The sequence below is a fragment of the Nelumbo lutea genome, chromosome 3 (genome assembly GCF_056320005.1).
Source record: "Nelumbo lutea isolate HS-2025 chromosome 3, American lotus-T2T, whole genome shotgun sequence".
Lineage (NCBI taxonomy): Eukaryota > Viridiplantae > Streptophyta > Magnoliopsida > Proteales > Nelumbonaceae > Nelumbo > Nelumbo lutea.
In genome coordinates this window covers 79689990-79762078 of record NC_142686.1, presented here as the reverse complement: position 1 = coordinate 79762078, position 72089 = coordinate 79689990, and the positions used below count along the sequence as shown (strand labels likewise).

The 72089-nt window shown below is 37.3% G+C and overlaps 1 protein-coding gene, 1 long non-coding RNA gene and 1 pseudogene across 14 annotated transcripts; all 3 read right to left on the bottom strand.

Annotated features, from left to right (window-relative positions):
- Positions 1 to 24755: 24755 nt before the first annotated feature.
- On the bottom strand, positions 24756 to 36135 carry LOC148865935 (mediator of RNA polymerase II transcription subunit 19a-like). 13 transcript variants are annotated; one of them, XM_088979015.1, is made up of 9 exons: positions 35956 to 36130; positions 35616 to 35742; positions 27150 to 27213; positions 26755 to 27044; positions 26309 to 26536; positions 25693 to 25752; positions 25413 to 25554; positions 25181 to 25305; positions 24756 to 25063 (listed from the first exon to the last, which is right to left on the bottom strand). In XM_088979015.1, exons 3-7 carry the CDS (start codon positions 27178 to 27180, stop codon positions 25504 to 25506), a joined length of 660 nt encoding a protein of 219 aa, XP_088835141.1. In that variant the 5' UTR covers positions 27181 to 27213; positions 35616 to 35742; positions 35956 to 36130; the 3' UTR covers positions 24756 to 25063; positions 25181 to 25305; positions 25413 to 25503. The 13 variants fall into 13 exon arrangements, with proteins under 13 accessions (XP_088835141.1, XP_088835143.1, XP_088835149.1 ...); XM_088979017.1 differs by having other exon boundaries at positions 25216 to 25305; XM_088979023.1 differs by having other exon boundaries at positions 25216 to 25305; positions 25698 to 25752; positions 35956 to 36109.
- Positions 36136 to 42351: 6216 nt separating this feature from the next.
- On the bottom strand, positions 42352 to 42961 carry LOC148865934 (mitochondrial uncoupling protein 3 pseudogene; annotated as a pseudogene).
- A 9960-nt stretch (positions 42962 to 52921) lies between these two features.
- LOC148865933 (uncharacterized) lies at positions 52922 to 53416 on the bottom strand. The gene is made up of 2 exons (XR_016109414.1): positions 53314 to 53416; positions 52922 to 53221 (listed from the first exon to the last, which is right to left on the bottom strand). It is a non-coding gene; the product is annotated as an uncharacterized LOC148865933 (long non-coding RNA).
- Positions 53417 to 72089: the final 18673 nt, after the last annotated feature.

The window sequence follows — 72089 nt, the reverse complement described above, 5'->3', positions numbered from 1 at the left end:
AGACTTCTGAGGAGATTGAGGGCATGAGAGACGTTCCCTATGCCTCAGCCGTAGGAAGCATCATGTATGCCATGCTGTGCACTCGCCCGGACATAGCTCAGGCGGTGAGTGTGGTAAGCAGATTCCAGGCTAACCCAGGGCAGGAGCATTGGACTGTTGTGAAGAACATACTTAAATACTTTTGAAGGACAAAAGAGTTTTGTCTGGTATTCGATGGTAGTTCACTACAAGTTCTGGGGTATACCGATGCCGATTTCCAGTCGGATCCAGATGATAGAAAGTCTACGTCTGGGTATGTTTTCACGATAGGATCGTGTGTTGTTTGCTGGAAAAGCAGCAAACAGATGTCCACTGCAGAGTCCACAACCGAGGCCGAGTACATTGCCGCAAGTGAAGCTGCCAAGAAAGCCGTGTGGATGAAGAAATTCATACACTAATTGGGAGTGATTCCGTCCAGCACATCACCCATCCCGTTGTTGTGTGACAACAATGGAGCGATCGCCCAGGCTAAAGAGCCTCAGGCCCACTCGAAGGCAAAGCACATTGAGAGGAAGTACCATGTACTGCAGGAGATCGTTGGTAGAGGGGACGTCCTAATTCAGAAAGTGGCATCAGCGGATAATGTGGCAGACCCATTGACTAAGCCACTGACACAGAAGGTGTTTGAGAAACACAGAAAGTATGGGACTCCGGCTTGTACCGGATTGGACCAGTGCAAGTGGGAGTTGTTAGACAGTCTTGTATGCCCTTAGCTTCAATCGGATTTTATGTACTTTTGTTATTTAGTGGAAATAAATTAAAGTGCATGTTTGATTCATGTTGTTTGGTGTAATTCTGTGTAAGACGCTAAAACTAGACATTTATAGAAACTTGTGTTAGTTTTAAATGTTCACAGCCATTGGATAGGTCTGGGGAGATTTATCCTACCAAGGCTGATACTGATGTGCCACCAAGTGTTGGGATGGCTTGTTTCGGCCATCAGGGTAAGACCCAAGGCACATGCAGTATGGGATTGTTTGAACCCTTGAACCGGACCAGATTTCCAGTGTTGCCCTAGACCTTGGAGACAGATGGGCAAAACTGGAAAGTTACACCTGACCCCTAGACTCGATTATGACACATCACTAGGTGTCGGATCGGGCTGTTTTTGATGTGTCAATCAGTGAGATCCTTAGTGGGGGTCAAAACCTAGACATGTTGGGGCAGTCTGAGAAATCATCTGAGTGAGTGGTCATAGTGACAGGATCAGCCCCTTTGTCGGACAATGGTAATGATCGGTAATGCACTATCTCTGATGGAAACCAAACTACCAGTAGTTGATTTCAATCGTTGGAAACCAAACTGCCGGTAGTTGATTTCAAAAGATTTGCAAAAGGTTTTAATTCCCGGGATCCATGTGAGTAGAGAGTGTGGCACTGTTCCTTGCAGTCGAGAGAGAGGTCTTCTCTTGTTGGGCAGTGCTTGATCATTAAGGGCTGAGAGGTTAAGTGTAAGACCATTTAGGATAATACCTGATGGGCTAATCTTGCACCTGCCCACAGTCCCTGGGTTTTTATAAGATGGCTGCCCACTGAGTCTTTTAGTGAATTCGGTTGGGCCTTGTAATAAAGGCTGGGCCGAACCCATGTGGTTGGTGTGTAGATCAATGCTTGGGTCCCACGCCATACAAAGAAGCCCAACTGGGCAGCAGGTTGGAAACTAGTTAAACACTGAACACTTAATGGGCCAAAATCCCATTTCGAACTGGGCTTATATGATCACCAGTTCATAGGGCGAATCTGAGATTAGTGTTAGTAAAAGGATTGGGTCTTTGACCTTATCAACTCTAATAGACCAAATTCAAATTAGATTTGAATATGGTAACCACTTGATAAGATCCGGAATTAACTAACTTAATCTGCAGATAGGATTAAGATTAACCTCTATCCAAATACTGATTTGGATTGGGATAACTCCCAAAAATATTGGGAGGTTTCTTAATCAAGAAGAAAGAGGAGAAAATTCTGCCCTCTTCATCCCTGGACTTCTCCTCCTTCATCCGCCGCCACTACCTGTTGGAAGATTGGATTTTTGCAGCAACAGGAAGTCAAGAAAGCAGTTCTTGACAATAGTCTTGCAAGAAAGACACTAGGATTCGGTGTTCAAGGTTTCCAGAGGGTTTTTGTGAAGAATCCAGTGTGTAGGACGCACCCTGCTGGTTCTGTTCCATCCACAGCTGTGTCATCTTCAGTAGGAGCGGATCTTGGTCACTTCTTTGGGCGTGAACACCAACTTTGGGAGATATTATTTCTCCGGATCAGGTATAATCCTTCCTGTTTCCTTTTGGTTCAGATCTGGTTTGTTTATGGTTCAAGTAGGATGCTTGAATAATGTATTCTAAATTTAGGGAATATGATTCCCATTTGGAAGAACGTAGGAAATTTTTTTGAAATTCGCCCCCATTCGGCACCTTTCTTGGCGTCCACTAGATGGATCCTACCATTCTTTCAAATATGTTCCCCCAAGCTCCACAACCACCATGCAACTGTGCTGCCTCAAGTGGGTCGTCGTATTTGTACTTCTTGGTGAGCCTATTGCATCTAATCAAGACCCAAGTGGCGATGAACCTGCAAATGATAGCAGCCCACAACTCCACCACTAAGTAGCCGGTGGTGATGGTCATGAAAACCCGAAGCAACCCGCTATAGATGTCGGTAATATTCCAATGTCCGAGCTAGTCTGTCATTGCAAAGCAAGGTCGCAAGAGTTTCACTTCTGTTGTTGTTGCTGCTCCAATTCCCGAGGCCGTCTATGATTTGATGTTGCTGCGAAGCTGGTCCATCTGTGCTTTTACCCCTTAAACTGGACACTTATGAGACTCGTGTTAGTTTAGAATGTTCTCAGCCATTGGATAGACTTGGGAAGTTTGTCCTACCAAGGCTAACACTAATGCATTGTCAAAGAAGTTTGGACAGCTTGCCTCGGTTGTTAGGGTTAGACTCGAAGCATATGTAGTATGTGTTTGTTTGAAGCACTTAACCCAGACCATTTTCTAGTTATGCCCTGAACCTTGAAGTCTGATGGGCAAAACTGGAAAGTTACACATAACTCCTAAACTTGATTATGGTACTACACTGAGTATAGGATCAAACTATCTTTGATATGCCAATCAGTGAGATCCTTTGGGGATCAAAACCTATGTATATTGGGGTAGTCTAAGAATTCACTTTAGTGGATGATCATAATGATAGGATCAGCCCCATTGTTGGAGAAAGAGAATGATTAGGGAGTGCACTCTCTTTGATGGAAACCAAAACTACTTGTAATCGATTTCAACCGTGTTTGAGATTTCTTTTGCAATATATATATACATGTATATATACATGTATATATACATGTATATATATATGTATATATGTATATGTATATATGTATATATATATATACATATATACATATATATATACATGTATATATACATGTATATATACATATATATATATATATATATATATATATATATATATATATATATATATATATATATATATACATTGACACGATAGTCAATAGATGTAACATAGAGAATTCCAAGAAGGAATTTGTCCCTTTCAGATATGGAGTCACTCTCTCCAAGGGTATATCTCTCAAGACCCCTGAGGAGATTGAGGGCATGAGAGGGGTTCCCTATGCCTCAGCCATAGGGAGCATCATGTATGTCATGTTGTGCACTCGGTCAGACATTGCTCAAGTCATGAGTGTGGTATGTAGATATCAGTCAAACCCAGGACAGGAGCACTGGAGTGCTGTGAAAAACATACTTAAATACCTTCGGAGGACTAAAGAATATTGTCTTGTCTTCGATGGTAGTTCACTACAGATGGTTGGGTATACTGATGCCGACTTCCAATTAGACCCAGATGATAGAAACTCTACATCTGGTTACATCTTCCCGATGGTCCACAATAGATTCCATGACCAAGGCCGAGTATATTGCCGCAAGTGAAGCTGCCAAGGAAGCAGTTTAGATGAAGAATTTCATCTAGGAATTAAGAGTTGTTCCATCCAGCACATCACCCATTCCACTGTTGTGCGACAACATTAGAGCCATTGCTAAGGCTAAAGAGCCAAGAGCCCACTCGATGTCAAAGCATATTGAGAGGAAGTATCATGTACTTCGGGAGATTGTTGGTAGATGGGACATCCAGATTAAGAATGTAGCATCAACTGAGAATGTGGTAGACCCATTAACTAATCCATTGACACAGAAAGTTTGAGAAACACGTGGATAGTATGGGATTAAGGCTTGTACCAGATTGGACCTAAGTGCAAGTAAGAGCTATTAGATAGTGTATGCCCTTAGGTCCAATTAGATTGATGTACAGATACAATTATTATAAATGAATCAAAGTACATAATTGTTTCATGTTATCATTGGTGTGTTTCTGTGTTTTTACCCCTTAAACTAGATACTTATGAGACTCGTGTTAGTTTAAAATGTTCTCAGCCATTGGATAGACTTTGGGAGTTTATCCTACCAAGGTTGACACTAATGTGCTACTAAAGAAGTTGGGGTAGCCTATCTTGGCTGCTAGGGTTAGACTCGAAGCATATGTAGTGTGTGTTTGTTTGAAGCACTGAACCAGAACCATTTTCCGATTATGCCCTGAACCTTGGAGACTGATGGGCAAAACTGAAAAGTTATACATAACCCCTATACTTGATTATGGTATTACACTGAGTGTTGGATCAGGCTATCTTTGATATGCCAATCAATGAGATCCTTTGGGGATCAAAACCTGGGTATGTTGTGGCAGTTTGAGAATTCACTTTAGTGGGTGATCATAGTGATAGGATCAGCCCATTTGCTAGACAAAATGAATGATTAGGGAATACACTGTCTCTTATGGAAATCAAAATTATCAACAGTTGATTTCAATCGTGCTTGAGATTTGTTTTGCAAAATATATACAGCATGTTTTAAGAAAATTGTTTGCAAAAGTTTTTTAATTCTCGGGACCATTCGATCATTGTGGACTGAGAGGTTGAGTGAAAGAGACCATTAAGGGTTGTTTACCTGATGGGCTATATCTTGCTTAAGTTCATTATTCTTGGGCCTTCATAGAATGGTTGGACTTAGGGAGCCTTTAATTGTAAATGTTGGGCCCATTTTGAGCCCATAGTGATGAACTTAGGGGTTCATTGCATTTAGTAGTGAACTTGGCCAGGCCTTTTCAAAGAGGCTGGGCCGAACCCATGTGGGCTTATGTAAGGCCATTGTTGGGGTCCCACACCATACAAATTGAACCTAAATGGGCCAGCAACTACCTTGGGACGTGAGCCGCATGCTAAATTGGCCTAAAGCCCATTATTAATAAGATTAATCAAGATGTCACATGACAACTTAAGCAGTCATGTGACATGGGCAAATATGGGTTTGGATATGGATTTGGAGCACTCATTCTCATATGTTGATAAGGCCTATCCAATCATAGAGTTTAGATCCAAATAAAGATTTGGATTACAGACCTCCTAATTCAATTAGGAGAGGTGATCCTTAAGGTTCTATAAAAGGAGAGATCAAACTGCTCCAAAGAACACTCTACTTTCAGTTCTCTCTCTCTGCTCTTGTCGCCTAGAAACCCTATTTCATTGTCCAATTCTTGGGATTGATCTTGATTAGTTCTATCTCTGAATTTTGCATGAAAATTGCAGAGAAATTTTGTGCTCATTTCCCTTGTTCGATCCATACAGTTGGATTGCAGTTTTGCTGAAAAACTACGTTGTTGAATTAGGTTCATTCCAATCTGCACCATCTTCAGTGGAGGCTGGTTTTGGGATTCAATTTGGGTGTGAACTATCACTTTGGAAGCTACATCCGTAGAATCTGTATCAGGTATGCTTCTCTATCCTTTTGGTTTCAAATATGATCTAGTTTCGGTGCAAGAATAATCTTTGAAAAATACAACTTTTTTAAAACTGGGAATACAATTCCCAGAAGGTTGAAAGAAATTTTTTGAAATTTCGCCCGACCATCCAGCATGGTTCGGCCATCCATGTGATGGATTACACCTTCCTTCAGTGGTATGGGATTCAATTGGTTTCAAATCTTGAACCGAAAAGATCATATCTGAACTAAGACTCAAATCGGTAGAACTAGCTTGGCTGATTTAAGCAGTTTGCAGATTTCTAAGAAATTGGTTCTTAGTTTTTGGGCAAATTGATATGAAACTTTTATGATTATATTCTGATATAATTTAAAATTGTTTTACTGTGATTTCTTTGGTTTTTGGGTTGATTGCATGATGGAGATCGAATTCTTTAATGACACCAAGATCTGTGCACCCGGGAAAATTATTATTTGATTATTGGTCTATAATATTTTTTTTTCTTTTTAGAAAAATTGTATTAGGTTTTTCCTGATGTAAGTAATAGAAAAATAGGGTTTTTTCTATTTTTTACATCTGAAGACTTGCTAGAGCATGCGAAAGAGAAGAAAGTTTTTGCAAAAAAACTGCAATCTGCAATTAATAGTTTTTTGCAGGTTTGCAGTTCATCCGGATCAGATTTAGACCATCACACTTTCAGCCTCAGTTTATTATTTGTTTTATCTACTGTTGATTGTGAATCTCGGTTGTTAATTTTCAGGTCATATTCTTGTGAATTGTTGAATGTTTTAGATACCAAACACTAAGCCGATTTGACCTAGTTTAATCCAAACTAGCTGGACCGAACCAATGGTTCGATGGGGTCTGATTACAGCCCCATGGGTCACGTTTGATGGCTTAGAATTGGATATGGGCCAAGGGTTTGATGGCCCATTACATGGACCAATTTGGACCTCCTTTGAAAACCCTACTTAAGTTAAAGCAAAATCAGTCCATTGTTGTTTGGATTGCTATATGGGTCGACCTACTTTCTGAAGTTTAGCGCATATACCAAGATGAAATTATTGGATAATTTTGGGCCTTTAATGGACTGATTGTATGCTAACCTAATTTGACATGGCTTTTACAAGCTTTGTTTGATTTGGATCAATTTACGTGTTTGTGCTTGTGATGTGTTGAATGAATGTAATTCGTTCATGGGCCATAAGTGCTTGGCTCATGTTTAGACTTATGTGGCTCTCTATGAACATTATGGCTGAATGCACATCATTGCCATGATGCCCATAAATCATTGCATAATCTCCCTCTTCGATGGGCCCCTTGATCAACTTCCTCCCTAAGAGGAACCTCGTAGAACCCTAAACCATTAGGGGCCCATTCGAATATAATTTTATGAAAGTCAGTGGAAGCCACTATTGTATGACCTAAATCAAACCTAGAGACTATATTTTTTGTTCCCTCCGATTTAACGTAAGAGATAGGGAATATCATATGATGAATTCTCTAAAGGTCTTCTGTCATTAGCATGAAAACGGGCTGAATCGGTGGGTGGTGATGCACCATAAAATTGGACTACCCATTTTGCTGATGCAGTTAGTGGATTGCTTTATGAGATGATAAGGGAATCATAGACCGACATGGGAGAGGCCTATCCTAAAATGGAAGACACTTCCATGGCACCTTAGGGCCCAAGATATGATGGTCAACACTTACCAGACAGAAAGGTTTAACCTAAAATGGCAATGAACCTTGTATGATGGAGGCCAAAAGGAAAGCTCATTGGGTGGGTGGATACTTGATCATTTACAAAAAGTGGTGGGGTTATGTAACTAAAATAGTTGACTCCATGCACCTATGTAATTTTCCACAATTTTAGGGACATGCACTGTGTACTCATCACTGAGATAGAAGGGAAATCTCAGATATGAACAAATGGAGATGAAACATAGATAAAAAACCATTCTATGTCAAATAACATGAAACAATTTTAGGTCGTGGACTAATAATTGTTGCCTTTTATAAAAAATGGCATACAAACAATTTGCCAAATTGTTGGACGACAACAAACTAAAAGGACCCAATTATGTTGACTGGTACTGTAACCTTAATCTGGTCCTCACGTCCAAGAAATTAGACATGGTTGCCAAGAACCCAGCACCAGAATGTCCCAATGATAGGCTTCTGAAGCACGTAGGAAGCAATATCAGGAATGGGAGGAGAAGAACTCTCTTGCCCGATATTATGTCATAGTATCTTTAGACAACAACATTAAGAGACAATTTGATAAGATCAAAATCTGCAAAGAAATTCTAGACAATCTAAAGACAATGTACGAAGAGCATAATCGTTCTGTCAGACAGAAGGTCCTCAAGCTGTTGATGATCATGAGGATGACAGAAAGCTAGATGGTTCATGGCCATTTCATGAAGATGATGGGGTATATAAATGAACTAGAGGCTCTTGGATCCCAGCTTGACGATAACACAAAAATTGATGCCATCCTAAGCTCTCTTACCCTGTTTTTCAATCAGTTTGTCATGAACTATAGCATGAACAAGTTAAAGGTTAGCCTTCAAGTATTCAACAATATATTGCAGAGGGCTAAAGAACTGATAAAGAAGGACAAGACAGTAGCCATTCTTGTTGAAGGTGGCAAATCTGGCAAGAGAAAGAGCAAAGGTAAGAAGAGGCCTCAGAAGAAAGCAGACAAATAAAAAAGCAGAAGGAAGACAAGTCATTGGATGAATGTCACTCCTGCAAACAGGCCAGACACTGGAAGAGAAATTGTCCTTAGTGTCTGGAATTCCGCAATAACAAAGAAGGTAGTTTCAAATCTCTTGCTATAGAAACTAATATGTTGGTCACTTCTGCATCCTGGTGTATTGACTCTGTGGCTTCCACTCATGCATGTAACACATTGTAGGGGTTCAAGCAAAGCAGAAGGCTAAATGATGATGAAGTAGTGATCTATTTAGTGACTTCTCTAACTATTGCAATTATTGCTATAGGAAGAGTAGACTTATTTTTCAAAGAAGGAATTGTAACGTTAAAAGATTGTCTTTATGTACCATTACTTAAAAGAAATTTGGTTTTAGCCTCTAAGTTGTGTAATGATGGATATTCTGTTTTATTTAGTGATTACTATTAAAATGAATAACAAATTCCTTACCTATGGAGAACTTGAGAATGATCTCTATTTATTCATCCTTCTTTGGAAACGAACATAACCAAAACTACGTCAGTACACATCCCCAAGAAAAGATTATGAGATATGGTTAATCTCACATGCCTGTAGCATTACTGACTTGGCCATATTAACATAGAACGTATCACAAGATTGGTGAAGGATGGTCTTTTGTATTTTCTAACTGTAGAAGATCTACCAACTTGTGAGCCTTGCCTTCAGGGTAAGATGACAAAATGGCCATTTACAGGCACACTTGACCTGATACATACTGATGTATGTGGTCCCATGAATATTAGGACACAAAACCAATATTGTTATTTCATAGCTTTCACCGATGCTTATTCTCGGTATGGTTGTATACCTAATGAGACATAAGTCTGAATCCTTCAAAAAATTCAAAGAGTTTAGACAAAAAGTTGAGAAACAGTTGGGGAGATACGTCAAAGCCCTTCAATCAGAACAAGGAGGTGAATATCTATCCGACGAATTTAGGGATTACTTAAAGGGCAATGGAATTATATCACAATTGTCTCCTCCAGCGACACCACAGTTAAACAGTGTATCAGAGAGAAGAAATAGACTTTATTGGATATAGTCCTATCACTCCTCGTCCATTCAGAACTACTTATATCCTTTTGGGAACACGCATTGGAGACTACAATATACGTGTTGAACCGGGCTCTAACCAAATTGGTTCCTAAGGCTCCTTATGAGCTTTGGATTGGCAAGAAACCAAGTGTAAGACATTTGAAGATTTGGGATTGTCTAACACATGTTAAAAGAACGAGTGCGGAAAAATTGGAATCCGAGACCAATCGTTACCTATTCATAGGCTACTCCAAATGATCGGTAGGGTATCTTTTCTACGACCTAAGAAAATAAAAGGTGTAATGCCTACTTCTTGGAAGAATAATACATCTTGAACGATCATCATCAGGAAATTGTTCTTGATGAAGAGAGCTCAGGAGTAGTGGGAGATGTCCTTGAAGTGGGTAGATGCCATAAAAGTCTAGATGGACTTAATGAAGACTAACGAAGTCTAGACTCTCGTAGATCTACCCCTTGAGTGAAAGCAATCGGTTGCAAATGGATCTACAAGAGGAAGAAGGGCCCTAATGGAAAGGTTGAAACCTATAAAGCTCGTCTAGCAGCGAAAGGGTACACTCAGAAAAGAGTCGAATATGAGGAAACTTTTTCGTCTGTGACCATGTTTAAATCCATTCGGATTCTATTAGCTATAGCACCACACTATGACTATGAGATTTGGCAAATGGATGTCAAAACCACGTTCCTGAATGTAGATCTTACTAAAAATATCTATATGCAACAATCGTAAGGCTTCATTTCATCTGCTCAAGAACATATGGTGTGGAAGCTGAATAGATCCATTTATGAATTGAAGCAAGCTTCTAGAAGTTGGAACATCCGATGTGACTCTATGGTCAAACAATTTGACTTTGAGCACAATCCGGATGAACCATGTGTTTACAGAAAAACAATGGAAAATAAGGCTACGTTCTTAATTCTGTATGTAGACAACATTCTATTCATTGGGAATGATGTAGGAAAGTTAACTATGGTAAAGGTATGGATTTCACAGCAATTCTCCATGCAAGATCTTGGAGAAGCCTCCTATATCTTAGGACTTCGACTCTATAGAGATAGATCGAAAAGGATAATAGGATTATCCCAATCTACTTGCATTGAAAAGATAATCAATATGTACAACATGGAGAACTCCAAGAAGGGATTTATTCCTCTCAGACATGGAGTTACTCTCTCCAAGGGTATGTCTCCCAAGACCCTTGAGCATGAGAGGGGTTCGTTATGCTTCAAGCATTGGGAGCATCATATATGCCATATTGTGCAAGTGATAGCTATTAAACAGTGTATGCCATTAGCTCCAATCATATTGATGTACAGACACATTTAATATAAATGAATAAAAGTACATAATTGTTTCATGTTATCATTGGTGTGTTTCTATGTTTTTACCCCTTAAACTGGACACTTATGAGACTCGTGTTAGTTTAGAAAGTTCTTAGTCGTTGGATAGACATAGAGAGTTTATCCTACCAAGGCTGACACTAATGTGCTGCCAAAGAAGTTGGGGCAGCCTATCTCGGCTATTAGGGTTAGACCTGAAGCATATGTAGTGTGTGTTTGTTTAAAGCACTAAACCAGGACCATTTTTCGGTTATGCCCTGGACCTTGGAGATTGATGGGCAAAACTGGAAAGTTACACATAACCCCTAGATTTGATTATGGTACTACATTGAATGTCGGATTAGGCTGTCTTTGATATGCCAATCAGTGAGATTCTTTGGGGATCAAAACCTGGGTATGTTGGGGCAATCTGAGAATTCACATTAGTGGGTGATCATAGTGATAAGATCAGCCCCTTTGTTAGACTAAGTGAATGATCAGGGACTGCACTCTCTTTGATGGAAACTGATGTAACCGTTTTCGGCCACGTACCAATGTTTTGTGATGTAAAATTTTTTGGCTAAGTACCTCGTTATTTGACCTGGTGGTGGCGTGCCTTAGTGATGAGCTACTTGGTGGTGAACTGCCTACTGACGAACTGCTCGGTGGAGAACTGCTTGGGGGTGAACTGCCCGGTGGTGAACTGCCTGGTGGCGAACTGCCCGGTGGCGAGCTGCTCGATGGTGAACTTCCTGGTGGCGAACTGTCTGGTGGCGAATTGCCTGGTGGCGAACTGCCTGGTGGTGAACTGCCTGGTGGCGAACTGCTTGGTGGCCAACTGCCTGGTGGCGAACTACCTGGTGGCAAACTGCCCGGTGGCGAGCTGCTCGGTGGTGAACTGCCTGGTGGCAAATTGCTTGGTGGCGAACTGCCTGGTAGCGAACTGCCTGGTGGCGAACTGCTCAGTGGCGAACTTCCTGGTGGCGAACTGCTCAGTGGCGAACTGCCTACTAGGCGGCCGGTGACTTAGAGAATGTCGGAGCTCCCTGGTGCGGCGCAATCTGACTGCCCTCAGCATGAGGTGGTCTTCTTTCCTTTGTAGGCTGCGGAAGCTGAGGGACCTGCAAGAACTTCATCTTTTCCTCCTCTTTGTAGGTGGCGGGAGATGAGGGACCTGCGAGAACTCCATCTTTTCCTCCTCTTTGTAGGTGGCGGGAGCTGAGCGACCTCCAAGAACTCCACCCTTTCCTCCTCTTTGTAGGCGTCGGGAGCTGAAGGACCTGCGGGAACGGAATCAGAGGTCCCAGGGGTATTTTCCTGGCAGGAGCTCTCCGACGCTTAAGTTAACACTCTTATTGTAGAGAGCTTTGAAGATAATATGAGAGAGCTAGAGAGCAAGGGTTACTTCCCTTTTTTCATCCCCCTCCCCTTTGGGTGGTGAGGTCTTTATATACCGGAGTCCTCGCGGGTTAGGTGGGTGAAAAGCCTCCAAACGGTAAGACTCGTCGCATCCTATCAGAACCGGGGTACGGTGGTGAATTCCTCGTGGTCGTCAGGCTGGCGCTTGTGTTAGGCGGCCAGGTCGGCGCCTAGGCCGGGTTGTCAGGGGGGCGCTTGCGTCAGTTGGCGGGTCAGTGTCTAGACCAGGTCGTCAAGCTAGCGCCTGTGTCAGTCGGCGGGTTAGTGTCTAGGCCAGGTTTGTCGGTGGACGCCTTATGGGCGGCTTGGCCGGATCATGCGCTAGGCTGGTCCAGGTCGGCCAGGTCACACAGGCCACACGCAGTTCGCGCCGGCCACGCGCTAGGCCGCGCACAGTTCGCGCGGGCCACACGCAGGTCGCGCCAGGCCGGCCAGACTGGTGCCCGGGTGGGTCACCAACTTCGTAAGTTTATTGGTTGGGTGTTTTCCTAGTTGTCACGAGGTGCCACGTGTCACAATTTCACTAGAGGGCCAAACCTACCCTCATCAGAAACCAAAACTATCGATAGTTGATTTCAACCGTGTTTAAGATTTGTTTTGCAAAACATATTTATATGATATATATATATATATATATATATTTATTTATTTATTTATTTATTTATATTTATATTATGTTTCAAGAAAACTGTTTGCAAAATGTTTTTAATTCTTAGGACCATCCAAGTAGAGAGTGTAACATTGCACCTTGTAGTTAGGGGAGAGATCCTTTCTTGTCGGACAGTGTTTGATCATTGTGGGTTAAGAGGTTGAGTGTAAGAAACCATTAAGGGTTGTTTACCTGATGGGTTATATCTTGTTTAAGTCTATTACCCTTGGGCCTTCATAGGATGGCTGGACTTAGGGATCATTTAACCATAAATGTTGGGCCCATTTTGAGCCCATAGTGATGGACTCAGGGGTTCACTGCATTTAGTAGTGAACTTGGCCAGGTCTTTTCACAGAGGCTGGGCTGAACCCATATGGGCTTATGTAAGGTCATTGTTGGAGTCCCACACCATACAAATTGAACCTAAATGGACCAACAACTACCTTGGGACATGAGTATATATATACATATGTTTCAAGAAAAATGTTTGCAAAAGGTTTTTAATTCTCCGGACCATCCAAGTAGAGAGTGCAACATTGCACCTTGTAGTTAGGGGAGAGATCCTTCCCTGTCGGACAGTGTTTGATCATTGTGGGCTAAGAGGTTGAGTGTAAGAGACCATTAAGGGTTGTTTACCTGATGAGCTATATCTTGTTTAAGTCTATTATCCTTGGGCCTTCATAGGATGGCTGGACTTAGGGATCATTTAATTGTAAATGTTAGGCCCATTTCGAGCCCATAGTGATGGACTCAGGGGTTCAATACATTTTAGTAGTGAACTTGGCCAGGCCTTTCCACAGAGGCTGGGTTGAACCCATGTGGGCTTATGTAAGGTCATTGTTGGGGTCCCACACCATACAAATTGAACCTAAATGGGCTAGCAACTACCTTGGGACATGAGCCACATGCTTAATTGGCCTAAAGCCCATGATTAATAAGATTAATCAAGATGTCACATGACAACTTAAGCAGTCATGTGAAATGGGCGAATATGGGTTTGGAGCACCCGTTCTCATAAGAGAATAAGACCTATCCACTAATGAAGTCTAGATACAAATAAAAATTTGGATTACAAACGTCCTAATTCGATTAGGAGTGGTGCTCCTTAAGGTTGTATAAAAAGAGAGATCAAACTACTCCAGAGAACACTTTGCTTTCAATTCTCTCTCTTTGCTCTTGCCGCCCAAAAACTCTAGTTCGATCTCCAATTCTTGGGACTGATCCCAATCAGTTCTATCTCTGAATTTTGCAAGAAAATTTCAGAGAAAAATTGTGCTCATCTCCCTTTTTTAATCCATACAATTGGATCGCAGTTTTGCTAAAAAACTATATTGTTGAACCGACTTCATTCCTAGTTGTGCCATCTTTAGTGGAGGTTGGTTTTGGGATTCAATTTGGGTGTGAACTACCACTTTTAGAGCTTCATTTGTAGAATCCGTATCAGGTATACTTCCTCTTGGTTTCAAATCTAATTCGGTTTCGGTGCAAGAACGATCCTTCAAAAATGCAGTTTTTCTAAAACTGAGAATATGATTCCCAAAAAGTTGAAAGAAAGATTTTGAAAATTCGCCCAACCATCCAGCATGGTTCGACCATCCATGTGATGGATTACACCTTCTTTCACCTACTGCATCCAATCAAGACCCAAGTTGAAATGAACCGCAAATGATAGCAACCCACGACTCCACCACTGAGCAGCTGGCAATGATGGCCGCCAACCCACCAAGCAACCCATTGCAGACGTCGGTAACATTCTAGTGTCCGAGATGTTCTGTCACTGCAAAGCGAGGTCACAAGAGTCTCGCTTTTGTTGTTGTTGCTACTCCAGTTCTCGAGGTTGTCTATGATCTACAATCTCTTTTGAACAAGTGAAACCACAATGAACAAGCTGAGGATGAGGCTACGGGCGTAATAGATTTACCTCCATTGAAGAAGGGAAAAACCCAATGCTTTAATGGCAAAGAAGTTGAAGAAGATGAATAGTGTTGATGAACAGTGTTCGAGGATTAGATACACATTAATTCATGAAAGGGTAAAATAGGTATTTTGAAAAAAAATCATCTCTTTAACGTTTTTCGTCTTGGTCATTGATAGAAGGGAGGTATTTGTTGAGTTTTTCAAAAATAAAAGGTAGGTTTTTGTTGAAGTAAAACTATAGGGGAGGTTTTTATGATTGTTAGAAACTTCAAGGGAGGTTTTTTGTATTTTACCCTAATTCAAGGGCCTCATATGCAATAATAATAATTATTAATTATTAATTATAATAATAATAATAATAATGATAATAATAATAATAATAATAATAATGATAATAATAATAATAATAATAATAATAATAATCATAATTCAAAGTTAATTAATAGTTAGTAATAAATTAATACTTTTTGTTATAATAATTAATCATTACTCATTTATTACTATTTTTATTATTACTTATTAAATAATATTAATAGTTACTATCTATTATTAATTAATTAATAATTATTATTAATTTTTAATTTTTAACTAGTTATTAAAATAATTAGTATTAACAGTAAATTAATTATTAATTAAATATTAAGTATTATTGTTATAATAATTATTATTAGTTATAAATTATATTGAATATTAGTTAATTATTAGTTAAATAATAATAATAATTATTATTATCATAATTGTAATTAATTTTTAATTAACACAAATTATTTATTAATAATTATTACTTTTTATTAATTAATTATTAATGACTAAAATAATTTTTAATATTATTTTTATTGAATTACATAGGAAAACAAAAAATCTCATATATGGGGTTAAAATAGACATTTGACAATTTTCAGAATTTAGAATTCAGAACAACATTCTTTGTTAGGGGTGTTCACGGGTCAGGTTGGGTCGGTTTATATCATTTTTTTCAACCGACCCGACCTAGTCAGTTTACTTATTGACTAAATTGAAACCGACCCAAACATGAAAGGTCAGTTTGGGTCGGTTTATTCATTTTTATATATATTTTAAACTAAAATATCTATTTCTAGATATCTATTTATATTTAAGTTTCTTTCTTTTTATTTTTATGCAAAATCAAAATATATATTTAAATCAATTAGTTTTTATGCAAAATAATTTTTTTGTCAATATATATTTAAATTTATGCAAAACTGAATTAAATATTGTACCATTGTATTATATTTTTATTGGTTTTACTTTTTAGTTTTTATCATAAATAACCATTTTTTTCAAAGTTCAAACAAAGCACAAATAAAATATATCAAAATTTAACATATAGGGTAGAGACTAATTAATAATTACTTAAACATATAGGATCGGTTTGGTTCAGTTTTATTTCGGTTTTCATGTATGAAAACCGAAACCAAACCGAGTTGTTGGTTTATTTTCTCATACAAATCGAAACTGACCAATGGTTTTAAAAAACCAACCAACTCAGGTTGGGTTGAGCCGGTTTGATCGATTTAACATTTAATGTAAACACCCCTATTCTTTGTATTCAAAATTCAAAGGAAAGAAAAATTCACCAATACCAATATACCTCTTAATGTAATCATTGCACTTTCAGAATAAACAAAGAGGCACTCAATTAAATTAAATAAGGAGCAAAGATGCTGAAAAAAAAATTGTAATTTATTTTCACTAGGACAATATTAGATCCTAATTTTCAATTGGATTTGTCAGGCTTACGGATCACTCACTGGTTAAATGACAAAGCAAATGACCCCCCCTCCCCTTTCCCATCCTTAGACCACAGAATCTTTTTCATAAAACCAAATATCCATGGATACACGTACCAGTTTTTGGAATGACCAACCTGGCAAAGTACACTCCCACCTATCCACCTATTGTGAGTTTCAACTACTGTTTTGAAAACTGGACCAGATTGGATGGGACTGTCGGACTGTTTGACTCTGATCATGGTTATTGTATGCCCTGGGCCGCGTTTTGGTAAAAAACATTGAAAAGGTTAAGAAACATCTGACCCAGATGGTTCAACCGCTGAACTGTTTGACCTGGCAGCAGGTTGTGGGTTATAATTAAAATTGTGAAAAACTAAAATTAGTAAGGTTTTTAAAACTGGTCTGGAGAACGAACCAGTCAGGGGTTTGGTTCTTGGGTTGAATGGTCCGAACGGTTGGCCTATTCTGGTAAGAAAATTTAAAAATAAAAAAAATGGTTAAAACCATTTGAATAGTTCAAACGGTTAATCGCCTGGGTCAGCAGTTTGCTAACCATAATCAACGGTTTTTGAGAAAAATGGAACCGATCACCTGACCATCCTGATTTTTCTGGTCCAACCTTCCGGTCTGGTCTGATTTTGAAAACCATGAAAATTAGAAAATAAGTGACATTTCAGTCCCAAATTTCATTCCAGGTACTTTTTTATTTTTTTCCTTTCAGGGTTTATCAACGAGGCTGCCCCTTTCTTTCTCAAGTCTCACCTTCGAGACTCAATGGCAGTGGAGGGTGGAGGGAGTCAAGGAGACCACCATTTGGCATTTGCCGTGCTTATAGATCGATGCCAAAAGGAATCCGAACCTTGCATCATGAGTGCCATTTTGCAGCGGTGACTTAGCAGTTGGGCTTCAGGTTCTTGGGTTGTTTTTCCTTTGGGGAAATAATGGTTTTAGGGTAAAACGGAATTGGTCACCTGATTGATTCTTAGTTTTTTTTTGTCCAACCGTTTGGTCCAATCCAGTCTTGAAAATCATGCTTTATAGTAAATAAGGGTATAAGAGATATAGGTCAGTAACCCCAACCCAAAATGAAATTGTTTTTTTCATTATCTTCTATGTTGTTGATAGAAAACAAAGAGAACCATTTTCCGGAATGTCTTATTTTTCACCGCAAGTAACCAGTTCTGTCAGCTCAGTTTAGGAGTACAAATACAAATATGTAGAATACAAATAGCCAGTTCTATCAGCTCAGTGTCGATACTTTGAACATTGGTTTCAGCCCTCGATTCTGGTGAACTTCACCGTACACAAACGGCAGCCAGAAAAATTGAGTTCTCTTTCCATTGAAACATTGAAATTTAACAAGGATTCCCGGTTAGAGGTTCCAGATCACACTAAAATAGCCTAGTCCCACAATTTCTCCGTTGCTATGTTAACAATTAAGGCCATTTTAAGCGTACCACAGGATAGTTGAATGGGTTTCAGTCCCTGGTTCTCTCTATAAACTTTTACCATTTCTACTGGCCGACGCTTGGGATTTCATACATTTACAAGCTGAAACTATCATCTCATCCATTGGTTTGGACTTTGGAATCATTTGCCTCCTTTTTGGTAAAAAATATCATCTCATCCATGGGGTTTCAGCTCTTTTTCTCTGCTATTAAGCTATTTCAACAACATGCCCATTTAGGAAGGTTGAAGCGTAGTGGCTTCTGGCTTTCTGAGGTGGGAGCCACACAGACAGACTATAGACCATACTTGGTGAAAATTTTGGAGAACCTAAATCCGTTGTCAATTAGTTATTTGAAGGGTTGTCTACTTCAGCCTCTTTGAATATTTGGAGCACTATAAAGCAGTTGAACTGGTTTAGCTGAATCTTCATCTCAGCTCTCCCAAATGGGCCCAGAAGTAGGGGCGCAACTTGGATGGGCTTAGGTTGGGCTTTGTGACTTCTGTCAAAATTCAATTGTGCCCAGCCCAAAAGCCCAAGCATGATTAGTGTAAAATGATAATTTGGGCCAACCCGAGTTCCACACCTTTACTGAAATTTTAGGCAAAATCAAATTAAGCACGACTTCGTCAGTCATCTGTCATCTCCCTCTCCTTTCCCTCTCATGATTCTGTTGGTTTCCTAGTTTCTCTTAGGGTTTTAGAAGAGTTAAATGCAACAAGGGCCAAAAAGAATTTCTATGATTCTCTCTTCATTATCAAATCAAATGGGATTTTTTTTCTTGTTATTTTAGGTTTCTAGAAATCTGGCATCTTAGGTTTGTCATTTTTTCTATTTATTTTCACAAGAAAATGCTATTTACTCAAATTTTGCTTCGCAACTCTTCTTCCTAATGGATTTCTTTGTTTATATTTTTTTTTCTTTTTCCATAAATCAAACCAACTAAATAGTTTACTTTCTTTTATTTTTTTTTGGGTGTTCGGTGTTAATAACTTCCTCCTTGACCTTTTTTCTCCAAAGTGCTGATTGCGGGATTTGATTCTGCATCATCGCTGGAACAAACCAGCTAACACACCAACGAGCTAATCGTGGTTGGTCTTTCTTCTAAAATGTTGGGTAATCAGAAATCTAGTATCAATTATATGGATGATCCATTAAACTCATTATTGATAGAAAACTTTGATAATGGGAATTTTTGATAATCTAAAACATTTGATTGGGCATTTGAACAATTTGAAAATCTTAAATTTTGAAACTTGAAATATAAAATGTTTATGATTGTTAGTTGGTTGGTTATTATTTTGTTGAGTGCTAAAAGCTTAAAAACTGTAGTTTTCTTATATGAATACTTGATACAATCAACATGGGTGGAATAAAATAGTATACCTGCCATTCCACCGGTGACACATGCGAACAAGTTCCAAAACTAGTAGATATTTTAAAGCATGGCTATTAAAATGTGTTTTTTTATGTTTATATTCCTTATTTACAGTCATTTAAAAACGCAAGATAGATAATTTTTTGTCAAGTTTTCCTAACATATCTATGGATATACCAATTTTTCTACCATATTGACACATCTCTTAATAGGATTCAATTAAGGGAAAGGCATGATACTAGGTAAAATTACGGCCAATCAACCAGTATCATAAAAGAGATGACCAATCTGGTGCTATTCGACATGGTGCTTTGCTTGGTCAAAGTTCTTCCAGTGCCATGTTCTTCTGGTATCATGGATTTTCCTCTCTTAAAATTCCCTTTCTAATATTCTATATGTCCTATACTTTGAAGAAAATAAATTTAAATTAATGGCTTAAATGCAAAAGCTAATGAAAGAGAATTGAAGTTAATGAAGGAGATTTGGAGTTGACAAAAAAAAGACAACTTCGAATTCAAATAAAACAAAAAAAAATGTATTACTTCATTACATAGTCATGGCATTAGAAGTTAAGTAGCGGTGACCCGTGCGATGCATGGGTCATTCAATTTGGACCATACCCCATGCTCTCAAATACCTATTACAAATCCATTAGCATGGTGGAAGGGTCCATGTGGAACCCAATTTGAAGTCAAACTAAAATTCAAATTCAAATTTAAATTATAAATCTTATTGATTTTTGGAAATAATCCGATTAGAACCCATCTCAAGTCCCAAAGATGGAAATCTAGTCAATAATTAAAGAGAGTAATTGATTGAAAATCATCCTCTCCACAAATGGTAAATTGCCAATTCTCTTCTTTATGAAAGGTAACTAGAGCCAATCAAATCTCTAGTCAATCAAGGCATATCTTCCCATAGATGGAATTTATCCAATGATTGAAGAGAGAATAATGGATGATAAATTATTCTCTCTAAGAATTGTAGTAATTACAACCTTTCACTTTCTAAAAATAGTAAGGAGAGCTAATCAAATTCTTAATTAAGGGGATTAAAAGATTAGACCAGGAGATCTATAAATAGGGATTCCCATCAAGAGGGAGGGAACTTTTAGAGAGTCAAGGATAAACTAAGTGAAGTTAGAAATCTCTTGGAGAAGGAGGAAACACATCCACAACTTTTTGAAGAACATAGATACAACACACTCAGAGTACTTGCAAAATCCTTCTTTTGGTCAAACTTTCAAAGCCCAATTGAAGGAAACAATCTCCATCACTGTCTCAAGTATGGGAGCACATCATCTGACCCTCGGCTTCAACTCAAATCTAAATCTTTAGGTTGCAAGAAGTACATCATTAAGAGAGAATTAGAGGTTTTATCTCTTTTGTAAGAGAATTCAAATCCGAAAAGTTTGTATCCCATTTATTTCAAATATATATGAAAAATGAATTTATTTGAATTTGTCTTCATTTTCTTGTATTTGGATTTATACACAATTTGTGTCAATAATTGTATTTCTACTTTTTTACATGTAGAATAATAGAAAAGAAAATTTATTTTTAAGCTATTGAGCTTCAAGCATTAAGCTCTTTCTTATTACATTTTATTATTGAACAAGGACAATTCATTAAACAAATCTACATAAATTAAATTAATATAAACAAAGAGAAAACATAAAGCCATGGAGCAAAAATAAAGGGAAAAACCTAATAACCCGAGGAAAGGAGCACAGATTTGTTTAGATTGATTCACCCAATGTAGTGGTGGGAAAATTTGGGTTTTTAAACATTAATTTGGGTCCAAGATAAGGTTCATATTTAGGTTGACCCTTAACCCAACCCATCTAATTTACACCCTACTTTATTAGAGAGAGCCAAAGGGATTAAGAGATATTTAAGAGGAAAGTAAGGATTTAATGGGGAGAGGAGATATTACAAAAATTGACTATTAAGGTGTCAGTGAGAGAGAGAGAGAGGGGGAGAGAGAGATTTACTAGAGAGTAAATATGGATTTTATGAGAGACAATAAGGACTTGTGAGGTTTTCAATAATTTAATATAAAAATAAATAAGCACATGTGTGAGAAAAGAGAAGAGGTGCATGTGAGCTTTGTGGTGTTATTTCCTCTTTCTATTATATACCAAGGATTAAAATATCAACATGATATGCTCGACGACATAAGGCATATCGTATTGGTATCAGCCCTACTTGGCACACAACACACTATGATTGGAGGTGTATCCTGCCAGTCGTGTGTATCGGGTCGATACGGGCATGTATCGCCTTGCATTAGTACGTATTAGTCCCATACCGTGCGATACAAACTGATACACGTGAGCTTGTTTATTAAATATTAAAGACAATCGCATGACTCGAACATGAGTCCCCCTAGATGGTAGGCGTATTGAAGGCAACTCGTAAACCATTTAGGTTTACATATAGCATCTAAATAGTACATGTAGTTCAAATAGATAATATATTTGTGTTCAACAAATTTAACTAAAAATTGTAAAGAAAAATATTCAAATTTGATATTTTATAAACCTATGGAATAAATAATCTATCAAATCTACATTAAAACGAAAAGATGATTTTAATCTCTAGAAATTTATGAAAATAAAATAATTATTTTAATACATAAAATTAAAATATATATATATATATATATATATATATATATATATTAAACTATTAATTAATTAATATTTTAATTTACATTACATTAAATAACAACATATTAAATATTTACAAAAACAAAAAATGTTTAAAAAATATTTGAGAGTATAATATTAAATAGAATATATCAACTCTACTAATCAACATTTATACCAAAAAATGATTTTTAATTTTAGAAAAAAACTGTAGAAACAAAACTATCAATAATGTAATAATTATATTAGTAATTAAAAATTTGAATGTTATATCTTAGAAATTTTATCAGATTTGATGTATTTTAAATTGAAATTATATTTTTTATGAATTATTAATTGATATTCTAGTTTACATTTGAGAATTTAATATTTAGTTGACTTTTTGTTAATGTAAAAAATTAAAAATAGAAAAATAGAAAATAATTTATATAATAAATAAAATATAATATGTGCCTATGTTATGTGTCTTGGACTCTTGATTGATGCATTATCAATAAAATTATGTGATATTTATGCATCATAATATATTAATTGTAATATATTTTATCATATATACCATTAAAATGTATATTTCCTTTGTATTTATACATTATTTGTTACTGTTTGATTTTAAATTTAGTGTTATTAATATATTTATGGAATTTTTATGTGTTTCTCCAACGTATCTAAGTGTTTCCATTTTTTTTCGTCTGCATCCATGCTTTTCTATAACGTATCCGTATCTGTATTCATCTCCAAGTTATCTGATACGATAGTCGATACCGATACTTTGATCCTTGTTATATACTAGCAGAAAACCCGTGTGATGCATAGGAAATGAGATAAAAAAGGCTTTGAGGTAAAAATTTGAGACTTCACCTACATTAATTATATAATGCAATCCTAGAAATGAAATTCTTGCATCCCTCATTGCTTTAAGCAATTGACTTTTATCCTAGCAATTACACCTTGTGATACACAATGTAAGCAAACTATCAATCTCTTTCATGAAGAACTAATACATACAAAATGCAGGTTATACTTGGAAAAAGAATTAGGGATCCCATTTACTTCTAGACATAAATATAAGGTGTTTTGTTGATGAAATTTTCTTCCTTGCCATTACTGTCATATGATTCAATTGCTTGCATTTCAGTGTATCATTGAAGTAATAAAGACCCAACAAAAAGCAAGAATAGATAAATAGAAGTGTTCAATGAAACTATGATTGACTTATCTCTATCCTTCAAATTGTTATATTTAGCTCTCATACTCAACATGAACTGCATATAGATTTCCAATTAATATGCAAATCGTTTTTGCTATTTGGGTTTGGGATGTCAAACAAATGGAGAACCCACTTTGATTGCAAAAGAATGAAATTACAAGAAAGTGAATCAAAAGCTTTCCTTTTATTTGAACAAAGTTGTCCTAGCAATGCGAAAAAATCCATAGTGAAGTACCTCCCATATCATGTTGCTTCCTCCACCTGTCCCATGGCTCTTTGTTGCCGCTCTTTCCATGTGTGTACTCATTGGAGGCACTGTGTTCCTCTTTCCAATACACATGCCAAATCAGAGATTGTGAAAGTTTACCCTCTCCAACACCCTACATGTCTTTTTTTCATGACAAATCTTGGATGAATGACCTACTCTTTCAAACATTCTAGAATGATAAACATTTTGGAAGAATACCTCTGCTGAAAGTGGTGAATGCCTTCTCCATATAATGTAACCATAAAATGAAGCATTGAGCATTTTGGTTTTGCGAAGGAAAGAGATGAATACAAGACCAAAGGTGTCGCTTCTAAGGAGAGAATTTTGTGCACAAACGTTAGAAAGTGAGAAGAAAGGAAATTAAAGAATTTGTTAATAGGGTTAACTCTAATTTATAATTGAGAAAACGTTAGAAAGAAAGGATCAAGAAAATAAAGGAATATGCTAATAAGGGTAACTCTATACCAAAAACAAATAGAAATTAACATATATAAAGGGACATAGTTTCGATGATTAATAAGGTGGAATTAGTTTATGAAAAGAAGAAAAAAAAAAAAGAATGGAATTAAAGTAAATGTAATGGATAAGGTATAAAGGTGGTGGAATTGGGCGCAAGTTGTAATAGAAACGCATGGGAAATTATGGTTTTTAATATTTTATTTTTAATTTTTTTAAGCCCTGTGGTGAGAGGACCCTTGGCCTCCACACATTCATCTTTATATTATAACTATATGGATGTAGATATACGGTCAACAATGGGTGAAATAAAAAATAAAGTATCGGTCTCCTTTCATCCTTGCCGTGTGCGGTGTACCAGTAAATTTCAAAACCAATAACCATCACCAAGCTTGTACATGGCCATGGCCTGGTCTGATCACACAGAAGACCACCGCCCATTCAAGGAACAGGTGGTGCTGTACTTTTCAATCCATGTGAAAGTTAAAACCAAATACCAACCCTCAAGACAAGACCCAGGGTTGCTAGCGCCCAACCAGAAAACGACTTTAGCTGGGTGTCAAGACAAGGACGAATCGCCCCATCCTCTCTGAAGTTGAAGCGTTTTTTGACTAAATATACAACAGAGGATGTACAAAGTATGAGAGATGGAATTTTTACTATGTAATACCGATCCCTGTGCCTTGGCTTCACGTCTAGACGTTCATGCAAAAAATTTAGTACATTCATTTTCCTTTCTCATCGCTCTCTCCTGTTCCAACTCTACTCATCTCTCTCTAACAGGCCTTGTTACATTAATTCAAATTCAACTGGGCTGTATTCTGTAGTTCAGTATACCTCAGCTACAACTATGTTAGTGGACGTTAGGCCTAGAGAATTTTCATTTGAAAATGTTGTGTTAATCCATCTAATAACCCCACTCTTCCTACAATTGAAAGCTGCAAAACCAGAAATCAGATGAAAGTTGTCCATATATATGGGAAAAGAAAAGACAACGATAATGTACAAAAATGTTGAGAAAATTGAAGAAAGAAAAAAGCTTGAACAGTACTGACAGTTAAATTAAGCTCCAGTTATGATACAGACATACTTTCATCGATTGTTAGCTTCAGTGGTTATATGCTTCAACCGGTGATTGCAAACCTCTTTTATAGTTCCTCAGTCTGTTAAAGAATTGTATCTGCAGGGGTGAAAAAAAAAAATATACGTCTTTATGAAATACATGCAGGGAAGCAACAATAAGAAATAGAATGAAGATTAGCGAAGATGGCCATCCAAGTTACATACCTCACAAGATTTGGAAGCATAATGATGAAAAAAATATCCTCCTTGGCACCAAATATGAAGATAAAAATAGACAAGACCAATTGCCAACTAATCAGCTCGCTACCTTTATTGCACTTATCTCATCGATCTTCGAGCTCTTATGCTGAAACAATTCCAGGCAGAGACCAGGATTTTTATTCAAGCAAAGAAGCTACAGAGAAGGAATAGCCTCCTTAAGGAAAATAAAGATCATTGAGTAACAGTAACTGAGAATACCCCACAAGAATCCTGTCTCAATTACCTTACTTTTCTTATGCTTGTGAACATCACTGATATCCTCACTCCCATCATGCTTCCTCTTCTGAAATGGAAAAAAGGCAACAAAATGAATTCATACAAGACTCCTTGGAGACGCTTTAAGTAATTTAAGAGAAACCAAGAATTAAACAATATCCTATTATTCCTATTCTATGGATTTCTGACAATAAATAGAGTGGCAATGGCATATGCTAATATGAGCTTGCAGTTGGAGTGGATGTAATATGAGAGAGAGAGAGAGAGAGAAAGAGAGAGAGCCTTCACAAGTGATCACCCATACTTGAAGAGACTAAACTGACATGAGTTCAAGGTCATCTCTTCAGGGCAAAAATTAGCACAAAATTTAATTTAATTTGATTTCCCTTCTAGACAAAGCTAACATAACTAATGATTTTCTACATAAACTGAGGATCATTAGAAGTTTAGAACCATGTTTAAAAAGTAGGGGAAGTTTGTCTTAAACAATAATATTTTTAGTCATGTCTTTTTGACAGATAATAATATTTTTAGTTATGTTCTAGTAAACCTGTGATTACCAAAAGGCAAAAAGAAGTCAATAGGAAACCACACAAGGATTGCACAAATTGAGCATTCCTAACCTTTTCATGGTGTTTCTTTGAGTGTTCAGCACCAGAATCATGATGTCCACTTTTATCTTTCTTTTTCTCCTTCTCTTTGTCTTTACTTTTGTCCTTGTGGCGGTGTTTGTGCTTCTTGTGTTCCTTGTCTTTCTCTTTATCCTTGTCCTTGTGTTTTTTATGCTTCTTCTCCTTGTCCTTTGATTCACTTTTTGATTTTCCAGCAATGGTGGGGATCCCCTTTTCAGACTAGCAACCAACAAAACAAACAAATCAGAATATATGAACACACTTATGGAACCATCAACATAAAGTTGAACCATTTCAACTCTGAAGCATCTGCAGATCACAAACTGACAAAGTGAAGCTGGTATTCCAACTAAGAGACTTATCCAATTACACCAAAAACAACAGATCTAAAGTAGCATATTGCAAGGTAATAGATTAGGATTTAGTAAAGTTCTTACAGAAGGAAGATCGATTGGGGCTGTTTCTCTCAGCAGGAATGCTTCTCTCAGGGCATCCAAGTCAAAAGGCTGAATTTGTGCATTTGTATCTCTTACGTATGAGGTGTTCTGGAGAAGCTGCCCCAATTCCATCCCTTCTCCTTTTCTAATCTCTGTCTCTCCTACAACACTGTGGAGATAGTGTGTATCCGAGATTGACAAAGGAAGCGATCTCTTGCAGAAAAACTCATGGTGCACCCCCAATTTATAGTGATATATAAGATCCACAGCACCGGTGAGTTCCCTGGGCCCTGAAGATTAAGAAAAGGGCTTAAATTAAAACTTACAAAACTGAAGGGAAATGGAATACCAAAGAAAGTGGCTGCACCAAAACTCCACTTACAGCCAAAAATTACCTCTTCCAAACTTCTTGCCTTCAGGATCCATCAAAGACACAGAAAAGGCAATCCCATTCCTTAACTGAAATATATAAAAAAAGAACAATTTAATACCTGTTGTCAAGATTTAAATATGCTAATGAAAACTACCAAGATCATGCAGTTGTGGATCATCTACCAAAGTTCATAAGAAAATGAGCTGACAAACAGATGCAAAAGGTTATGAAGCATCAAGAGAGGAATTATATAATCTAATCTGATTTCTGAAGTTCAGACATAATCCTACTCTTTTTTCTTCACATTGAAAATGGAAACAGTCACTTCTATAGAGCTTTGGTATAGAAGCAGAAGAGATACAATGAAGTGACAAAATGACAGAAAGTAGAGATGGTTTTGTCATGTGCATAGGAACCAACAGCTCCAGTTAGAAAAAGTGATTTGTTACAAATGTAAGGGGCTAGAAGAGCTAGGGGTAGACCAAAACGGACATGGTAGAAGTAGAAAGAAATGATTTAAACACTAATAATTTTACAGTGGATATGGCTTTAAATAGAACAGATTGGAGAAATAGGATTCATGTAGCCGAAGACAGATCTAATCCAAGTACCCAATCCTCCACCTAATAAAGTTGTCTAAAAGAACTATTCTATCCTTAGAACAAAAAATACATAAAAAAATAAATGGCATTCAACCAAAAAAGACTGCCATACTCCTGGTAATCTTGCAAACATGCAGTCACAAAAAAAGGTCATTTACCTTGTGATTTTCACTTCTCAGGCCTCAACTTTTGGACACATTCCTTTCCACAGGTAATTATGGGATGTTCATTTACCAACTGTTGCAACTCACTATCATGTCACTACCTAAGCACTCAAAAGACCAGTAAATAATATTTTGTACCCCATTTCTTTATTTATCCATTGGCTCAGTTTGGGAAGAGTACAAATACAAGGTTTTGCACTGTACATATTTGTTTTTGCACCCTTCCCAAATTGAGCCTTTCTAACAACAAATGGATCAAATAATTAATATGAATAAGCATTCCTCGTTATAAAATACATAAAAAGACTCGGCCTTTATGCTCCTTTGGGACCAAATAATCTCCATACATAAAAAAGAAGGCGAAGGTCTGATCACCTTAGCCTTCTTTTTTGGATAAAAGTTTGATCACCTCAGCTTGGTGTTCCTTTTTTTGATAAATGGAAGTTACATGAGGCAAGATATATATAACACCTTGACCTTGGCCTTAATTCTCCTATGGGACTAAATAATCTCCATACCACTAGTCTGATCACCTTATCTTTTTATTTAGTTTGTTTATTTATTTATTTATTCATTTATTTATCTATCTATCTATCTATCTATCTATCTATTTATTTATTGGTAAATGGTAATGAAAAACGTTATTAAAATGGAGGAAAAACTTCCCTCAAAAGGTAGCAAAAACAAAGATAATTACAGTATGGAGATGATCCCTCAACTCATCAGCTTTTTGTCCTCCTCTTACACAATAAAAGATGAATAAAAAATGATGCTATTCAATATGCTTTCAAAGATCTCCTATCTGGATGTTGAAAATTGCTTAAGAATCAAGGTCAATGAACCAAAGATCTCATCTCTCTAATTCCCAATGACAGTTCCCATGGTAAGATGCTTAGATTTGAAAATCCTACTATTCCTTTTTTTACCATATGGACCAGTAAAGTGCAAGAGAAAGAAGGTTCCATAGAATTGCCCCTCTTACACTTAAACTATTCACCTTATATTGATGCCCCATCATCAATATCAGCCAATATTTCAAGGACCAAACCTTCACCCAAGAATTAATCCTCTACAAATGACTAGTCCCAGCCCTACTTCCATAGGGATTGGCCCTAGGTGGAAGAAAGAGTCCTATCTCTCTACCCTGTTTCATTTTAAGGGCTTGTTCATGGCCACAAATCACATGGAAATAGTCCACCTACACAGTATCATACATGAGATGCATAAACAAAGGCCAAGGGGGCTAAAGGAGACCATGATTGGTCCACCGTCCAATGTTTATGTACATTCCCCTCCCCCAACTCATGGGGAATTCCCCGGGCCCACCTTTGTACATCAGTCCATAACAAATATGAAGTGATTATGGATGGAACTTTGTGGTATATTAAGAAATGTAAATGATTGGGAAAATAGTACCTCCACCCATCCACCCATTATTCTGTGGAATATTCAGATAAGGCACAAAGAAATGGATATCCAACAGTCTTGTATATCCATTTCAGTTTCAAGATACAGAGAAAGCTGGAGATATTAAAATTTCCCAACACTTGATAATTAATATTATCTTTGCAGCATCTCAATCCCTATTCAATCCTTCTTTTAAGGTTAGAGCACAATTATTTCCTAGTCCTATAAACCTTTCAATAAAACCACATTTGGACCAAATATCGATCAAGTGTACAAGGTTTGCGGAAACAACTTAACTTACCCCAGAGTTCTTTGTTAAAGTCTTTTTTTTAAGTCAAACAGAAAGACAAACTCAATATGAAAAACTTGAATATTTATTTAGGATTCTATTTTTGTTTAAATGCTTATTTCCATGTGCTCTGACTTGTAAGTAACATTTTGAAAAAGGAAACCAGTCACTGTAATAAAGAAAAGTTTCTTCCCAGCTTTGTGCACTACTACTCACATGCCTAAGATTTGCATGTCTCCCTTCTTTTGTACACTTTAGACAATAGAACTTAGATGCCTTGTTATCATGGTATGAGTCAAACAACGACTATGAACCATAGTTGTCAAGGCAACGCCTAGGCAACAAGGCACCCTCGGAGGCTCGCCTTGCCTAATCGCCAAGTAGTTTTCTATAGTTTGTTATAAAAAAAAAAAAAAAAAACTTTTATATTCGTAATTTTTTTGAGGTTATAATTATAAAATAGACATTTTTAAACTAAAATATTAATTTTGTGTGCTTATATACTAATTTCTTTTTATTATTTTCTTATTTGTTAGGGTTTAAACAACACAAACATTGCTAAATGCTGTATTGAACCCTCAAAGACTTCAAAATCTGAACCAATAAGGAAGACCATAAAATGTTGTCCAATCAACACATTTTCTTCTTTTTCTTCTTCTTTTTCTTTACTAATTTTGTGTGTTCATATACTAATTTCTTTTCCTATAACAGAAATAGGGGTTCAGCCCCTATATTTTTTGAATTTTCTTTTCTTTCTTCTTTTTCTTCTCATGAATATGTTGGAATATGTTGATTTTCTATACTTTAACATGAAGTTTATACTTTTCTTATGAAAATTGTGGATATTTATTAAGGAAATGAGTATGGAACCTAGGGAACTACCCTAGGATACATATTTTTTACTTGAAAAAATCCATCGCCTAGGCGACAATGCGCCCCCCTGTCACCTAGCCTCGCCTTGGCACCTTGAAAACTATGTTGCGAACATAGGAGAGAAGGGTCCAGCAGAAGGAATGACATGTCATTCAACTCTGTGATTATCTATTACAATTTAATATTAATTGGCCACTCAAAACCTGTTGCTTTTCTTTCTTTTTTAATGGTAACTGTTGATTTTCAATGCAAACAACAAAACTAAAATATTAATACAGGTTCTTTTTTGTTTCTAATCTTCTTTTTGAAGGTGAATAGTTTATCTGTTGTATACAAAAATATAATTAATTTTATTTTTTTCCAACTTTTCTGTACCTTTTCTCACTTTAATTCACTGCTGTTTATTTATCAGAATCTGTCTTTGTGTATAAGAAAGTTCATGAGGCTTAAGAATGAACCCTTTAGGCTCAGCACTCAGACATCGCAATTCACACATCAGGAAGCCTTGGAACATTACCTCCACTTCCACCATTAAAACACTTACTGGATTCTAAAAGTCAGGGTCCAAAAGTTATATTAATTGAATCTGTATTTTCTTCATAGGGATTGTAGATGGATTAAGGAAAGATCAAGGCTATTCATGGCTTGTTTACAATAGAGATTATACAACAAAGGTCTAAACCTATTCATCAAAAAAAAAAAAAATACAAAGGTCTAAACCTACCATAAACTTATGCTTGCCACTTGGCATTTAATATAACAACTAAACACCATAATTGCACCATTACTACATAGCCTAAATAGAAAAGTTCAAATGAACTAAGATTGCTGGCACGTGCACAAAGTAAAATGGCATACAGAATAGCCTTTGAAGAGAAATAGAAGCTAGCCCTTTGAGGTAATGATGAAAAAGTTTTTTTCTTTTTTGGAAAAGGAAAGGTAATTTTATTAAAAAAAAAAAAGAGAACATACAAACAGAGCTCAGGCCAAGGAAAGCAAACTGAGAACAACACAAGTTACAAGCTCCAACAGGACTGAGACCAAAATAAAAGAGGCAAATTCAGGTGTCTGAACTCCTCAGTAGCAGACACCCAAGAGATCAGCTTGCCCACTGCTCTCTGCACTAGATCTTCAGGACTTTTAACTCTATTACAGAAAATTCTGTTGTTCCTTTCAGTCCAAATGGACCACGAGATATTCTAAAGTTCATATTACAAGACTCCAAGATATTCAATGTGAAAGATCAAAATGCTTTTGAGGAGAGGTTCTCCAATTTACTTCAGCAAGAAACCAAACAGCACAATACTCTACATACAACTTATGATGTCTATACTGTCATAATGTCAGTTAAGTCATTAGAGATATTGCAAAAGTTTATTGATATATTAATTATCAAAAAAAGCTTATTGATGTATTGGAGCATAAGCCATAAAGCAAGTGAAGAATACTTGATGGATGATGTAACAAGCAAAACTCAGTTTACACCACAGTGAGCACCACATAAGCATTAGATTTAGTGACCATTAAAGATAAGTTAATGCTTTCTGAATTCTCTTTTTTGAAAAGAAATGCTTTCTGAATTCTAACTATGACAAGGATGTTTCTATTAGTCTAGTGGTCCATCCATCTACTACTAGATGCAAATACAAAATGCTATGATTATCAAACTAAGACAGATATACAGGGAATGAGGTAACATATCATTTATTGGAGGTTCAACATGGATATTTAGCATAGTTGATGGCAGCAAGGCAAGGCAAGGCAAAGCATCAGCATAGCACTTTACCAGTAGGCACCTGGCCCAGTGTTTATCCATTGTTTAGGCAATAAACCTAAAGAAAATATGAGTTGTACACTGAAACAAGTTGTCAAGGTGATGCCAAAGTGACAAGGCATTTTGGGGATCACCTTGTGCCTCACTTGGTTTTTCCATACATAAGGTCTATAGGTTTAGACATTTAGTGCTGCTAAACAAACATTATCGTATAAATAAGGTAAAAGGGTGTAAGAGGGCATCATAAAAGACTAAACCTCTGTTTATAAAAAAAAAAAAAAAGACTAAACCTCCCTTTCCCAGGAAAAAAAAAACAAAACAAAACAAAGCAAAAAGAACCAAACTTCAATGAACAATTTAGTCTAATAATACCTATTGTACTACCTTTTTTATATCAGTAACTCAGAAGGAAATTCCTTAAAATTATGAGAAACAGAACAACAAGAAGTTGTGGAAAAAACAAATAGACTCGACAAAGCCTAAACCCCACAGAATTACAAATGAGCCCAAAACATAGATTGTCTCTGAACCCCTTGCTCAGCTAGACCATCCGCCAAGCTGTTTACAAACCTTCTAACCCAATATCTATTTTACTACTATTAATAACATAAAAAAAAAAAAAATATATATATATATATAAGAGCATTATGTGGTGACTTTCATATAAATATTTAGGGATTTGTGAGAGGCAACTCTCCAAGAGCACCTTGTTGCCTAGGCATCACCTTGACAACTATGCCCACTGCTTTCTTTTACACAAACCAAACAAATTCCCACTATATATCCAACCTGCATTAATATAATTGATATTCATTCCATGGTTTCCATAAGCTATATGGGGTTGCCTTGATTCTACTTTTAATATTTTGATTCTTTTATGGTAGATTACTTTTAATTTTTTCTATTTACTACACCAACCAAGGAAAAAACTAAAGTCACCTAAATTTTTTTATGTGAGAATCATTAACTAGGTGACAAGGTACAGCAACAACTGTTGCACAACCTCAGCTTGGCACCTTGACAACTATGAGCTGAAATTAAATACCTTTTTAAATTTCCTAATATGAATTGAAAAATGAATTTTAGCAAGGGAACCAGCGAAGAAGAAAATGAAATAGCAACTTAGGAATGTTAGCAAATCACAGTTATAATAGCCTTTGGTAGCTTAAGTTATTAGACATACACGAGAATTAAAAAAGTAAATAAAAAATAAAATATTTAGCAATGCCAAGTCATCAATATACAAACTTATGATCAAAAACCAAATACACTGTTAAACTTACATGCTAAAAGAACAACCAACAACTGGAAGGGGAAAAACATATATACTCAGTTTTCTTTTATTGGTAACTGTTGATATTTATTGATATGTAGAAAATAATATATACAGCTGTAGTTACATCCTCAAAAGTGTTGGGCTACCCAACCCCATGTGTTTCTTTAGTAATACTAAAATTTTATAAACAGAAAATAAGGCGGCATGAGAAAGGACTTTGCAGGAAAAATAAAAACAGAGGGTCATACCAAGATGTCCAATACACATCCCACAACAAAAACAAAAGAGCCTCTATAACCACCTATCTACAATTGCCACAAACCATCTTCTTCCACAGTGGGTCATACCAAGATTTACAATATACATCCCTCAACAAAAACAAAACAGCCTCTAGGGCCACCCATCTACAATTACCGCAAACCATCTCCTTCTACAGAGCCTTAAACCAGCATCCTCACTGAGCAGGCTTGTTAATGACCCCACCCAACCAACAAGCTGAAATACACAGACTGCATTACAGTGCTTGCATTTTTCCCCTACCACCTCTGCCTTTTCCTCTCAATCTACTCATCCACCTCTACCTCCGGTCACAGCTGGTACCTCCTCACCACCACTCTCTCCTTCACTCTCAACACTAGGCACCTCCACCTCCAACCGAATTTGTATCATCATGCTTACACCATTACAAAATAACCCCCCATGATAGCTTTCAGTTCAACCCTTCAAAATTTGGACTTTATTATGAGAAAAATAAATGGGGAAAAAGCTCTTGTGATGTGCAGAGAGACCCAAAACACACAAAGACTTGGGAGGGAAAGAGAAGAAGAGAAAGAAAAACAAGGGAATAAAACATAACGGAGAAAGTGAAGGATGAAGAGAACAAAGCCCCTTGTTTTCTTTCCATTTGTTTTGTAATCAAATAGTTGCTAATGCTTCTTCTGTAATCAATTGGTTTTCACTGCTTGGTGCAACAGTAAAATCTTGGCATGACATGCATGAGAAAACGGGTTTAAGTCAGAGTCTGATAGTGCTCACTTCATGCAAAAAAGAAATGCTAAAAGTTATTACTTTTCCTGTCTACCCCTCGCAAGACCACAGATAGCAGGGACCAACATTGAGTTATGACCCTTTGGCAGTTTGTCAGCCTTTAAGTCCTAATCCTCAAATTATGCTGTTAAAAGAATAAAAGTATTCTATTATTCTATTATTTATATGATGATATATGTACTGCATAGACAAGAACAAGATATACTCTATATACCTACTTCACATATTCATAATTTATAGCAAGGCAAGGTAGGATACTGAGCACCCTCATAACACTTTCTTGCCTAGGCAGCTGCCCTGATAACTATGATATCTAGACTTCTTTAATTCTCGTATTTGTCCACTGAGTGAACTTCTAAAGCAACAAAAAGTGTTTAAGAGCTGTTGGGTTTTATTTCTATTAATATATAGTTTTATTTAGAAATCAAGTGCACTAATGGTTAATAACTGCTAGCCGGCTATGACTAGCACTTTGTCACCAATATAACCTTCTATGTTCAAACACTTCCACCAAGAAGCTAAAGAGAGGACTGGAGGCAACCTTGCAACCATGAAGGCCCTAAGTTGACTGAACCCACATTACCGAAGACACTGTTTCCCCCTTTTCTTTCGCTCCTTTTCTTATTAACTTCAAATTCCTAACCTAGTCTTTGAATCCAAGCGTTTCATAATAAAACAAACAAGAAAATGGAACCGGTTATTTTTTAAAATCAGCAGAAAATGAAACAATTATCTATTAAAGTCTGAACGAAATTTAACTAAAAGGCCTCCAACTAGAAATATACCAAAAGACCCACGGTTTCTTACTAAAGAGGAAAATAAGGCAGAAAGATTCTTCCATGATTTCACTTTTCCTTCAATACCCGAAAACCAGTTCCAAGTAATTCGGCTGAAAACCTAAAACCCATTTACTTTCCCATATCAGATAATTAATACAGTTCCTATGTTACCACCAACCAGATTAACAAAACGGAGAACATAAAAAACAAGTTAGTCAAGATTATTCAAGGAGAGAAAAGGCACAAAACATCAATAAAAAACACAAAAAAAAAATACCTTGACGTTTTGAAGCAGTAATCAACCAGGAAGGAAAGAAACCTTAAAGCCAGATAAAGATGGAATCTTTTACTATACAAACTTCAATTATTCTTCTTCTTAGCAACGAAATCCCAATTCGATGAACCTATACAGAAAGGATCACGCAATCGAGGGTTCCAATCAGCGCAACTCAATGGACACTTGACCGAATCAAATAACAAAATTGAGAAGGAAACTCAGCGTTTCAAAGAAGAATGAAGGACTAAATCTATGAGTTTACAACAAGTTGAATCCACGGAAAGCGAAATTTGAAGTTTGGGAAGATGAGAGGATTGGCGGAGAGAGAGAAAGAGCCGACCTCGTATAGTGAAAAGCAAAGCGAGCAGCTTTGGCGGCAAAGGGTAGCGGGATCTGAAAGTGGGAACGAGCCCTAAATAGCTGGATGCCTGGAAGAGAGGGGAAACAGAAACTGGAAAGGGAAAGAGAGAGGAGAAACGCAGACACCGCGCACACATCTAGGAAAATAGTAATATACAACAAAGTAACGAGGTTAGTTTTGGTAATAAAATATTGTGGCTCGTAAACTCCGTTAGTCATTGCATGGTTGACCAAGAACTGTCAACTCCCCCCACGATGCTGACACCTGGCAAATCTGATTTCACGGGAGAAGATGATGTGGCAAAATCTTGAAAAGCTTTTTGGACCCACCTAAATTGCCACATGTAAAGTTTCTTTATTTTATTCACCCGGTTGACACAACTCCAGCATGGGAAAAGAGAGGGGAGTTCATCAGATGATGTTATGGATTAATTCAAACCCTCACAGGTATCTTCTACCCATAAACAGCATGTGCACGTGAAAATTTTAAATTAAAATAATAATAATATATTATTATTATTAAAGTTTGTATTTCATTTTAATTATTGTTAAAAATATTTATTTTAATAATTATTTTTATTTAATATGATAAATATATAAAATTATAAATATTGTAATGTTTTCAACAAAATTTTATATTTTTTCATTTTTTGTGTTATATATTTATTAAATCTTTATTATTTAAATATGACATCTTGAGTTGATTCAATAAGTTAAATCATTGACCCAACATCTAGATAGAAAAATAGTTTTGCTTTCATATCAGCTTTAAATTATATATTTAATCTATATTATTTAAATAAATTTTTGCTTATTGCACTTATTTTATTTGATATAATTAATAATATATAATGTTAGAGATGTATCCAAATTTTTTATAACATTTTATGTTCTTTTTTTATTTTTTTTAATTATTAATTAATCATCACATCATCAATTAATCCATTTGACCTAAATCACTAACTAAACACCAAAAAAATGAAAATGGTTTGATTTATAGGTTGACTTTAAATTTTGTATTAATTTCCATCATTGATAAAATTAGCTATTATGTATCATGAATGTATAATACTATAAATGTACCCAATATTTTATTTTTTATAAATATATAACATCAAATAAGTGCCCATTTTTTCTTTTTTTTTTCTTTATTTATGTGATTCTTTGTATTTTATTTAAAAAAAAAATTATTATTTGACTATGACATCATTTCATTTCTAGGTTGATTTTGGATTTGGCATTCCATTTCCATCATTAATAAAATTACTTCTTACATATAATACTTATTTTTGTTCAGTATAATGAAATATAATATTAGAGATATGCCCAATTCTTTTTATTTTTTGTATATTTTTTATATTTTATTTTTATTTTTTATTATTTAATTATGGAATTATTGGTTAACCCATTTGACCCAAATGGTTGAATTGATTATCCACCACTAGGAGGAAAGAAAATGGTTTTGTTTTCAAAATATTTACTTTTTTTGAGAAAATTTAACCAAAAATATTTATTTTTATGCTCTTAAAATTGATGTGTATGTAAGTAGTAGAATTTATTGATGAGAAAATATATCTTAAATATAGGATGTAATGAGAGAATATATACCTTAGATATGAGACTTAATGAGAGAGAATAAGAAAATAGTTTTATTTTCAATTGGTTTTAAATTTTATATTCCATTTTCATCATTAATAAAAATATTTCTTATTTGTCATACTCATTTTTGTTTAATATGACAAATATATGATGTTTAAAATGTTCCCAATTTTTTCTTTAATTTTTAATACTTTTTGCATTTTATCTATTTTTTATTATCTATTTGTGGCAACACTAGTTGAATTGGTTTAATTTCTTACCACCACCTAGATGAAAATATTGTTTTTCCCAAGTTGGTTAATTTTAAAAGTATTAGTTTTTATGCTTTTGGAATTAATATGTATGAATTTAATTAATGGAATTAAGTGATAAGAAGAAACAAAAATCCCTTAAATATATGATTCAATGAGGGTGAATAGGAGTTAATACTTTAAACATGGGGTTTAAAGTATTATTATTATTTATCTTTTTTAAATTATTATTATTATTTAATCATGACATCAATTGTTAACACATTTGACCCAAAAGGTTGAATTGTTGACTCGCTACCAAACAATAAAAAAATTTCATTTTTGGGTTGATTCTAAATTTGTATTTTATTTTCATCGTCAATAAAAACAATTCTTATTCATCACAACTATTTTTCTTTAATATGATTAATACAAAATATTAGGGATGTACCCAAAATTTTTTATAGATTTTTTTTTTGTTTTCATAATGTTTGTATTTATTTTTATCTAAATATTTTTGTTGTTTAACTAAGGTATAATGGGTTCATCCATTTGACCTAGATGTTTGAATTTCTTGTGGACCACCTAGATGGAAGAATAGTTGTAAAATTTATTGGTAAGAAAAATACCTTAAATATATAATTTAATGGGAGAGAATGGGAGTTAACACCTTAAACATAAGATTTAATGAGCAAGAATTCAATACACCTTAAACATAAGATTTAATGAGCAAGAATTCAATGAAGTGAAAAGTAGTAGTTTAAATCAAGGTTCAAAGTATCGACACGTATCGGCCCATATCAGTCGATATGTATCATTTCGGGACCCCTCCGATATGCCCATACAGTGGGTGTATCGGAGGTCTAACCGATTCAGGGGTAGAGGAGACCTAAACCGGCCCCCTTGAACTGGTTGCGAAAAAAATAAAAAAAGGCCTGAAACACTGTATCAATTCGCCTGATACTCCCATACCGGCATATTGGGCGTATCGATATTTTGAACCTTGGTTTAAATGTCCTTAGAATTAGAGAGAGGCTAAATTTAAAAATAGGGGTATTTTAGTTAAGAAGAAAATTTTAATGAAAGAGAACCCTTAAACATAAGATTTAATGAGAGGAAATTCAATGAGGTGAAAAGGAGTAGTTCAAATGTCCTTAGAACCATAGAGGGACCAAATTTAGATATAGGGGAATTTTAGTCAAGAAGAAATTCTTCACATCATTCGTACTTTTAATACTAATATAGATATAGATGGACTGTTTTGTTTTTGTTTTCTGTTAATTGTTTGTTTAATTTTATTGACCTATTGGTAATTAAATCAAATTGAATTAGACTCAGATGTTTGGCATACTTAGCAAATTCAAATTTGAGTTAGTCTTTGTGAAATCCATTGAATCATCAGATCGGATCAAATATAGGACTTACATTACTAAATTAAATTTGAATATGCCCTTATTCAAATTGAATTCATTTTGTTTGCATCCCTACCTATTCCAATTCAAATTGAGCCATTAACAACTTTAAGCATCACCCACATTCAAGCTATAAATCACCTTTGAAATTTGGGCCCAAATGGAAGGTAAATTTGAGGGTTGTAATATTTGACACCATCTTTTGAATCAACAGTCCTAATTATTACAACTTTTAGCCCACGTTGGACCTTGGGTGGCAAACCCACTAGGAAGTAGGGATGTTCTCATTACACATAGATTAATACCCATTCACATTGGATTGATGGTCCTAATTAGCACAACCTTTAGCCCACATTGGACCATGGGTGGCTAACCCACTAGGAAGTCAGGATGCTCTTATTACACATGGATTAATATCCATTCACATCATCAAGTGGTTGATTGTAATTTGTAAACTTAAGTTATTGTAGTTGAGAAACCCTAAAGTAGATAGGTGTGGAATAGATGATTTTTTTCTTTTTTTCTTTTAATCAATACCATGAAATTTTACAAACCCATAATTATAGGATGGTATGGATCACCAATCAATTACTTATGCCATTGTTTTAGCACTCTTGGTGGTTAGCTTCCTATTCAGCTGTCCTATCTAGTTTTGGAGCAAAAAAAAAAAAAAAAAAACCCAACATTCTTTGACATTAGTTTATGGTTATATATGTTTCATAGCATTCATAGTTCTTATTAGTGTTTTCAACTCATAGTTGAACCAATTGGTCAAACCAATTTACCGATCACTTGACCAATATCTAGGTCTGTTTTACTACCATTTTTTTTCCTACAAAAAACCATTGGCTTAGTTAACAACCCATTGAATTGTTCAACCCAACCAGTAGGTCATGGGTAAAATATTAATTCTCTTATTCCCATTTTTTAATATTTTTGGCCATTCCCATAACTAGCAAATGTGTACATGCTTTGCACATGACAATTTTATAGATGATGAGTAATAATATGAATCTAAATTATTTTAAAATGTTTTATATATTTCTATGTGTATAAAATAGTTCTTATTGATCACAATTATTTTTGTTTAGTGTATTGATCATATAATATTAAAGAGGTGCCTAAATGTTTTCTGCAAATTGTATGTATTTTTCTTTGTAATTTTTTTTGTTTTTATCTTTCTTTAATTTTTATTATTTAATTATGACACCATGGTTTTACCCATTTAATTTGTATTTTTAGAATGTTTATCACCACCTAGCAGATAGAAAAAATAATTTCATTTTTGGGTTAGCATTTTTAAACATGGGCTTTATATTGTTAAATTATTGGATAAGGTTTAATAATATAATTTATTGGTGGAAAAAATATCTTAAATATATGATTTAATGAGAGGTATTAGGAGTCCAAACCTTAGATATATGACTTAATGAGATAGATTTGAATGATGTAAAAGGTAATAGTTCAAATTACATTTTCTCTGCCTTCATAGTTAGCAAGGGACTAAAAAAGTTCATTCATATTATAACTAAAAGAAGTTCCATAAGCTCATCCATAATTTTAATGGTAGTATAGATATAAATGCGTTCAATTTTTTTCTACAATTTTTTTTATATTTCTATGTGTATAAAAATAATTCTTATTTGTAACATTTTTCTTAATACAACTGATCTTTGTTACAAACAGAAGGGAAAAAATAAAGAAAGAAAATAAAAACATGCACACTCATAACATATCTATAATTAGATAATTAAGTGTAAGAAGTGAAAATCTATATGATATAAAGAATGACATACTTATTGGTGCCAAATATATCTACAATAACACTTAAAGAATTCTGAGATTTCATTTTGGTTTTCAAGAAATTTGAAAATTTTGATGTGTCTATCGATTTCGACCAAGGTCTATTTTCATCATTTCTAATATGTCTGAAAAAAAAAAAGGAATTCTGTAATTTTGTTTTGATCTCAAATGAGATCTAAATGGTGTCACATGATTAAAATATTGGCTGATTTTAGAAATAAATTAAAAGCATTGAGCACACTAGCAAGAGGCGTCAAATGCTAAGACATTCAAACAATTTATTTCAGTATTATACTTAAAATAACTGAGTCTTATAGAGCATGCAACATAGAAAAAAAATGCTGTTAGAAGTTAATTAGACATATAAAAATTATATGAGCTATACACAAAAAGAAACAGTTGAAAGGGAAAAAAAATAGAACAAATATACTTTTCTCAGTTCAAATATCTTGTTCACTAGTTTGGGAAATTCTGCTATGACATGACCATTAACAAGCCGGTTATTCATAAAAAAAAAAAAAAAAAACAAACAAACAACGTATGGCCTACAATAACAGGGTACTAGTTTGACAGAAATAGTGATCACTTCTTCTCGGTTTTGTCTCAGAATTATTCATGCATACATGAATATTTTATTTAAAATCAATAAGCTCACAATGCTTCTTTCAAGAAAGATAACATGTAGCTTGCATCCAACATTCTTGTTACTATTAATCCTTGTTTGATGGTAGCATTAATGCCTTCAGAACATTAGACGAATAAAACCTAGGATACTCTATAGCAATTCATATAGAACTTCCATAGCAAATGATAACTTTTTTGCCCTGACACCAAATCGAACAATGTCCTAGTTTTCATTAATGCCTTGTTACTATTAACCCTTGCAGCATAGTTATTTTTCATGCCACATGCTAGCCTTTTGTTTTGGCCAATGTCTTACTTTTCATTCTTAGAAAAGGCCCACAATAAGAATTTTGTAACCAAATACTTGGGTAGCAAGAATTGAAAACATGAGGCCAACAACAGTGAACTAAACATGGCCAAATTTGTTGCAAGGTAGCTTTGCAATATTGTAACCAAAGTACTAAACTAAATTATGCTGATAACTACCACCAAGGATGGTTATTGTTCTGTGATTTTTTTTTTTTCCTTTTGGTGATAAGTAACTATATTGGCTTCATTAAGAAACACCTTGCTACCCAAGAAAAAAGTGGATAGAAGGCCAAATAGATACAAAGGCAGCTTTTGCTTAAAAAGTTGTTATTTTGCTATGATCATTAAATAGTTAATTGAACTTACAAATGGATAACAAATAAAAGTATTTATCGGAATTTAGAAGGATGAAAAACCTGCTATATATTGGAATTTCTCATATGAACCCCAAAATACAAACTACCAAGGACCAAGCCTTGCCCATGTAGGAAAGACCCCCTTCAACAGTGCACTTAACCCTTCTATTCTCACAGTGTTCACTAAACAATCATAAGAATTCTTATAGATGACTTTAGCCTCCTTGTTTGCAGCTTGGTTCATCATTCTTGTTTTAACTATATCTGTTGGACAACACAAAGCATTTCCTGAAGGTCTAACATAACAGATGCCAAGGTGTGAGCATATATATTGTCATCACAAACCTCACTCTGGGTAATAAAATGCTTTGCATGATCGTAGCAGGCTAACTCCCCCATGTTCACTAAAAATGCCCTTTGAACATTAGGAACAACCCCTCTCCAGAGTCCCCTGAGACATTCTGTGCCTATTATCTTCTTTAAAGAATTAAATGACCCCGTGTACCTCGGCTCACTTGGAGACCATCGGCTTGCATTCTCACCTTAACAAGATCAGCTGGGCTTGTCACAACCTGTAGTTCACAAGGTGATCTAAAAACATTAAACCAAGGTACAATGTCATATTCCTTTGAAAGATCTGTACAATCATGCATTAAGTAGCCACTACCACCAAACCTTAGGGAAGTCTGACCAAATTAATATCCACTCTACTATAAATTAGTATGATCAAATATTTTAATTGCCTAGAAATGTCAAGCTAATTAGACTACATGAATCCTTTAATCAAGATGGTTATTGTTGTTGAATTTGGGTGAATAACACAGTTAATCAAAGTTAAGGTCAAACATTTGACTAATGGCCTCACATCTAGGGTTTCCTTGAAATTGAGTATTTATAGCTTAAGTTTCACGGGCAAGGGTCACATAGTTGACCCCATATAGTCAAGATAAGGCTTCGATGATGATAACCTAGAAAAGTAAAAAAACATAGCGTGGATGCCAAATCAAGTGTTGGAACATAATATCAAGCTATGAATCATACAACATTGGAGCTAATATGTTTAAAGAATCTTTTCCATGAAAAAAAAAAGGTTTTCTTTTTCACTTCCATTCCTTGTGATAATCAAGCTACCAGACACATAAATCCTATGTTTCATGAAAGAGGAAAAACATCAAGGTTTTTGGTTTGTAGGGTCGATATCAATGATGTCAACACTCACACCAAATCAGAAAATCAACTTGCAGATCTGTTTACTAAAGCTTTCAGTTAACTTAAGTAGATTTTATCATAACCAAATTATTAAGGCAGAGGCAACATTGTTATTACAGTGGAGTACATCAGATAGATAGGGTGGTGAGAATTTTTTTTTAATAATTATTTTCCTATTTGGATTTTATGATAAACATTATCGGTTAAATTAGGAACTTTTCATTGTACTGATTGTCTTTGGAGCAATCAGTCATATAAAATGGATAGGAGCTGGATTAATCTTCCAAGGTACCCTTCGTAGTACATAACCTCTCTTCTAGGAATAGATTTCATTATATAGTATTTGGTTTGGTAATATGTTTGTTGTTTAATGCATTCTATAGGGATGGTCTGACATATTTTGAGAGAGTGCAAAAATTTAATGAATTTGCTGTTGTTAATGGATCTCGTGATAATAGAATATCGTGTCCATGTCAAAAATGTGTCAACTCTACATTAGAAGATAAAGAGGAAGTCTTGGGCCATTTATTGTGGAATGGGATGATGTCAAGTTATGCTAATTGGGTTGAACATGGGGAGAAGAAGAATCCTAATGGAAATAATGCACCAAATGTGAATGTTAATATGCATGAAATGTTACGGGATGCTTTTGGAATATCAGACCAAGTGTATTAACAAGTGAATGAAGAAACTGAGAGACCAAATGCATATGCAGGGGTGAGGTCTAATATAGTAGCTAAAGAATATTACAGTTTGTTAATTGATATTGAACAAGATTTGTACTCGGGCTATAAAAAATTCACAAAATTATTATTTATAGTGAGGCTATTTCAGATTAAGTGCCTTTGTGGGTGATTTGAAAAATCGTTTACCATGTTACTTGAGCTATTGAAAGAGGTTCTACCAGAAGGTGAGGTGTTGCCGAGTTCGTACTACGAAAGAAGGAAGATCATAAGGCAACTGGGTTTTGACTATACTAAAATTCATGCATGCCCTAATGATTGCATGTTATACTGGAAGGAAGATGATCACAGAGACACTTGTAAGGTTTGTGGTACTTCTCGATGGGATCCTTCTTACAACACAAATAATGGTAATGAAGAATCTTCATCTAAATGTAAGGGCAAAATTCTAGCCAAGGTTTTACGCTATTTTCCTTTGCAACCAAGACTATAGAAGTTATTTATGTCATCCAAAACTGCTGATTCTCTAGCTTAGAAAACTTTTGATAAAAAGCACCCATCATTTGCATAAGATCCACATAATGTAAGACTCGGGTTGGCAATTGATGGTTTTTGTCCATTTGGAATAATGTCTAGTTCTTATAGCATTTGGCCTATTATGCTTGCCATTTATAATTTACCCCCTTGGATGTGTATGGAGTAGCCATATATGATATTATTTTTATTGATTCTTGGATTGTGTGCACTAGGTAATGATATTGATATATACTTATAACCATTGGTGGAAGATCTCATTGATTTATGGGAAAATGGTGTACTGACATATGATGCATCAAAGAAAGAGTTATTTCCATTACATGCAGTTGTCATTTGAACAATCAATGACTTCCCTATTTATGCTAATGGTGTACTGACATATGATGCATCAAAGAAAGAGTTATTTCCATTACATGCAGTTGTCATTTGAACAATCAATGACTTCCCTATTTATGTTAATTTGTCAAAGTGGTTTACCAATGGTAAACTGACATGCCTTATGTGTTAAAGGGATACTTGTTCACTAAAGTTGAAGAATTGACACAAGTTTTGTTATATGGGTCATTGTAGATTCTTAGATGGAAATCATAGGTTTTGACATGATAAATCATCATTTGATGGTAATGAGGAATGGAGATTAGCACCTATAAGATTATTAGGGAAGCAAGTGATAGATGATGTGCAAGGATTAGAATACACACTTGGGAAGGGAAATAAATCCAATGGTGGAAAAAGAGAAAACGTGGGGACAACTCTAATAATGATAATCATAATGGTGATAAGCACAATTGGAAGAAAATAAGCATATTTTTTAATATGCCTTATTGGGAAAATCTCCTGTTGTGACACAGTTTGGACGTGATGCACATAAAGAAGAATATATGTGATAGTTTATTGGGGACACTATTGAACATTGAAGGGAAGACAAGAGACAACTTAAAAACTCGTCAAAACTTACAACATATGGTCATAAGAGAAGAACTTCACCCTAAATCTGGTTCTTGGCCTGATAGAACCTATTTACCTACAGCATGTTACACAATGAATAAGAAAGAGAAGACTATTTTTTGTCAAGTGCTTGGTAATGTGAAGATTCCAGATGGGCATGCATACAACATTTCACGCTTAGTGCATGTGAATAATAATTACAAGCTTAAGGGGTTGAAGAGTCATGATAGACATATATTGATGCAACAATTGTTTCCCATAGCCATACGGAGGGTGTTACTGAAGAATGTGAGTTTTGTTTTGGTTGAACTATGCAAGTTCTTTAGGGACTTATGTTCAACAGTTACGAAGGGTTATGACTTCGCTAGTATAGAATCCAATATTGCAATAGTACTTTGTCAGTTATAGATAATTTTCCCACCTTCATTTTTTGACATTATGGTACATTTTCCTATCCACCTAGCAAAAGAGGCTAGGCTAACTGGACCAGTTCGGTATCGTTGGATGTACCCAACAGAGAGGTATGCCAATTATATTTAATTTGAACATTTTTTTATTTTATTGATCTATTGATTAAACTATTTTTGCTCATTCTTTATTCATGGATAGGTATCTTCGTATGCTGAAGTCATATGTACAAAATAAAAGTAGGCTAGAAGGATGTATAGCTGAGGGATACATAGTGGATGAGTGCATGACCTTCTATTGTAGATACCTCCAAGGTGTTGAAAATAGAATAAGTAGGCCAATAAGAAATAAAGAGGATGGGCTTCGTGAGCTTGACAAAGGATTTGAAATCTTTGCAGGCATATGCCATGGCATTGGAAGTCCCTCTAATGTTCAACTAGACAAGGAAAACACTTAAGAAAGCACACCTGTATTTGTTAGGCAATTGTGATGCTGTTGGCCCATATATTGAGTAAGTTGACTTGGTTGTTGTATGTTTGAGGTTTTTGATGAATAATTCTCTATTATAACCATGACTCATGTTTACAATTCTATGCAATTGTAGAGAACACATTGAAAAGATTTGTAGAGAGAACCTTAGATCATGACCACATGTTGTGCAGAGAATACACAATAAGAAATTTCCTAATTGATTTATGACCAATTAGGAAATATTTGATGTTAACCAACTAACATGTTTCTGATAAGATATTTGATGTTAATCAACTAACATGTTTCTGATAAGATATCCTTTAAATTTTATATAGATAATGACATTGCGTATTGAGGGAAAGGAACAAATTTTGAACAGTTTGAAATGATTGGCCAGTGGCCCATGCATAGATGCAAAGAGATATAAAGGAGTTGACATAAATGGGTTTAGGTTTCATACAAAGAAACTTGAAGCAAATAGAAAAACCTAAAATAATGGCGTTGTTGTGACTACAAAAACATATAGTTTTTCCAATATACGAGTTATAAACCTAGCTTTAGGTGAAATTGCATATTATGGTGTTCTCTCCGATATCATAGAATTGAATTATTATGAGCATTTGAAAGTAATGCTATTTAAGTGTGATTGGGTTGATGTTGCTCAAGGTAAGGGGATGAAGGTTGACGAATTTGGATTTACTCTTGTCAACTTCAATCACTTGTTGCGTACAGATAAACCATTTGTTTTAGCCTCTCAAGCGGAACAGGTATTCTATGTCCAAGATCCCATTAACTCAAATTGGCATGTTGTTGTCAAGACAAAGCCTAGAGACTTATATGATATGCGTGGGGATGTTGATGCGAATGAAGATAATGGTGAAATTCCAAATGAACCTCACAGTGTACAAAACTTGGCAGACAATATTTCATTAAGTGGTGATGATGTTAGTTAGGATAGAACAGATGCACCCGGTATAGAGCTTGAGCAAGCTTATGATTCCATACAATCAATTGGAGTGGGTGAAGAAGATGGCGATTATATTGAATGTGATGATGCTAACAATAATGATGGGACATTGACAATGATGCCATTAATTTTGAAGATAATGATGAAGATGATTTTGACTAAAGTTAGAGTCAATGTAAATTTTATTGTATCACTAGAAAACAATTAAGTATTATTTTAGGTTGTATAATGCCTTACAAATTCCAAGTATACCGATTTTTTATCTCTGTGCATAATTGGTTAATGGTTTTTTTTTTATCTTTGTGCATATTTTTGTTTCTTTTTCTCTTGAGTGACTGGTGGTCCACTTCCTTTATATTTCTTTCTTTTTCAATTTTAATAAATTAAACTAACCATTTTGAAAATGTGAGACGAACCCACTAGAGGGGATAGAGTGAAGGATTTCCTCTATTTGAGCTGAAGCTGCATTGCTAGGCAACTTGCAATCGATTAAAAGGCTTGCTTGTGCTCCATATATAACAAAGAGTAATGGACCCTTGGACAAAGATAGAGAGAATACCTCAGCTTATATCCAATGGGTCTTCCTTAGTAAACCAACTTTCTAGCCAATCATGGAAAGACCATGAATGATCATCAGCCGATAACAAATGATAGGCAAAGGCTGTAGTGAGTGAGGCATGAGAGGGATGTATGCCCAAATTAGAGAGTCATCCAGTACAAACTGATCAAATTCAGTGTTTAGAGGCAATTAATGGAATAGCAGTGATAACCGGTATTAACAACTCATCACTAATTACATAGTAGTCGTGATATGTTCTATGAGTGGCTGTTTGATGAATTCAGCCACCTTTATGGTGGGAGAAAGCACTGTGTTTGGACACCTGCACTTTCCTTTGAAGTCTAAACCAATAGAAAATGGGAGCCACGGGTCAGATTTGAAATTAATAGATCATCCATTTCCTATAAACGAGGGCGACATTTTAGCGTGCTGGACCACACTTATTGTGAAATTACAACCCAGGTATCTCTCATTCCCTTTCATCATCATCATAGATTTCCTGACCTGACCAACCGCAAAATAATTGAAGAATATTTTTAATATGAGACATATCTCTCATGGTACTTCTACCAAAAATAATTATATCATCCACCGCATAGATTATATGGTTGATACCATCTAATCTAAAATGAAGCCCATGTAGAGTTTTGTTGTCAAGATGATGAAGGACCCGAGAGAGTACATCACATATAAGGGTGTCAATTGGATTGGACTTCCAATCCGGTCCAGTCTAATGTGAGTCCATTATAAATGGACCTGGTCCAATCCATTTTAATGAATATTTTGGACTATTTTTGACTGGTTTAGAGACTGTTCAATCTGTTCAAATTTCTGTTAATTTAGATTGGTCTCAATTCAAACCTGGTCCATTGACACCTATGTTCTTATCTTCTATCAATGGATTAGAAATTGGCTCAATACAATATAAATTCATTATGAATGGACCAGATCCAATCCAATATGTCATATTGGTCCGTCCAATCCGTCCAAATTCAATGTCTTATTGGTTCATCAAATCCGTTCAAATGGATTTTGATTTAGACGGTGTCCAACCCAAAACCAGTCCATTGACACCCCTAATCACATATCAATTCTCATTTATCAGAATAAATATATACAATTTGGAGAGAGTGGACAGCCTTAGATTGCCTTAAACCTCGATTTAGTTTAAATCCTTGAGTTGGCGCACCGCACCATTCAGCAATCAGCACTATTGAGCATCCTCCGTAGAGATACAACTTAGAACAAGTCTGCAAAATGGCTCTGAAAAACCATGTAACTGTAAAACATGTAACAAAAAATTTCACAACAAATGTTCAATGAGAGCTGCATCAGAGCTTCACTATCCATTTACATCCTTTAACCAAGTGATGCTATTTTTTCAGCGATGATGAGATGCAAAGGAATGAAAGAACTTAGCCCCGTTTGGTTTGTGGGAATAGGGGTCTGTTCGAATCGGAATCGGAATCGGAATGGGTTATTCTGATTCTAACTATTTGGTTGAGTGGGATCAGAACCCATTTCCATTCCTGCTGGAATGGTATTCTCCTATTTGAGGGATTGACTATTCCCTGTCCCTCTCTTGGGAATAAAATCCCATTCCTATTGATTTCAATTCTCATTCCTATTTCTGTCTAAACCAAACAGACTATGGAAATTGACGATTCCGATTCTGATTTTAGAGGATTTTGATTCCGACTTCGATTCCAATTTTGTGAACCAAACGTTGCATTGGGAACAGTGGTGCTAAACGTTGCACCGATTCCAATTCCATAATTAAAATTCTGATTCCGTTAAGCGGCATTTGAAAAGACATAAGTGCCCTTCGAGTGTCATCTAATTCTCCTTATCAAACCATCCAAATGTTGACAAAAAATGAACAGTCTCAAATTCTTGGCTCTTCTATTCAAGAAAGCTGAGACCACCTCTCAGTGGCCATTCTAGTGATCCTAACTTCAATTCTTGAATAAAAGAAGCAAAGATTTGGGACTGTTAATTTTTGAATGGTCTATAAGAAAATAGATAATATTAGAAAAACATTTGTATCTTTTTACATACCATTTAATAGCGGGCAGTTAAACGGCAGATACTGAATTGACACGCTTTGAAAGTTTGGAGAACAAAATGGTACTGAATGATGGCACCACATGATTAGAATAAAAGAATGAAATCGCTGAAGTAAACGATTGGATCTAGGGATACCACACCGAGTCTCCATCAGAAATCCAATGTGCGGTTTCTCTGTAAACAGGAGTCTTCTGAGTTGCTGAATTGTCAGGGGACCCCTCTCCACCCTGACAATTCCATGACAGGAGCTTCATTGCAAGGGTGGTGGCAGTTTCGGACCTGCCACCTCAGTCCTTGCGTGAACATCAGCTTCTGGAGGGGAGTTTCGTCGAGCTATATATATCTTCTTGAGATTGGGTTCTACTGATAGAGAGTTGATTATATTCGAGAGGTTCCGGCAACAATTATCCGCTTTCGGCTGACATTGAGGCATAGAAGCTTGACCACAAACCCTCACGAACAAGATCATCATCAGCAGAATTATTGGTAGAGTCCAGAACACAAGCAAGCCGGAGAGTGTAATACACCGGTCGAAACAGTGACATTCAATGGAAAAATGTGAGTAGATCGATAACAGATCTAGTATTAGCAGGTGGAACAACTTCACCGTTCAACAATTTGTAAGGAACAGATTGTTGAAGGGGACTAGATATTAATATCCATATGAATCTTCAAGCGAATAAATTTGCTCCACTTCGAGGATTCCTGTAATGAAGGACCATAAGGTTTACCCATCTTGGAACCAATATTCATGGCTGCCGAAGGTGTCAAATATCCAACTGGAAGACCCATTAAGGACACCCAAAGATCCACAGAAGATAAAGAATAGCTTTCTCAGGCGTCTTTTCTGGCACCACCTTCTCAATTACAATAATATCGTCATTGTCAAACAACCATGCATGCATGGCCCCTTTTGCATAAGTTGATCTCTATCTGGGATCGATACATGTATTTTCCATGATTTGCTAACATTTCCTTAAAACCTGTAACTGTAATAGATTTGTCTTATAAACTCGACAAACCAGACTCCGTTGCCAATCATCGAAAGGTACAGCATCGTCCACATCCGCTTCAACTGGGTCTTGAAGAGAGGGAGAGTAAGTAACCTAGATAGTTCGTGTAAAGTTTCGTCTTCCTACATTCAGAGAACTAGAAATGTACACCAGTTTTTTATATTAACGGGGAAGAAGAGGAAGAGCAAATAGTAGTAAGGAAACAACGAAGAAATCTATATCAACATTTTGACAAATAAACCCAAAAATAACTAATAAGGGGTGAGCAAAAAAATCGAAAACTGAACCGATCAAAACCAAACCGAAAAATTGGTTAACCGAACCAGTCAGTTCGGTTTTGGTTCAGTGTTTTGAAAAAACTGAAGGTACCGGTTCAGTTTAAGTTAACCAATATAGAAAATTGATGGTTAACCAAACTGACCAGTATATATATATTTCAATATATTTTGTATATATTTATGTATATATATTATAAATTAATAAATATTCATTATATATAATTAAATATATTTATAATATATGATTTATTATTTATTATTTAAAATATAATATTTTATATATATTTATAAATTTTTATTATATATTTATATATATTTTTTAATATATATTGTAAAAATTAAAAACCGACAAACTGAACCAATAATTAATTGAACTGGTCAACTAGTTAACCAATTAGCTTTGGTTCAGTTTTGGTTACCGGTTTTTCAAAAACTGATAGTACCGATTCAGTTACAAAAAAAGGCCACATAGGGTTGGGTTTGGATGGACCCGAGCTTGTACTAAACCTGATCGATCCAAGCTTGTACTAAACCTGACCTGAAGGTCCTGAAATGCAAAACTTGATTTAGGTATTACTTTGAATTAACCCGGTCCATTGGGGTGAATCAGTGCAAGTTTGAGACTTAACCCAACCCATGACAATTTTATATAGGAGGAATTTGACAATATTGTAGATGTTTGGCATCAATGTCATTGCTTCAGAGATATTTTCTGAGAAAATGGTGTTGTATGCATAAGGATCTGTTGCGCCATTTTCTTAGAAAACAACTCCTTTTTTTTTTTTTGTTTGGCATCAATGCTATTACATAGGCTGTTTTTTGGGAAAACAACACCGGTTTTGTTTGGCACCAGTGCTATATAACCGTTTTCAGCATTGGTCTATATTATCCAAAGCCCATTGATGTCACGTCATTGTACTACTGGCAGCAATAGGCTGTTTTCTGAGAAAACATTGTATTTGGCATTTCTTTAAACCACACTTTCCCGATTTCCAAGGTGTGGTCTAGAGCACTGTTTTTTTTTTTGGAAAAATGATATCAAATAAGAAGCCGTTTTCTGAAACACCACTTTTTTTGACATGGCACCGATGTGGCACCGTTTTCGCAGAAAACAGCATCCATGCCAAACACCACTAATGTGAATAGTTTTGTTTTCTAAAACATAAACAGCTGTCATGTCAACAAACTATACATTATTACTGACGTGGCAATTGTTTTTGTTTTAGAAATCAATACCATTTGTATCGTGGAACACCTTGTGTAAAATAGGAGTTCAAATCAACCCCCCACAAGACTGTCCCAACAACGTCCCATATCACATCCCGGTGTGTATTGGAAACATCTTCCGATAATAATATTAAGAATGATGATATCATCATCCGAAGATGATCCCAATACATGATAGGAATGTACTGTGGAACATTGTAGGGGCTGATTTGGTGTAGTAAAACAGCCCATATTATCGTAGCAAGGTAGAAATAGGAAATAAGTATCATATTATTTTATTAATAAATATCGATCCATTAGGGTATATAGGGTAGGGAGAACTATTTATTAATCATAAGCTATGGTTGGGGTTTAATTAGGTTGGGTGGAGCAAGGTTTAAAAACAATAGCAGCGCCGGATGATGAATCCTTTACAGCGGCCATCACGGAAATGTTCTTTTTGGCACACAGTTGCGCAGTTTTTGCTGTATAAACATATGCCCTTGAATAGTTTACTCTTGGACCAGCATATTCTGGCATCCACAGCCGCATTTATCACCATCATTTCTGTAAAGGAAAGCATAGAACGCTAAACATAGTTAGTCCATAAATCAGATTTCAAAGAAAATGATCTGAGAACCAAGGAGACAGAGACATACGATTGATGAGGAGCAAGAGGAGAAGCAGGAAGAATAACAATTTACTAATAAGAGGCTTTTTTTTCCATGACTCTTTATTTTGCCTAACTTTTCAGCTATCAATAAAGACCTTCTCCCCCCTACCATCTATATATTGAGATTGCATTGATTAATGTAACGTAATCAATGGAGAGAGAGCAAGAAATTAAAGGTTATTACAAGTGGCTATCTCATTAACACTTGCTTGACAAGTGTGAACCATTATTAATTTCTAGGGCTTTAATTTAATCTCCTCTTTGTTATATATTGCTTTATCTTTTGTGCTTTTATTTGTTACTATTTTGATTCTTTAACGAGGCTTTAGTTTTAAATGTAGGTTTGTTAGGTTTTAATGAATCTATCAAACTAAACAAAAAAAAAAAAAAAAAGAAGTTGGTAGCTTTTCAAAGATACAATTTCTTTCTCTCGCTAACTAACTGAAATATTATTGCGGGCCTCCCCTTTGAAGTTTGTTGAGTAAGGTTATATATATATACAAATACGCATGAATTCTGCATAGGGCAACTAGTAAATTTGTACGTGATAATTTCATATAATAATAATAATTTTAATATCCTTATTAGAATCCAATAAAAAAGATAAATAATTTGTTATCAATATTGAATTTATGTCTTTTGATGATAATAAATTCATCGACAGTACTAATGTATTTAAAATACAAGTGTTTAAATGGACTAAGTATTGATTAAGAAGAAGAAAGGATTCTTTCATAAAGAAGATGGAGAAAATCAAGTTCAAAGGATCTTCTCTTGAAGAATTTGATAACATCAAACTCAAAAGCTTAATTATTTCTTCATCTTTTATATGACTTGATGTAATGAGTTGCAATGTTCACTATAAGGATTTATCTCAGGCCTACCTTGTTAGCACACAACTTTAGAGACCAATGGTTAGGGCTTCGTGCTTTTTAGAGTTCAACTTAACTGAAAAAGCCAAAAATCAAGTTCGGAATCTTAAAGAGTTAATTACTTGAGTCCTCTAGAAAGAACTATTGTGAGTAGTTGACTACTTTAAGATAGATAGTCAACTGATTGTGATAGTTGACTACTTTAAGATTGATAGTTGTTTGGTTGTGATAGCTTACACTAGGGCATACTAAATAGTTGATTACCTAAGTTTGATAATTGACTATTAGAAAGCAAAGATCTAGATTGTGAGCGAGAGTCGACTATTTGGCCTTGCTAGTCGACTCTCAGAAGATTCTATTAGAGCTAAACTTTGGTAGCTGAAGCAGTCAACTACTAAGGATTGATTGTTGACTACTTTGCACAAGTCTTATTTGACACCTCTCTATTTTTTAATGTTTGACGTCTTTAACGATTCTTTCCTCTTCTGGTAAACCATGGAACTTGCTAAAAATCATCCCTAAACATCTCCAATAGAAGAACAAGTTGTTTGCAACAGCTCCATAATGACCATATGAATTCTTCCATTGATTGAGTATAAATAAGCAAGTTTTCTGGTGAAGAAGAATAAGAAACCAAGTGAGGAAAAAGTTACAAGAAAAAAATGAGAGCAAAAAGCAAGAGAAAAAGTTTAAAAATAGATTTTGAGCTTAAAGAGTGTTATCTTTGTGAAAAAAAGAGAAGAGAAACTTAAAATCTATTCAAGTGTTAAAGCTCTAGCTTTACTTGTACAAACTTTGCATCTAAATAGTTTAATTGTATTTGTATATTTGAGACTTTGTGTTGATTGAAGCTTATATCATATCAAGTCTCTCCTCACATATGATATGAGACATAAGAGGAGAAAGAGAACAAAAGCAATGTCAAACAGAACATATCTTTAAAAAATTTAACTAGTGGCAAGGAAGAACAAAATGGTGACTATAATGATGAAGATGAAGAAATTACTTTTTTATGAAGAAGAATTGCTTTGCTATGAGTGTAGAAATTCTAAACATCTCAGATTTGAATGCCCAAGCCTTATGAGAAACTTCAAAGAAAAAGAGGTAGGTATTGAAAACAACATGGGATAATTCAAACTCGAGTGGAGAAGAAACATGATAATTAATTTAAAAGCAAATTTTTCATGATGGCAAAAGAATATGTGGTAAATTCTAACTCAGCTCTTTGAACGGCGATTTCTTTAAAAAGGAACTCCAATAAGCCTTAGAGGAGTTGTTGAAGAAAGTAATATCTTAACCATGAAAAATAAAGAACTTAGGAGTATTACAATGCAAGCTAGGAGTTTGAAGCAACAAAATATAGGTTTTGCTACTTCAAGCCTTAACCTGAAGTCTAAAGCTCAAGAACTAAGAAAGGAAAGTACCAAGCTCAAAAGTGAGAAAGAAGACTTGTAAAAGGCTATAGAAATGTTCACTAGTGGGACCAATGGTTTTAACAAGATGCTTGGTAAATAAAATTTGACTAGTGATAAAAGTAATTTGGGTTAGTTTGGGTTACACTTATTCCCTTAGGCATCCCAATCTTAGGACCAGGTTCGTAAGTGGTAAAGCTCAGAACAAGCAAATTTTGCACCTATTGATCTAAAAGAGGAATGTTTCCCATTACATCGAAGGACCCATGAAGAATATAGGAACTAGATTATATATTTGATTGATTGTTGTAGTAAACATGAATCTCAAGAATGAGGAAATGGTTCTTGGATAGCAGGTGCTCATGGCATATGATTGGGAATCCATCCATTTTCAACTTGTTAGAGCCCAAGAGTGAAGTACATGCCACCTTTTATGACAATAGAAAAGGGAAGATAGTTGGAGTTGGCTTAATTAGTAACTCCTTTACCTCTGTTATAGATAATTTTCAACTTGTACATGGGCTTAAACATTATTTGTTAAGTCTTAGTCAGCTCTATGATAATAACTACAAAGTTTGATTTGAATCAAATCATTGCTTTGTTAAGGATAATAAATCAAATGAATTGTCTAGTAGGCTCTAGAGTAAACAATGTTTATCTTGTTGATTTTGTTGGATTAGAAAATGATAATGTAAGATGCCAAATTGCGTTGGAAGAAAATTCTTGGTCGTTATGGCATAGAAGAATCTAGTGGAAGGTCTCTCCAATCTAAAATTTTCTGAAGATAAAATTTGTGAAGCATTTCAACTTAGGGAACAAATAAAGGCATTAGTCATACATAAAAAGCATTTGTCTACATCTAGACCCCTTCAACTACTTCATCTAAATCTCTTTGGATCCATGAAGACTATTAGTCTAGGAGGAAAGTCATATTTTAGTAGTGATGGCTGGTATTTTTTCAAGTACACATGGAAAATACTTCTAACCCATAAAAGTGATGTAATAAAACACTTTAAATCTTTTATCAAAAGAGTTCAAAATAACAAGGAAAGTAAAATATGCAAAGCTAGAACCATAGAAGTGAGTTTCAAGACTTGGATTTTTATAAGTGTTGTGATGAACTAGGAATCACTCACAACATTTCAGCACCTAGGATTCCTCGACAAAATGGAGTAATATAAAGGAAAAATAGAACACTCCAAAAAATGGATAAAACTATGCTAAATGAACATAATCTACCTAAATATTTTTGGGCTGAAGTAGTGAATACTTCTTGCTATAATAGAGATATTTAAACCTTTTCTTGGAAAAACTCCTTATGAGTTTTATAATGGAAAGAACCCCATATAGGATGTTTCAGTCGTTAGGTGTAAATGCTTTATTTTGAATACAAACATAGGTAGGTTTGATGCAAAATCAAATTTAGGCATGTTTCTAGGTTACTCCTTGACTAGTAGAGCTCACCTAGTCTTTAACAAAAGAATTATTATAGTGGAAGAATCGGTAAATATAACACTTGATGAAATTAAACAAGTAATCCCTAGCAGGAGTCAAGATGAAGAGAAAGATTTAAGCATGGAACTTCAAAAACTTGTGATAAAGGAAAAGGAACTCAAGTGATGATGAATAAAGAAGTAGCATATCAACTTCCACATGAAAATGATTGGAAATATAACAAGGATCACCCTAAATCTCAAATAATTGGAGATCCAACAATAGGTGTGAGAACTAGAATTGGTGCTAGAAAAAAAAGAAGTCAATATGTCTATTCTATCTCAAGTTGAACCAAAGTCAATAGAAGAAGCCTTAAAAGAATAATTTTGGGTAGAAACCTTGAATGAAGAACTTGGACAATTTAAAAAGAATAAGGTATGGAAATTAGTTGAGAGACCTACACACCAACAATGATAGGAATAAAGTGGGTTCATAGGAACAAATTAATTAAATGATACTACAACAACAATTACTAAGAAAAAAGCAAGATTAGTTGTAAAAAAGATAAAGCAAAGATGAAGGAATTGATTATGATAAAACATATGATCTTATAGCTAGATTAGAGTCCATTAAGATGTTATTAGCTTTTGCAAATTAAAAAAGAATATTAAGTTATATCATATGGATGCCAAAAATGCCTTTCTGAATGGATTAATTAATGAGGAAGTATATGTGGAACAACCCCTTGGCTTTGAAAATAAAGACTTTTTAAGTCATGTGTGTAGACCATAAAAGGTGATGGAGGGTGATTTGACCCGACCTCATCATAAGAGGATACGTGGACGTGACTCAACTTAAGTGACAACTCAGCACGACCAGTCTGCCAAGATCCAGCGTGGCAGCTCGGTACCAGATGACACTCCGATTACCCCAAGCTAAGATTCTTCCAAGGAAGCACCCCGAGCTAAGATTCTCCCAAGACAGGAATCTCCCGAGCTCAAAGGCACTTCGGGTTGAGCTTGGGAGCCTCCTAAGTTAGAATAAATTTACTCTTGCCCAAACCTAAGTAGGCCACCTCGGGTAAAAGCACCTTGATACGGCATCTGCAGCTCGGCACAGGGTAGCTCGGTACAAGGCAGCTCGACGTATCACAAGAAGATCTCTTGTCTGACAACCGTACCTGCCAAATCTGGAGACTGCACCCACATCTCTTGCCAGGCGGCATCGTGCCTGCCAACCGTGAGAGGTGTCCCCCGCCTGGCGGGGTTGTACTCTGCAATAGTTACTTGTGCAACCTTGGCAAATAACGGCTGCGGTAGAGAATCAGAGGCAGTTATGCCTGATTTGACAGGACACCGCTATATAAGAGCTCTGACCCCCAAAGAGCAAGGGTATTGCAACTTGTGTGATCTGCACTCTAGCCCTTTTATTTTTCTCTACAACTTGTGTGATTTGACCCGACCTCATCATAAGAGGATACGTGGACGTGACTCAACTTAAGTGACAACTCAGCACGACCAGTCTGCCAAGATCCAGCGTGGCAGCTCAGTACCAGATGACACTCCGATAACCCCAAGCTAAGATTCTTCCAAGGAAGCACCCCGAGCTAAGATTCTCCCAAGACAGGAATCTCCTGAGCTCAAAGGCACTTCGGGTTGAGCTTGGGAGCCTCCTAAGTTAGAATAAATTTACTCTTGCCCAAACCTAAGTAGGCCACCTCGGGTAAAAGCACCTTGATACGACATCTGCAGCTCGGCACAGGGTAGCTCGGTACAAGGCAGCTCGACGTATCACAAGAAGATCTCTTGTCTGACAACCGTACCTGCCAAATCTGGAGACTGCACCCACATCTCTCGCCAGGCGGCATTGTGCCTGCCAATCGTGAGAGGTGTCCCCCGCCTGGCGGGGTTGTACTCTGCAATAGTTACTTGTGCAACCCTGGCAAATAACGGCTGCGGCAGAGAATCAGAGGCGGTTATGCCTGATTTGACAGGACACCGCTATATAAGAGCTCTGACCCCCAAAGAGCAAGGGTATTGCAACTTGTGTGATTTGCACTCTATCCCTTTTATTTTTCTCTACAACTCTCCCTTTCAGCTCTCAGCTTTCTCTCCCAGTTACTAACTTAAGCATCGGAGTGTTCCCGTCGGGTGAGCTCCCCGGGATCCCTTCATCTTCTTTTTCACAGGTGCTTCGTCCGCCGCCAGCTAGGAGTGACCAGGTCGCACATCATCAATTGGCGCCATCTGTGGGAAACGCTTCGAAAAGCCTTCTTCCACCAAACTCTGCAACTTTAGTTTCCATGGCTTCCTCCAGCAACGCCGAACGCAACACAAAAATGAGTGTTGCCGGGGAGCAACTTCTGGTCCCAGCAGTATGCATCAGATAGTTCACCATCCCCCTCTCTGCGGATGGAGTTCCTGGTCTGAATGTGCCTCAGATAATGGCACCTGTGAACGCTCCACTCCCCTCCACGGTAGGAGCAACTTTCGCTGAATCCTTCATTATTCCTCCGGTGACTGGCCAAAACCAGCTTGAAGACCTGGTGCATTGCATGCGAGCTATGCAGGCCCAAATGCAACAGTTTCAATAGTTTCAGCTGTATCAATAGCAAGTGTTGCACCAAGTCTATCAGCACCAGTATCAATAGTAGTTTCTACCACTGCCCCAGAACCAGCAACAAGTTCCTCCTCGACACCCCACTGCACAATAGGCCAAGCCCCGCCGTCGTAGCGAGCAACCCCCCCACTGGGGAGAGACCTCCCAAACTCAGAACCCTCTTGGGAGTCAGGTCTCATCCTGCGGGAGGGAAAGACAAGTCACTCCCCCCACCTCGCAACATGTAGTCAGGTCGAGGGACTCTCAGCCAACCAGGCCCGCATCACCTCGGCCTTCGCAGTTCAAGATCCCACTCGTTGAGAACCAGTTTGAAGTCCTAGCTGTAGATTATAGATAGGGCCCTTCGGTCTACAGCCATCGGCAACAGTCCGAGCCCCTTCCTGGGCTTACCGTGCTCGGTAACACAGAGTCCAGCAGCACTAATGCAGAGCCAACGAAGAAGTAGCAGAGATGTCGCCAAGCTCGCCGAGCTACAGCCCAGCGCCTGCCCAAACTCCCTAAAGAAGAGGCGAATTCGGGAGCAGTGAAGACCACCCCGCTCCTCTCAGTACCATCTCCTCTGGCTCCCAAACTTCTGGCCATCCAAATGCCCAAAGACTTCAAGGTACTTCCCCTGGACAAGTATGATGGGTCATTCAACCCGAATGATCATGTAGATGCCTTTCAATTGCAAATGCACTTAGCCGGGGCAAGTGAGTCCTGCATGTACATAGCCTTCTCCACCACATTCAAGGGAGTAGCTCGCACATGGTACAAGAACCTTGCGCCTAGAGCGATCAAGAGTTGGGCACAGTTTGTGCAGGTTTTCACCTCCCACATTGTCTCCAGCAAGAGATGCCCAAGGACCCAAGAAAGCCTCCACGTCATAGTCCAGAGGGAAGGAGAGTCCATCCACAACTACATCAAGAGGTTCAATGATGCATGCCAGTAGATACCCGACCTGAACCCCGGGGTGAGGCTCACAGCAGCTAAGAGAGGCATAACGCATAAGGAGTTCAAGTGGCACGTGGTTGTCAACAGACCTAAGGACGTAACTGAATTCCTCAAGCTCGGGAACTAGTTTATCAGAATGAAAGAGGAGATGAACCAGAAGAATGAGAATGTGCCTGAGAAGAGGAAAAGAGAAGGTGAGTCCTCGACCCACGGGGATAACAAAAAGAAGACAAAACCAGCTCAGGAAGGAAGGCCAAACCAGTCTTTCCGAGCTCCTCCAGCTGACATGCCGAACTACACGCCATTGAACGACGAAGCGAGCTGAGATCCTCATGGCGATCAAGGATGTGTCGTACGTGAAGTGGCCACCTTGGTTGAGAGGAGATCCGAATGTTAGAAATAAAAGCTTGTATTGTCATTTTCATAAAGATCACGGTCATAGTACCGAAAGTTGTAAAAACCTCTGCGATGAGATAGAAGAACTCATCCGTCGCAGATATTTAAGAAATTTTTTACAAAATGATAATAAAACAGGATGACATGGGGAGCAAGGTAGAGACGCTCCCGAGTCCAGCAGCAGACAAGGCGAGCAACCGCAGAGGCCGCCTCCCGAAGAGAGGCCAGTTCGGGAAGCAATCCACATGACCACCGACGGGTCGATCATGGTGGGCTACACTTCAGCTGTGGCCAGGACCTTGGCCCACGAGATCGAAAGAGAAGGGCATAATCCCCCAAAGCGATCGAAGACGGAGGAGCCAATCTTCTTCATTGAGGATGACGCGTGTGGAGTCCAGTACCCCTATGATGACGTGCTAGTCGTAAAGATAAGAATCAATGATTTCGAGGTGAAGCGTGTGCTCGTTGACTCCGGCAGCTTGGCAAACATCTTCTTCAAAGCAGCGTTTGACAAGCTTCAACTTCAGGAAGTGACCTCAAGCCCGCGGGCACTCCCTTGGTGGGCTTCAGCGGAGAGGAAGTCCGACCCTTGGGGAGGATTTCCGTACCTATGGAGGTCGGCACCTGGCCCAGCATAGTGATGAAGGGATAGGAAATCCATCAAATGTACGCCCAAGATTGCAGAATAAAGGGGGGCAAATTTCAAATCCCTTCAACTGGGAATCGAATTCCCTATTTAGAAAATCATATTTTCAAGGATCATTCTTGAACCATAAACTGAACCAGATCTGAACCAAAAGGAGGAGAGAGAGATAATACCTGATACAGAGAAATAATATCTCTCAATGGAGGTGTTCACGCCCAAGGTAGAAACCAAAATCTGCTCCCACTGAAGATGGCGCAGTGCAAGGTGGAGCAGAATCAACACTGTCCTTCCTAAGAACTTGATTCTTCCCAAGAATCACCTGGACGGCTTGTGAATACAACTCCTACCAATATTTTCTCCAAAAGATTGGAATCAAGATCTGATCTTGATTTCTCCAAAGCAATGGAGAACGAACTGCTATAGGCGGCGGCTGCAGGAAGGAGGCGGCTAGTGAGAATTTGCAGGGTGCAGAATTCTCCCCTCTGTGATCTCAGCTCTGAAGACAAGACTGTTGCTGGTGATTATGTGTCTAAAGGCTGCTGCCCCCTCTTCCTTTTATAGACTAAAAGGGATCAGCTCTTAATCCCATTAGGAGTTGCTAAACCAAATCATATCTGGATTAGAAGTCCTTTTAAGGTAAGGGATAAACCTTATCTTATATGCAGATTAGATCAGCCAGTTCCTAATCTAATTAAGAAGTTTCCAAATATAAATCTCATTTAGATCTTGCAATCTCTGAGTGGATAGGGTGTAGGCCCAATCTTATCAGCTGATCTTATCTCATAATTCGCCCCTTAAAGACTAATCAAATTAGCCCAGTTCGAAATGGGCTTAAGGCCCATTTAGGGTTATGTATTCATTAAACCTTCCTTGTATGGTATGAGATCCAAACATTGATCTACACATCAGCCACATGGGTTCAGCCCAGCCTTTGTTACAAGGCCTGGCTGAATACACTGTTATGGACAGTGCACCCCTTGAAAACCCATCAGATGGGCTCTATGGGCCCAACACTTACCCTAAATGGTCCCTGGGCCAAGCCACCTTGTAACACCCAGTGACTGTGGGCAGATGCAAGATTAGCCCATCAGGTATTATCCTCAATGGCCTTACACTTAACCTCACAGCCCATAATGATCATACACTGCCCGACAAGAGAGGACCTCTCCCTCGGCTGCAAGGAACAGTGTTGCACTCTCTCAAGTATGGATCCCGGGAAGTAAAACCTTTTGCAAACATTTCGAAACCATAATATATATACTTTTATATCTCATATAAAATATATTTTGCAAAACAAATTTCAACGATTGAAATCGGCTACCGGCAGTCTTGGTTTCCATCAGTGAGAGTGCATCCCCGATCATTACCTTTGTCCGACAAAGGGGCTGATACTGACACTATGATCACCCACTCAGATGAATTCTCAGACTGTCCCAACATACCCAGGTTTTGACCCCCGCTAAGGATCTCACTGATTGTTATATCAAAGACAGCCAAATCCGACAACTAGTGCAGTATCATAATCGAGTCTAGGGGTCGGGTGTAACTTTCTAGTTTTGCCAATCAATCTCCAAGGTCCAGGGCAATACTGGAAATCTGGTCCAGTTCAAAGATTCAATTAATCCCACACTGTATGTGCCTAGGGTCTCACCCCGGTAGCTGAGACAAGCCACCCCAACCGAATTGGTGGCACCACAGTGTCAGCCTTGTCAGGATAGGTCTCCCTAGACCGACCCACTAGCTGTGAACATTCTAAACTAACACGAGTATCATTAAGTGTCCAGTTTAAGGGTATTACACATAAACATACCAAGGGAACATGAATCAAATATGCACTTTTATTCATTTACCATAAACTCCTAAAGTACATCAATTTGATTGAAGCTAAAGGCATACAAAACTGTCTAACAACTCCCACTTGCAATTAGGTCCAATCAGGTACTAGCCGGAGTCCCATGCTTTCCACGTGTATCTCAAACACTTTCTGTGATAGTGGCTTTGTCAATGGGTCTGCTACATTTTCCACTGACACTACCTTCTGAATCAGGATGTCCCCTCTACCAACAATCTCCCTCAGTACATGATACTTCCTCTCGATGTGTTTCGACTTCGAGTGGGCTCGTGGCTCCTTAGCCTGAGCAATAGCTCAATTGTTGTCACACAACAATGGGATGGGTGATGTGCTAGATGGAACTACTCCCAACTCGTGAACGAACTTCTTCATCCACACGGCTTCCTTGGCAGCCTCACTTGCAGCAATGTACTCGGCCTCGGTTGTGGAGTCTGCAGTGGACCCCTATTTGCTGCTTTTTCAGCAAACAGCACACGATCCTATCGTGAAAACATACCTAGATGTAGAATTTCTATCATCTAGATCCGACTGGAAATCAACATCTGTATACCCTTGGATCTGTAGAGAGCTACCATCGAATACTAGACAAAACTCTTTTGTCCTTCGAACGTACTTAAATATGTTTTTCATAGCAGTCCAATGCTCCTGCCCTGGGTTGGCCTGAAATCTGCTTACTACACTCACTGCCTGAGCAATGTCAGGGCGAGTGCATAGCATGACATACATGATGCTCCCTATGGCAGAGGCATAGGGAACGTCCTTCATGCCATCAATCTCCTCAGAATTCTTAGGAGACATCTTCTTGGAGAGAGTGACTCCGTGCCTGAAAGGAACATTTCCTTTTTTGGAGTTTTCTATGCTGTATCTTTTGACTATTTTGTCAATGTAGGCAGATTGGGATAATCCTATTATCCGCTTTGATCTATCTCTATAGAGTCAAAGACCCACTATATAGGAGGCCTCTCCAAGATCTTTCATGGAGAATTGCTTCGAAAGCCATACTTTCACTGTACTTCTTGTAAACACAGGGTTCATCCGGATTCTGCTCAAAGTCAAACGATTTGACGACAGAGTCAAAACGGATGTTCCAACTTCTAGAAACTTGCTTAAGTCCATAAATTGATCTATTAAGGTTACATACCATGTTTTCCTGACCCGCAGCTATGAAGCCTTGCGGCTGCTGCATATAGATATCTTCAGTAAGATCTCCATTCAGGAATGCAGTTTTGACATCCATTTGCCAAATCTCATAATCATGGAATGCTGCTATATCTAGTAGGATCCTAATGGATTTAAGCATGGCCACAGGCGAAAAGGTTTCCTCATAATCGATGCCCTCTTTCTGAATGTACCCTTTCGCCACCAGACGAGCTTTAAAGGTCTCAACCCTACCATTGGGGCCCTTCTTCCTCTTGTAAATCTATTTGCAACCAATTGCTTTTACCCCGGAGGATGGATCTATTAGAGTCCAGACTCAACTGGTCTCCATTGAGTCCATCTCTGCTCTCATGGCCTCGACCCACTTCTGGGAATCTATGTCCAACATAGCTTCCACGTAAGTCACGGGATCCTCCTCACTAGTCAAGGTTTCCACCAGGTAACTATCCTGGTCATAACCATAACGGACTGGTGGCCTGGATACCCGAGTGGATCTTCTAGGTTGGTCACTACCGGGAACTTGTGGGACATCTCCCACTGCTCCTGAGCTCTCCTCATCAAGAACAATTTCCTGACGATGGGTATCCAGGATATAATCGGTCTCCAAGAACTAGGCATTTCGACTACATAACACTTTCTGCTCACTTGGGTCATAGAAAAGGTAACCTACAGAGCCTTTTGGGTAGCCTACAAATAGGTAACGACTGGTCTTGGATTCCAACTTGTCCGCACTCGTTCGTTTAATGTGTGCTAGACAACCCCAAATCTTCAAGTGTCTGACACTTGGTTTCTTTCCGGTCCAAAGTTCATATGGAGTGTTTGGAACCGATTTGGTTGGAACCCGATTCAGCACGTAGATCGCAATCTCTAATGCGTAACCCCAAAAGGATGTGGGTAACTCTGAGTGTATGAGAAGTGACCGGACCATATCCAATAAGGTCCTATTCCTCCTCTCTAAAACACCGTTAAGTTGTGGCATAGCAGGAGGAGCTAATTGTGATACTATCCCATTGTCCTTTAAGTAGTCCCTGAACTCGTCAGAGAGATACTCGCCACCTCGATCAGATCGAAGGGCTTTAATTTCTCTCCCCAACTGTTTCTCGACCTCTTGTTTAAACTCTTTGAACTTTTCAAAGGATTCAGACTTGTGTCTCATTAGGTACACGTAACCATATTGTGAGAAATCATCTGTGAAGGTGATGAAATACACGTGTTGATTTCGGGTCCTAACACTCAGGGAACCACACACATCAGTATGTATTAGGTCAAATGTGCCTGTACATCTTTCAGGCTTACCGTTGAATGGCCGCTTCGTCATCTTGCCTTGCAGGCAAGGCTCATAGGTGGGAAGATCTTCTACAGTTAGAAAATCCAAATGACCATCCTTTACCAACCTTGTGATTCGGTCAACACCGATGTGGCCAAGTCGGTAGTGCCACAAACACGTGGGATTAACTGTATCACGGGCTCTTTTCTTGGGGATTTCAGCCGACGTAGTTTCGGTTATGTTAGTTTCTAGAGAAGGATGTAGAACATAGAGACTGTTCTCCAGTTCCCCGTATGCGATGAATCTGTTATTTCTTTTAATAGTAATCGTATTATTAAAGAAGACAGAATAACCATCTACACACAGTTTTGAAACAGAAATCAAATTTCTTCTTATGTTTTGTACATAAAGACAATCTTTGAGTACAATTTTCCTTCTCTAAAAGTTAACTCCATGGTTCCTATTGCCGCGGCTGCAACAGTTGCAGTAGTCCCCAAGTAGAGAGTGACTTCTCCTTCACTCAGCCTTCTGCTTACCTTAACCCCTGCAGTGAGTTACACGCATGAGTTGAAGCCCCGGAGTCAATACACCAGGATGCAGAAGCTACCAATAAATTGGTTTCTATAACACAAGTTTCGAAATTACTTTTCTTGGATTCCAGGTAGGTAGGACAATTCCGTTTCCAGTGGCCGATCTTCTTGCAGAAGTGACATGCATCTGATGCCTTGTCTTTCTTCTGCCTTTTTCCCTTGGTGGCTTTCTTCTGAGGCTTCTTTGCCTTCCTCTTTCTCTTGCCTGTTTTGCTAGCTTCAACAAGCATAGCTACAGGCTCATTAATTTTAATCAGTTCTTCAGCTCTTTGCAACATATTGCTGAGTTCTTGCAAGCTGACATTCATCTTGTTCATGTTATAGTTCATGATGAACGGATTAAAGGAAGGAGGCAAAGAATTAAGGATAGCGTCTATCTGGGTTGTGAGGTCTAGCCCGGATCCAAGAGCCTCCAGTTCGTTGATGTAACCCATCATCCGAAGACAATGGTCGTGAACTTGTTGGCCCTTGGACATTTGAGTGGTCATGAACTGCTTCAAGACCTTTTGCCGAGTAGAACGATTCTGCTCTTCATACATCGTTCTCAGGCTGTCCAATATTTCCTTGGCAAGTTCGATCTGATCGAACTGCCTCTGTATCGGGTTGTCCAAGGAAGCGATGATGTAACACCGGGCTAGGGAGTTTCTCTCCTCCCATTCCTGATAGTCTCTCCTTCGGGCCTCAGAAGCCCTGTCTCCCGGACGCTTCGGGGCAGGATTCTTTGCCACTTTGTCTAGCTTTTCTGAAGCTAGGACCAGCATAAGGTTCCTGTACCATTCGGCATAGTTTGGGCCCTTAAGCTTGTTGTCATCAAGAAGCTTTGCAAAACATCCGTTTGCCATTTTCTGATAAAAGAGCAAACATCAGTCCACAACCTAATTTGATTCATGTTCATTTCATAGATATGGATTTTAATCTACGATCCATTTCCATTTATTCATCTATGAGATTTCCCTCCTTTTTTCAGTGATGGAGACTACGGGTTGTTTCCGGAAATGTGGGAAATCACATAGGGTGCATGGAGCCAACTGTTTTAGCTGCATAACCCCACCACTTTTCTGTGAAGGATCATATCCACTCATCGTATGAGTTTTCCCTTTGGCCTTTGTCAGACAAGGTTCATAGCTGTTTTCAGGTAAACCTTTCTGTCCAGTGAGTGCTTACCCATCATATTCGTGAATGCCAAGGTTTACCCATCAGGTAAACCTATCTGTCCAGTGAGTGCTTACCCATTTTCTGGTGAAGCCCCTCCCACATCGGTCTATGACGCCCCTATCATCTTATGAAACATTCAGACAAGCCCAACAGCAAATGGATAGCCCATTTTCTGGTGCGTTTCCTCATTATTGAAGCACCCATCCTCATGCTAATGATGGTAGGCCTTTAGAGAGTTCATCATATGAATCTCCCTATCACATGCACTCATATTAGCTAGAGGGAACAAAATTACGCCCTAATTTGATTTAGGTCAAACCAAAGTGGCTCCCACTGACTTTCATAAAGCCAGATTTCGGTGGGCCTTAAATCGGCTAGAGTTCCGCACGTAACCTCTTGATGAGGTGTGGGGCCCACCACTGAGGGAAGTCATCCAATGACCAAAAGGGACACCATGGCAATGATGTGTATTCAGCCATGGTGTGCGCAAGTGCCACTGTCGAATGAGCATGGGCCAAGTACTTATGGCCCATGTACGCAGCACATCACACATCCATACATCTCATGCAGGGATAAATTGATCCAATCAATTAATTATCTGTAAGGCCCGTTGGAAGCCCGTTAAAATTCCATAATATTAACCATTAATATTATCTAGGTATATGGGCTGAATTAGGGTTTCCCAGTTTGGCCCATATAGCTTTATCCTTTAAAATGGGCTTTTGCAGTATTAACTATTTAAAACTGGGCCTTTACAGGCTGGGCCGGATTAACCATTTAATTAAATATCAATCCTTAGGCCCATTAGTGGGAAAATTAGGGCTGACTTTCAGCCTTGATTTAACCCTAGAATTGGTCCAAACAGTTTGAACCAATCTTGGTTCGAATGGGTCTAGGGTTTGATTTTTAATTAAATCCTTAATTCTGGAAAATAATCTGAAATTAAATAACAGATAAAAGAAAAACAAAAACAGTTAATCAAGGCTGTTCGCACACTCCAACCTGCAAAACAGAGGTTAGATCACAGATTGCAGTTTCTGAAACTGCAAATCGCAGATAGCGAATCTCCCATCTGCGAAATCTCCTTCTCTATGCCACCATCTTCGATCCAAAATAAAAAAATAAATAGAAATACTAATTCTATTAATTATTAAATCAGATCAAATGCCTATACATTGAGTCTAAAAATAAAAAAAAAAATTATTTACAGACCAAATGTAATAAATTCAATTCAAAAAACTACAAATCTTGCAGTTCTCCCTGCGCAAATCAAGATTTCGATCTCCTCTTATACGAATAGCCCATAAATCCAGAAAAATTATAAAGAACTATTCTAAATAATAATCAGATTTATTTAAAATTAATTTCAGATTATTTGCCCATCGGTTTTGGGAACAAATTTCCCAAAACCCATATCTGCGCAAATTGGGTAGAACGCCTTCTCCCGTTTTGCGCAGGTTCAGATCTGAAACAGAATGGTTCAAGATTTGAACCTGGCTCTAATGCCACTGAAGGGATAGGAAATCCATCAAATGGACGCCCAAGATTGCGGAATTAAGGGGGGCGAATTTCAAAAATTTTTCTTTCCCTTCAATTGGGAATCGAATTCCCTATTTAAAAAATCATATTTTCAAGGATCATTCTTGAACCATAAACTAAACCAGATCTGAACCAAAAGGAGGAGAGAGAGATAATACCTGATACAGAGAAATAATATCTCTCAATGGAGGTGTTCACGCCCAAGGTAGAAACCAAAATCTGCTCCCACTGAAGATGGCACAATGCAAGGTGGAGCAGAATCAGCAGTGTCCTTCCTAAGAACTTGATTCTTCCCAAGAATCACTTGGACGGCTTGTGAATACAACTCCTACCAATCTTTTCTCCAAAAGATTGGAATCAAGATCTGATCTTGATTTCTCCCAAGCAATGGAGATCGAAATACAATAGGCGGCGGCTGCAGGAAGGAGGCGGCTAGAGAGAATTTGCAGGGTGCAGAATTCTCCCCTCTGTGATCTCAGCTTTGAAGACAAGACTGTTGCTGGTGATTGTGTGTTTAAAGGCTGCCGCCCCCTCTTCCTTTTATAGACTTAAAGGGATCAGCTCCTAATCCCATTAGGAGTTGCTAACCCAAATCATATATGGATTAGAAGTCCCTTTAAGATAAGCGATAAACCTTATCTTATCTGCAGATTAGATCAGCCAGTTCCTAATCTAATTAGGAAGTTTCCAAATCTAAATCTCATTTAGATCTTGGAATCTCTGAGTGGATAGGGTGTGGGCCGAATCCTATCAGCTGATCGTATCTCAGAATTCACCCCTTAAAGACTAATCAAATTAGCCTAGTTCGAAATGGGCTTAAGGCCCATTTAGGGTTAGGTATTCATTAAACCTTCCAAACTACTGCCTAGTTGGGCTTCCTTGTATGGCGTGGGACCCAAACATTGATCTACATGTCAGCCACATGGGTTCAGCCCCGCCTTTGTTACAAGGCCTGGCCGAATACACTGTTATGGACAGTGCACCCCCTGAAAACCCATCAGATGGGCTATATGGGCCCAACACTTACCATAAGTGGTCCCTGGGCCAAGCCACCTTGTAACACCCAGTGATTGTGGGCAGATGCAAGATTAGCCCATCAGGTATTATCCTCAATGGCCATACACTTAACCTCTCAGCCCATAATGATTATACATTGCCCGACAATAGAGGACCTCTCCCTCGACTGCAAGGAACAGTGTTGCACTCTCTCAAGTATGGATCCCGGGAATTAAAACCTTTTTCAAACATTTTGAAACCATAATATATATATATATATATATATATATATATATATATATATATAGATATACTTTTATATCTCGTATAAAATATATTTTGCAAAACAAATCTCAACGATTAAAATCGGCTGCCGGCAGTCTTGGTTTCTATCAATGAGAGTGCATCCCCGATCATTACCTTTGTCCGACAAAGGGGCTGATCCTGTCACTATGATCACTCAATCAGATGAATTCTCAGACTGTCCCAACATACCCAGGTTTTGACCGCCGCTAAGGATCTCACTGATTGGTATATCAAAGACAGCCAAATCCGACACCTAGTGCAGTATCATAATCGAGTGTAGGGGTCGGGTGTAACTTTCCAGTTTTGCCCATCAATCTCCAAGGTCCAGGGCAATACTGGAAATCTGGTCCAGTTCAAAGATTCAATTAATCCCACATTGTATGTGCCTAGGGTCTCACTCCAGTAGCTGAGACAAGCCACCCCAACCGACTTGGTGGCACCACAGTGTCAGCCTTGTCAGGATAGGTCTCCCCAGACTGTCCCACTGGCTGTGAACATTCTAAACTAACACGAGTCTCATTAAGTGTCCAGTTTAAGGGTATTACATAGAAACATACCAAGGGAACATGAATCAAATTTGCACTTTTATTCATTTACAATAAACTCATAAAGTACATCAATTTGATTGAAGCTAAGGGCATACAAAACTGTCTAACAAGTGAGGCTTAACCATAGCTTTTTGGTGGTCGCAACTCCCTCCCTGTACAACGCCATAATAGGTCGGTCCATCACCCATGCTCTATGTGCGATGATCTCCACCTATTATTTGGCCATGAAGTTCCCCATGGACTTCGGAGTTGGGGTAGTGCGAGGCGATCAGCTCAAGTCTCGCAAGTGCTATGTTGTTGCCCTCAAAGGAAAAACCAAGGTAGCAGATGACCTCGAGCTGGAGCAACCTGTGGAGCACTATGAGGAGCTAGCTGCACCCATAGAAGAAATGGTTTTTGTGCCTACTTTAACAGAGGACCCAGTTTGGACCCTCCAGATCAACGCTTTGGTTGAGGAGCCTCTGCGATCTCAGTTGGTAAGATTTCTACTTAAAAATTTAGATATTTTTGCGTGGTCCGCGGCCGAGATGCCTGACATAGACCCTAAAATCATCACTCACAAAATGAACAATGATCCTATAGTTAGGCCCGTTAGATAGAAGAAACACAACTTAGCCCCAGAGCGTTGGAGAGCAGTTGATGAGGAGGTCAGGAAGCTCCTCACAGCCAATTTTATCAGGGAAGTTCATTACCCGAGCTGGGTAGCCAACCCCATTCTGATAAAAAAGGCTAACGGTAAATGGTACATGTGCGTCGATTATACTAACCTGAACCGATCTTGCCCAAAGGACTGTTTACCACTCCCCAAGATCGACCGTTTGGTGGACGTGACCTCAGGGCATGAGTTGTATGCCTATTCGAGCTACAACCAGATCAGAATGGAACCTGTTGACGAAGAAAAAACAGCCTTCATAACCGAACTTGGCCTGTACTGCTACAAGGTCATGCCCTTCGGACTGAAAAATGCCAGGGCAACATTTTAGAGACTTGTAAACCGACTGTTTGAGCCATTGATCGGCAAAATAGTAGTGTTATGTAG

Coding starts and splice junctions, on each gene's coding strand:
- LOC148865935 (XM_088979011.1), bottom strand. CDS start 27,180: ATGGATCCTGAAGGCAAGAAGTTTGGAAGAG. Junction 27,045..27,149: donor AGGCAAGAAGTTTGGAAGAG/GTAATTTTTGGC, acceptor CTTAATCTTCAG/GGCCCAGGGAACTCACCGGT. Junction 25,753..26,308: donor CAAAGAAACACCATGAAAAG/GTTAGGAATGCT, acceptor TTTCCATTTCAG/AAGAGGAAGCATGATGGGAG.